Below are 71,405 nucleotides of genomic sequence, written 5' to 3'. Positions count from 1 at the left end.
TTTTTTTTTTTTTTAACGTACATATACAAACAACAGTATCCCACCCACCCCACCCACTTGAACATGTAGTACACACACCTAGGATAACAAAAAGAAGAAAATATATAAATAAATACAATAAAAGTAAATAAATAAAATAGTTAGCAAGGTTACCATACTTAGTAGTGACAAATGTCACCATGTACTTGTTCGCATACATACTCACAAACACTTTACATTATAGGCTGAAATGCCAGCATCAATCCACATCGCAATTACACATCCAAAAATAATAAAATAAAATAAAATAAAATAGTTTTATAAGTTGATTGGCCCAGAAGTGACCAAATCTGTTTATAGGGTCCTAATGCAAGAACTATTGCTATGGGGTATCAGGTATAGTTTTGAGTTTCCCTATGTATTTCAACACCGGATCCCAAGTGGAGTGGAATTTGTCCCTTGACCCCCTAAGCGAGTATTTAATTTTTTCTAGTTGTATAAAGTGCATCAGGTCACACATCCACAAAGACGCTTTGGGAGGGTTTTTTGATTTCCAATGTAATAATATTCTTCTGCGTGCAAGCAGAGTCACAAAGGCTAATATATTTTTATAACTTTTCCTTACTATAGAATGTCTTTGATCTGTGATACCAAATATAGCTGCTGCTGCATTTGGTTGGAAGTCAGTATTGAGCGCATCAGACAATGTTTTAAATATCATAGACCAGTAAGTGACCAGGGCAGGGCACGACCAAAACATATGGGTTAAATTGGCAGGGGTGTGGTGACATCTGTTGCAACTAGCATCTGAATCAGGATATATTTTAGCTAATCTTGCTTTGGAAAAGTGAGTCCGGTGTAAAACTTTAAATTGTATTATACTTAATTTTGCACACGAAGTGCTGTCATTCACTCTTTGTAAAGCACAGTTCCACATGCCATCTTCCATATCTTCCCCCAGTTCATCTGCCCAGTCTGCCCTTATCTTCGCGATGGTTATGGTTTTAAGAGAGGCTATACAATCATGTATTCTAGAAATTAGCCTTTTCGAATTGAACGGGGATTCTAGCAGATCATCTAAGCTTGATACTGAAGATAAATTTGGAAAGTTGGGGTCATGGCTCGTAAGGAAGTGGCGTACTTGGAAATATCGAAACAGACTAGATCGAGGAAGGCCAAATTTTTGTGATAGATCATTAAAGCTGGCAAATACATAATTTATGTACATATCTTTAAATTTAGAAATGTCTTGTCTTTGCCAAAAAGAGAATGTAGCATCTAATTTAGCTGGGTGGAAGAGATGGTTATTGCATATAGGGCTTAAGCTAAGAATTTGTTTGAAACCAAAGTGCCGTCTCATTTGAAACCAGATCTTCAAAGTATTGATGACAATAGGGTTGTTTGTGAACTGGGTAATCGAAACTGGAAGACTGGAAGTGACCAGAGCTGTGAGAGATGTTGAGATGCACGATGTAGCTTCAAAGTGGCACCAGTCTGTATCTGGAGCGTGAAGCCAAAACATTATTTTTTGAACATTTGCAGCCCAGTAGTAGTAGAAAAGATTAGGAAGAGCTAGGCCTCCCTGTAATTTAGGCCTCTGTAGAAGCTCCAAACGTACCCTAGGGTTCTTGCCATTCCAAATAAAAGAAATAAAAGCGCTATCAATACCTTTAAAGAAAGACCTAGGAAGGTAAAGTGGGATACATTGAAACAGGTAGAGGAATTTTGGGAGCACACTCATCTTGATGCAATTCACTTTACCTGCTAAGGACAAGTGGAGTGTTCTCCATTTCTTTAGATCTAATTTGACTTTATCAAGTAGAGGAGCAAAATTTTCCTGGTAGAGGTTTTTCATATCTCTTGTGATGTTAATGCCCAAATATTTAAAACTGTTTCTAGACATTTTAAACGGTAAAACATTATCCTGGATTTGAAGAGCCAAGTTGTTAACAGGGTAGCATTCACTTTTACTAAAGTTCAGTTTATATCCGGAAAATTTACCAAATCTTAACAGAACATGGATTATATGAGGTACACTAAGAATAGGGTCCGATACAAATAGTAGTAAATCATCGGCATATAAGCTTAGTCTATGCTCTTCTCCTCCTCTAAAAATTCCACTAATAGATGGCAATGATTTGAGTGCGATGGATAAGGGCTCTATGGCCAAGGCAAATAACAGTGGACTAATTGGACATCCCTGACGGGTCGCTCTCGACAGGGTGAAGTACTGAGATTGCCTGCCGTTTGTAACCACAGAGGCCTTGGGTGAGCTGTAAAGAAGTTTAATCCATGAAATAAAATTAGGACCATACCCAAATTTCTCCAAACACGTGAATAAATATTCCCACTCAACCCTATCAAAGGCTTTCTCTGCGTCCAGCGAGATGACCACCTCTGGTACCCCACTGGGCGCAGGGGAGTGAACAACATTCAAAAGCCGTCGGATATTTGCAAATGAGTGTCGACCCAAAATGAAACCGGTTTGGTCAGCAGAGATCACATCAGTCATTGTGGTTGCTAAGCGCAGGGCAAGAGCTTTAGCTAGGATCTTCACATCGCTGTTTAGGAGGGAGATGGGTCGATATGAACCACATTCTGTATTCTCTTTACCTGGCTTAAGCAGGAGAATAATCGATGCCTCAGTGAGAGTTTGTGGTAATGAACCACGGGACATAGAATCTATAAACATTTCAAGTAGAATTGGGGATAGTTTCTTAGAAAAAGTTTTAAAGAATTCTATTGGGTAGCCGTCGGGGCCAGGAGTCTTACCACTTTGCATTGCCATTATTGCGTTAATAATTTCAGACTGTTGTAATGGGAGTTCGATCTTTGTCTTATCCGTTACCTTTATGGAAGGAGCCTCAAGATTGCAAAAGAAATGTTCCATATCAGTTCTATCATTGGTCGCCTCTGATGTATACAGGTTAGAATAAAATGAGGTGAATGTTTCATTAATTTCTCCCGGGTCAGTAGTTAAATCCCCATTTGGTTTCCTTATTTGTGAGATTTGTTGAGAAACAGATTGGGCCTTAAGTTGGTGTGCTAGAAGGCGGCCAGCTTTTTCTCCATGCTCATAGGTATATCCACGTGATCTTAACAACATTTTTTCTGTTTTACCGGTTGACAACAGGTTGTATTGAGTTTGAAGGTCAAGCTTTTTTTTATAGAGTTCAGGGGATGGAGACGAAGAGTACTGAGAGTCTATTGTGCTTATCGATTTAATAAGCTGGTCTTGTTCAAGTCTTCGCATTTTATTGATTCTTGCTGAATATGATATAATCTCACCTCTGATCACAGCCTTCAGTGTCTCCCAAAGCAATGAGGAGGAGATGTTATCTTTTTTGTTGGATACTATAAAGTTGTCAATTACTTTGTTTATCAAATCACAGAATGAGCTATCAGCCAGTAAGGTTTTGTCTAATTTCCAAGGAGGACGTTCCGAATTGTTAGGAGGAAACACGAGATCTAGTAAAACTGGGGCGTGATCAGATTCGACTATGGTTGAATAATCAGCTTTTGTGACAAAGGGAAGAAGGTTTCTATCAATAAAAAAGTAGTCTATTCTGCTGTATGAGTGGTGAACCGGGGAAAAGAAGGAGAAGGATTGACCAAGTGGAAAAAGAGAGCGCCAGGGGTCGACTCCACCTATTTGATCCATAAGAAAAGATAAAGATTTGGCCATTTTAGAAGGGTCTGTAGATTTAGGATTAGAGCGGTCCAATATTGGGTTAATGGTGCAATTCAGATCACCCCCTAAAATTAATTGTTGTGAACTTATGTCTGGTATTAATGAAAAAACTTTACCCATGAATTTATCATCATCCCAGTTTGGGGCATATATATTGACCAAAACGACTGGTTTGTGGAAAAGTAGCCCAGAAACGATGACAAAACGCCCCTGTGGGTCAGAAATAACAGTGGTAGCACTGAACTGGATTTTTTTATGAATTAATATAGCTGTCCCACGTGTTTTGGAATCTAAACTTGAGTGGAACACATTTCCCACCCAAGCTTTCCTAAGTCTAATTTGATCTTTCAACAACAAATGAGTTTCTTGAAGAAATGCAATTTCGCATTTTAAATATTTAAGGTGATTGAATATTCTAGCTCTTTTTACAGGCCCATTTAAGCCTTTTACGTTCCAGCTAATAAATCTTACATCAGCCTTACTTACATTAGTTCTTTGTTCCATGTTTCATCAGGGAAAGGATATAATTGTATTAATAACTGTAAAGCAAACAAATGGTCGCAACAGAGATGTGTGCAGCTCCATGGATAACCTCACTAGGAAAGAGTTAGTTAAAGAAATAAAAAATATAAGAAAAAATATAATGGTGTACCATCCCATAACCCTGTCCCAAACCCCAGACATAAACACATACATAACTAACACTAAGCCTATACTTGTTCCTTTTCCTAAGGCAAGCTGCAGGCGTAACACTTTTTCCAATAACTTCTGGTGCAACATCATCTTCTTGCTTCTAGCTAAGAAGGCTCCCAGTAATATATGTATAAACAAGCTTAACACATAGGCCATGAAGGCAAAAGCAGGGCTGAGGGGACAAAAATATTATAAAATAATAATTAGGCACATCCATGTAATGGAAAAGCTATGTGTCCCCCTCCCTTTATTTTTTTTGTTCCCCCTAATTAGCCCAAACATAACATGAATGAAAGCAGTAGCACACAGTAACACAAAATCCGGGCCACTTTTTTCCCCATTCTTCTTTTCCCCTTCTAAACATGTTATCCCCAAACGTAGCGTGGATGAAAGCAGTACCTTAAAATCCGGGGCGCATGTCAGAGTAGTTGCAAAGGCCGTTACGAACGTACATAGAGTATGCGTTATTTACCGTCCGTCTCCAGCCCATATAGTGAATGCGAACGCTACCGAATTATTACTCTTTAGCAATTCTCTGATCGTAGAACCTCTGAGCTTCATCAGATGAGTCGAAGGTGAGCACGTCGTCCCCGTATGTCACGCGCAGCCTGGCGGGGTAGATCAGGTGGAACCGGACGTTCTTTTGGTAAAGGGCTTGTTTTATTCCGTTAAATGCAGCTCGCTTTTTAGCGAGAGCTGCGCTGTGATCTTGAAACATCCTTATGACAGTTCCTCCGTACCGCAGCTCGTGATTTCTCGCCCATCGCAGCGCAGCCTCCTTCTGTTGGAATCGGGAGAAACAAACCAAGAATGTGCGCGGAGGTTTTCCTTGTCCAGATCTGAAGGTCGGGGATCGGTGGGCTCTCTCCAGTTCGGGCGGTACAGTGAAGACATCGGGGCCCATCACCTGCATCAGCAGCTCCGACATGAATTTAACCGGGTCCTTGCCGTCCTCGCTGCCTTCTGGTATGTGCAATATACGGAGATTCGCTCTCCGCGATCGGTTTTCTAGGTCATCAAGCCGAGTGAGGAGAGATTGGTTTTGGGCTTGGAGCGTCTTAATGCTAGACTCCGCAGCGCATACACGTTCAAAGTTATCACCGGACACTGACTCCACTGATGTGAGGCGCTGTTGAAATGTGTTCACTGTTGTTTGGAGTGAGTCCAGCGAGGCTTGTAATGGCTTTGTAGATTCTTGAATCAGAAGAGAGACATCATCCCTTAGTGTGATTCTCTGCTTCGCAAATTCTGCAGCCAGTTGATCCTTAGACATGACAGCGGCATCCATGGTAGCTGAAGTTTTTGTCGCTGTCGGAGGGCTGTTAGCTGAGAACGGTGCTAGCTTACTTGCGGCGCTACTAGCAGCACGTGTAGCTTGGGTTTGTGCACTGCTGCAAACTGATTTAGAAAGCTTCGATTTGCTCATTTTAAGTGGAAACACTTGATTAAACACACTACTGATGGTTTGTCAAAAACACTGGGAAGAAAGCTTGGTAAAAGTCGAATATAGCAAAAAATAGACTGGGAGCCTTCACTCGTGCGTCCGCTCACCACATTTACAACCGGAAGTCAACTTTTAAACTTTTAAACATTTTTTGTTGGCCACAACAAAAAATGGTTGAGGCCATGTCCTTCCCCTAGTGGACTTTGATAATCTGGCTTACATGCACGCTTCTGCCCAATGCTTGTATTGTCTGGACACTGTTTACCACAGCACTCAGAGGTTTATTTGTAATAGCCTGCAAAGCTCTCACTCCACATTTCACCCTATATGCCAAGATTCATTGGACTTCATTGGCCTTTCGCAGACTCACTCATTGGCCCATATTCATTCATAAGTATATCCTTGTTTGCTCTCTCTTACCTGTGTGGGTTTATCTCACAAAAGGCTAGCAATTATTGTTTCCATTCAAACAACACTATCCTACTATCCGTCCCTAGGGCACGCAATGAGTTTGGCGAACAGGCCTTGGTGTTTGCATTAAGGCCTGTTGCTTCCCCTGCAATCTGGAACATCTTGCAGACACATCCGAAGCTTGAGGACCTGATCCCTATGAAGTCATTCACACATGTTGTAAAGGATTCGGAGGCATATCGAAATGGAATTTGTACTTGTTTCACAAGCAAGACCTTTCTCCAGCATGTTAAACATATGATTCTACCCTTCTATAAAATGTTTTGTTTTATGTACTTTAAATGTTTGTTGTATGTTATATATTCTCATTCATCAAGTGCTTTTCCAACACTTTGGAAAAGTGTTTTTTAATGTTGTAGTCCAACCTCTTCATAGTGTATTTTCTAAAGACCTTGTGATGTATTCACGCCTCTTTCCACACTCATTCCTGTCTGGAAGAAATAATGAGGTTTTCACAGATCTCTATCACAATTAGCATTTATTGCAGTCCTTCCGAAAATATTCCTATGTGCCTACATCTATTTGTCATTGTAATTGACTTGTTTTTCTGTGTTTGTTTAAGTTCTGTAAAAGTCATTCTGAATATGGCTAACATCAAGCTAATGACCATTCAATATAAATTAGTCCCACTAGCATGTAGCGTAGCAGAACTGCACCTCTGTATATGGGCAGTCACTCATTAGGTCCATAACGGTCCGATGTTCTCTTCAGTAGAGCTTTCTAGAGCAGGATAGCGGAGTGCAAGAGACCAGTTTATTCTGGGAGAATTTACAGAGCTTTCTAGAGCAGGAGGGTGAAGAGAGTAGGAGCCCAATTTATTCTGGGGGAATTTACAGAGCTTTCTAGAGCAGGAGGGTGAAGAGAGTAGGAGCCCAATTTATACTGGGGGAATTTACAGAGCTTTTTCTAGCAGGAGGTTTAGAACCCATCATTCTATGTAGAACCAGGTTTAGTTTTTTGAACCCCAGAAGGGTGAGATATCAAAGGTCTGTATCGAACCTACATAAGTGGCACAAAGAAACCGGAATGATGCAATGAGAGATTGATTATTTAGGATGATGATTCAAATAAATACTTTAGTAACTGTGCTTTGGTAACCTCTGTTGCTTTAGGACCTGGAGGCCTCTGTGACTGGCTGGCTCGGTTTGTGGACATATCTCTGGATTTCCCACATTAACCAGTATGGTGAATCATATCATTAGCCCTCAATACTATCACTTCTTCATCATTCATCAGATCTTTTATTTTGCAGGTATTGTCGGAGACTGGAAGAATCATCTAACCGCAGCAGAAGCGGAATACTTTGATGGATTTTACCGAAAGAAAATTTGTTTGGGATTAGAACATATATTTATTGTGTTTTCTATTGTTCTTTGGGCAAAGTAGCCAATCCGCAAAGCCGATTAGTTCTGTTTTTGCTCTCTCTGTGTGTTAATTACCTGGGACTAGCTCAGAGAGGATTTGACTGATTTGCTGGATGAATACAGATTGTGATTTCATTGAAATGCATTTAAATTCTTGAAATTAATTATATCTCTATAAATGTGAATAAAAGTTTATAATCTGATAATAAATACATCTCGGTCGATTCTAGTATCAACACGAAGTGGTTAACAAAGATCAAAGGCGATCTTGCACACAATATAGCACATGAGTGAGTGAGAGAGAGAGGGAGAGTCTGAGTCTGTGTGTTTATGTGTGACAAAGGTGCTTTAGGAGACCTGACTTCATTTATGTTCTGTTATGTTTTGATTCTAGGTTTAGGAGCACAATATGACCTCAGACCGAAGAATGATTAATTTACAAAATGCCACACAAGGACACACGCTTGCCAAAGTTAAGCGAAAACGTTTTGTTTTGAATGCTGGAACATCTAGTACAATCTGTACTAGTACTGTATGGCATCTCATAAGGTTGTAAAACGGGCCTTCTTGTCTCTCTCTCTCTCCCCCAACATTTGAGGAACGATTCGTGGCTAACGCCCTTCCTGCTTTCTCTTTACCAGTCTCATGCCAACCTCCAGAAGACAGAGACGCCCCTGGTCACTAGCACAACGTCTAAGACACATTCACAGTGGGCTACCGACCGACTATAGATGACTATGACATGACACATTCTAAAAACGTTGTGTTACGAGACAGAGATATCTGATATTTATTTTTGTTGTTCATCTCTGGTTATGTACAGCCGAACCCTGGCCCAGTTTACTCTTGGATTAAAGGAGACATATTATGGCGTTTTCACAACAAGTAAACATAGTATTTAAGTTCCAGAAAACATGTTTTTGAAGCTGTTTGCTGGCTAAAAGCTATAGCTTTTAGGGAAAAATAAATCGTGCCTACCGCTATTCCCCTCTGTTTCAGTCCCTTCAGAATGCACTGTTTCTGGGGTCTGTAGCTTTAATGCAAATGAGCTGCTGTCCATTGACCAATGAGCTGTCAGATTGAACCATAGCATGTAGGAGAAGGGATTGTGGCAGTTTGCGGGCTCCTGGATCTCTATATCTATATAATATAATATAATTAGGGCTGTCAAGCGATTAAAAAAAAAATAATAATAATTACAGGCTCTGTGATTAGTTAATCTAAATTAATCGCATACTTACATTTTTCCAAGAAAGTATTTCAAAGTAATTTATTTCAAGTCTATGGCAGATTGTTGATTCAATTAATAATAAACATAATAGACTTTAAAGTTCAATGTCTCTTTTATTTAAAACATGTCTTTCATTAACATACGGTGCATTTTAAGATCAAATTAATAACATTTTCATCTCACTCAAGGTTCAATGCATCTCAGGCCCCCAAACGGAGACGATTTTTTGGTGAAACCACATAAGTCTTGTGCGTTTCGGCCGACCGTCCAGACGGAGCCGGCGAATCCAGTGCCCGAAACCGCACATTTCTGAAACCACCCTCGGAGGTGGTTTCAAATCTATCCGGACCTATGCGGTTTCGTGTTAGGATTCGTGTGGATGCCTGAAACGCAAACGATGACGTCATTAGCCCCCTACCAGCTGGGGGACGTCAGAGTTGCGTTGAATTTTTTATTTATTATTTTATTTGTATTCTCTTTGTAGCTTTAAATTAAAACCCTTGATAAATTTAATTACTAACAACATCTAGTTGTTAGTAATTACATCTAGAACATCTAGTACAATCTGTACTAGTACTGTATGGCATCTCATAAGGTTGTAAAACGGGCCTTCTTGTCTCTCTCTCTCTCCCCCAACATTTGAGGAACGATGCGTGGCTACGGCCCGTCCTGCTTCCTCTTTACCAGTCTCATACCAACCTCCAGGAGACAGAGACGCCCCTGGTCACTAGCACAACGTCTAAGACACATTCACAGTGGGCTACCGAACAACTATAGATTACTACAGTAGGACACATTCTAAAAATGTTGTGTTACGAGACAGAGATATCCGATATTGATTTTGTTGTTCATCTATGGTAATGCACAGCCGAACCCTGGCCCAGTTACTCTTGGATTAAGATTTGTCATTATCATCAGCAATTCATTTATTCAGTTATTTTATTAACCCTGAGTAATTCAGGGCTGTAGATCAGAGTCTGAATGCTCCTATAAAGTCTTTCACTGTATGCTTGTCAACTACCATTCCTATCTGTGCAGTTTGCAGAAATGACAGAAGAAGACCTGTATACATGTGCAATGCTGTGTATTTACTCAAAGACATTCACTCCACAGAGAGCCTGAAATACTACGAGGAGTTCTCTTTTCGTCAAGATGACGTTCTGATTGTTACTCATCCCAAGTCAGGTAAGACTTTTGCTGGATGCAGCAAATATTAATAATAATTATAACAATAAGTAGTTTTGCTAAATGAGTTTTAAATTAGTATGTAGGTGGGAAGTTTAATAATAAGTTATTGTAAATTGTTATACATTCATATGTATGATTATACTGTTGTTTTCATCTTGTTGAGGGGTTAAAATTTATTGAAATTCTAAGCAGTGGTTTAAGTCTGCGAAATGCGAGAAGAATGTGTGTTAGTAATTGAACATGTAGCCACAGAGCAGACCTACAGAAGATGTGTTAAACACCGGTAACAAAAACTATGGACATGGACATACACTGTGTAATAACCCACGACGAGGGGGTCCCATTATTGAAATAATGACCCTGACACCAGTCTATTCTGCTTATTGCATGTTCACAACAGATGATGCTTGTACATTTAACTGGTATAAAAATATTCTTTGTTTGACTGATTTGACTGATTTGCCTTATGAATACACACTCTGTTCCCCACACTCTGTTCCAAGTTGTGGGTCCAGGACACATTCCATACCTGTGAATAAAAGTTTTTAATCTGATAATAACAACTTGGGTATCAATTTATACATCTCATACACACAAATGCTTAATCTGATGAAACAGCCCCACTTTGCACTTTTGCTCGGCTTTTATTTGAAATTATTCTTTCAAACTTTCTTTTTACCCACAGGTCAGATCAAAAATTAATGTGAATTGGTTAACAAGGTGCAAAGACAATCACACACACAAGATAAAACAATGTGAAAAATCTCCAAGCTGCAGGTTAGCTCCGTAAATACTATGTAATCATTGCACATGGTGAGATTCTCATTTATATGCCTTCATATGCATGGCCATAGGGAGCGTGTTGTAATCTGCTGTGTGCTTGATTGGATGTCGAAACACCATGGAAGATATTTAGTTAATGGATGAAATGGACAACCCAATGAACATGAGAGTTTTTATCAAAACTTCCTATCAAGATAAGAGAGAAGTGGTGGGGACTTTGATGTTCAAGAAAGACGGGGAAGAAGAATATCGTCAATAACAAACCTTTCCAAATTACCCCCCCCCACACACACACACACACACAAACACACACACACACTTGATTCAACCATTTCAACTTAATCACTTTAGGTATTTGTTCTATTTGGTTTTTTTAAACTCTTGCACTATGTTTATTGTGTTTTCTATCGTGGCCTGGGCAAAGTAGCTAACCATTTATAAGTGCTTTTACTAATGGCCATGATTCATCATGATTTAAATGATTTGCTTACTCCATTAAGACTTTCAACTCTGTATACAGAACAGCACTTTTGTATATGGGCACACTCATGGGGTCCATAACCGTTCAATACTCTCTTCAGTAGAGCTTTCTATAGCAGAATAGCAGAGAGCAGGATCCCAGTTTATTCTGGTGGAATGGAAAGAGCTTTCTAGAGTAGGATCCCAGTTTATTCTGATGGAATTAAAAGAGCTCCCTCTATTGTTCTAAAATGTTAACAATAATCCAAATAGATTATTATTCAGCAATGCACCTGAAGGTGGGGTGATACCTATTCTGAACTGATTCTTCTATTTATTCAGGACCAAAGACTAAAGTCTGAATGTTTCAATAAAATCTTGCTTGTCAAATACCATTCCTATCCATGCAGGTTGCAGATATGGCAGAAGAAGAGCTGTATATTGTGTACAAGGGTGTGTATTTGGTCAAACTGACTCATACCCCAGAGAGCCTGAAATACTGTGAAGAGTTCTCTTTCCGTCCAGATGACATTCTGATTGTTACTTATCCCAAGTCAGGTAAGAGTATTCCTGGATACCCAATGGAAGTAAATGGCGAATGATTGATGCATCAAATAGTAAGAATTAGTTTTGCTAAATTAGTTTTAAAGTAGTATGCAGGTGGGAAGTTTAATAATTAGTATTTATAAATTGTTATACATTCATGTATATAACGTGATGGTCGTTTTCATCGTGTTTAACATTCAAAAGCAAATGTTAACATTCATGGAAATTGAAATTGAAATTCTGCTAATTACACGTTAAATACACACCATCCTAGTACTTTTATCTGAAATTTAAATATTTTTAATATATTTTTGATATGATTTTAGCATATTGTTGGGTTTGAAGAGTTGTACCAGTATTGAAAAGCAATCAAAGTAATATTCAGGATTGAGTATTCAACAGCACTATGGTATAAGCCAATACATAAAAGCGCATGAATCAAATAAGACAACTGCAACAGGAAATACACAACAGCACCACAAACCCCACAATAACACCCTGCGTGATGCTTTCAGGGACAACATGGATGCAGGAGATAGTGCCTCTGATCCTGAGCCAGGGAGACCCGGTAGTGGTGGACACTGTGCCCAACTGGGACCGGGTACCCTGGTTGCACAATAACAAGGCACGTGACCTTAACCTGGAACAGAGACCTTCCCCACGCGTCTTCATTACTCACTTCCAGTACAACATGATGTCAACGGGCTTCCTTGAGGTCAAACCGAGGGTAAGCGATGCGGCTTGGAGCCATTCAGGTTCATTATGGAAAAAGGAAAACAAATGGAAATGTTCCTGAACACGGCTATTTTTATATTCTGAGCTATTTATATACTCATGCTTCGCTATTTAGTCATTTAGCAGACACACTTATCTGTTAAGTGACTTGGGATGAGTAACAATCACAATATTATTGGTGAGGTAAAGCCAATTTATAACTAATTATAACTTGTCTGTGTGTGTGTGTGTGTGTGTGTGTGTTTTCTTTGTTATTTCAGGTAATTTATGTGATGAGGAACCCGAGGGATGTATTCACTTCCTACTCTCACTTTAGTAGGATGGCCTCCTTCTTGGTTAATCCAAAGACACAGACTGAATTACTCCACAAATTCCTTGATGGAAAAGGTGCATATTAATTGCTGGTGTATACTTGTGTCACTTTTACCCTTTGAATGATGGGTATTTGATGTCTTCGGCCATCGCAGATTGACAAAAACTTTTTTCTTCACTAATCTTAGTGGTTTTCGGCTCTTGGTTCGATCACGTGAAGGGCTGGCTGTCTGCTGCAGAACAGCAGCACATCATGTACATCTCCTATGAAGAGATGATCCTGGTAAGAAGACTACAAATACAGCTCAAAATACCACGATAGTCACGATACTTTTAACCCATCATTCCATGTAGAACCTGTAAGGTTCAACATTTTGAACCCCAGAAAGGTGAGATATCAAAGGTCTATATCAAACCTACATAGGCTGGGAGTGGCACAAAGAAACCGGAATGATACAAAGAGAGACGACGCTGATTAGGATGATGATTAAAATAAATACTTCAGTAACTGTGCTTTGGTAACCTCTGTTGCTTTAGGACCTGGAGGCCTCTGTGACCCGGCTGGCTCAGTTTGTGGACATATCTCTGGATTCTGAGATGATAAGGAAGATTACCGATCGATGTGTGTTTAAGAATATGAAAAAGAACAAAATGTCGAACTACTCCCTGGTCCCCAATACATTTATGGACCAGAATGTGTCAGAGTTCCTCAGGAAAGGTAAGGGACCGCCAAGAACAGAAACCCACATTTAACAGTATGGTGAATCATATCATTAGTCCTATGTTTATGACTTCTTCATCATTCATCTGACCTTTTATTTTTCAGGTATTGCCGGAGACTGGAAGAATCATCTAACTGTAGCAGAGGCGGAACACTTTGATGAATTTTACCAAAAGAAAATGCAGGATGTAAAATACACATTTGTCTGGGATTAGAAAATATAATTATTGTGTTTTCTATCATGGCCTGGGGCAAAGTAGCCAACCAATTGTTAAAGTGCTGTTACTAATGGCCATGATTCATCATGATTTAAAACCACAATCAGAGTCTGAAATTTGTATTTCTAATGTTATTTCGTCTCATTAACTTAGTTAGAGCAGGTGTAACTTAACTCAGCTTAAGGGATAAATTCTGTTTTTTTCTCTCTATGAAATGGGTTAATTTGCTGGGACTAGCTCAGAGAAGATTTGACTGATTTGCCTTCATGAATACAGACAAATTCTGCATTCATTTGTGAAATAAATTATATCTCACCTATATTAATGTGTCTGTTCCTGGTTGTGGGTGAGGGACACATTCTTTACCTGTGAATAAAAGTTTTTAATTTGATCTGATGAAGCAGCACCACTTTGCACGTTTGCTAATTTTATTGTGAATCATATCTCTTAGATGTAGGTTAGCGCAGTAAATACTATATAATGATTACAAATGATGAGATACTCCTTTATATGCCTTCACATGCATGGACTTCAAGAGCATGTGGAATCTGCAGTGGGCTTATAACACATGCATGGGTTCTATTGTTATTGTTCTGCCTGAATTTAACTTACTAACTTGTGTTTAGCGTTTGTTCACTTTTACCCTTTGTGTTTGTTTTCACTGCTTGGCTTAATATTTAATCCAGAGACCGGTATTCGGTCAACTTTGGCCATTGCAGATTCACATGAACTTTTTTCCTCTCTAACCTTAGCAATTTTTGGCTCGTGGTTCGATCACGCGAAGGGATGGCTGTCTGCTGCAGAGCAGCAGCACATCATGTACATCTCCTATGAAGAGATGATCCTGGTAGGAAGGCTGCAAATACAGCTCTGTTAATCATGGACACTATAACAATCTAGATCAATCTTAAAACTTAAATTGGTTATATTTAATACTAATAATAATAATCATGACACTTATAACTAGGGCCCGACCGATATTGATTTTTGAGTGCCGATGCCAATTATTTTCTGAGAAAAATTACGATAACGATTTAATCGGCCGATTATTAAAAAAAAAAAAAAAAAAAAGCATATAAAACGTATTTTTTGATACCTTAAATATACTTTAACACTTTTGACGAATATGTGAATTGAATGCAGAACCTTTTAGTGTTTCAGAATACATTTACAGTCAAAAATGAGTGCAAATACAGCCTTATCTTATTGTCAATAAAATAAAATAAAAAGATCTTAAAAAAATGAGTGCAGGAACTTATTTTTATTGGTAACATAGTTCTAACAAAGTAGTACAGGTCAGTACAGGAAGAAGAACTATTTTGTAACTATACGCAACATCTTTGAAAACAAATCAATAATAATATAAAATAACTGTATAGGAACGAGGTAACATGTTGTGTGGGGCAAGCAGCATATTAACATTTTGCACAACAATCTTTTGACATAAAGTGCAGGAAGAACTTTTTTGTAACTATACACAACATCTTTGAAAACAAATCAATAATAATATAAAATAACTGTATAGGAACGAGGTAACGTGTTGGGCAAGCAGCATATTAACATTTTGCACAACAATCTTTTGACATGAAGTGCAGCAAGAAGAACTTTTTTGTAACTATACACAACATCTTTGAAAACAAATCAATAATAGTATAAAATAACTGTATATTAACGAGGTAACATGTGTTGTGTGGGGCAAGCAGCATATGGATATTTTCCAAATAGAATTCTATTCACAAGCCCCTGCCAGTCATAGAATCCTTAATATTGCCACTTCAGCAGAGGTACGATGTAGTGCAGGAAGCACAGCTTTTCAGCATTCTCTCCCTTGAGGGAGCTGCGCTTCTCCTCATAAATGTTGCCAATGGTACTGAACACCCTCTCACTTGGCACAGAGGAAGGTGGACAGCAAAGGTATCTCCTGGCCAGGCCCGACAGTCCCTTGAAGCGGAAACCGTTGCTCTTCCACCACTCCAGTGGGTTCCCCTTTTTCCGGTCTATGACAGGCTCCCTCATATACCGTTCCAGCTCTTCAATGATCTCCTCTGGTTCCTCGTCCTGAGTGGTTGAAGAGAGCATGCTGTCATACAGACTGTCTAGAACACTGTGGGCCCGTCCCTCCTCCACTCTCCACTCCACGCAGTGTCTCCTTGTGTTTCTGGTGGATTCCTCTGTGCTTCTTCCATTACCCAGGCTTTGGCTTGACCTAGTGTCTCTGGTGACAAGGGCCGCTCCTTGTAGCGTGGATCAAGCAGACATGCGAGCACCACCTCTTTTGCCTCTTTCACCTTAGAGAACCTTTTCTCCAGGCTCTCCAGCATGGTCTTTCTTAGAGTCTTGATTCCTCTGCTGTTTGGTCCCTCTGAGCAGACACTTCAGCACTGCTACACATGGTATAATGCAGGAAGCAGAGGAATCGGCCATGCTCATTTCAAGTGTTATATCTTCCAGTGGTGTCAGGGTCTCCGCCAGGTTTGCTGCCACATCCCACTCCTCTGCACTTGGACAAACAAAATGGCCGTGGTCACTAGAATAGGCTGTGATTGCTCTCTTTTGCTCAATCTTCCTGGCAATCATATGCAGTGTGGAGTTCCACCTGGTTTGCACTGCCTGGATAATGGAATGGTTAGGAACACCAACCTCTTGCTGAATAACAGAGAGTCGTTGTTGTGCTACCACTGAATGGTTGAAGTGTGTGGCTATTCTTTTTAGTTTCGCCAAAATGTCCCCAACCATCCTCTGGGAGTGGAGGCCATCATTGATTACCAGCTGAAGAGTATGGGCAGTGCAGCTCAGGCCAGGCATCTCTGTAAGTCTCATGCCTTTGATCATGTTTGCGCCGCTGTCCCTCAGCACCAGGTGGACACGCTGTGTGTCAATGTCCCATTCTTTCAGTAAGTTCAGGGAAGTCTCAGCAATATACTCGCCTGTGTGGGACCCAAACATGGCCTTTACATTTAACACAACTTGGACTCTCTCCCAGTTCTTGTCAATAAAAGGAGCTGTCACCTCATTAGAGCCTCAGTGGATCCCGACCAACAGTCAGTAGTAAAAGCAATGCTGCTTCATGCATTTTCCACAGAGAGAAGTTGCTTTACTCTATTTGCAACTTAAGAATACACTTCTCCCATCAGCTGAGTGCGGAAATACTTTTCACTTTTTTGAGGATACCTGTGCTCTGCCACGGCCAGGACTCTTTTAAAACCTTGACCCTTCACAACGGCATAGGGCAATATATCAGTGGCAATCATTTCCATTATTAGTTTGTCCAGCTCCTTTGTTCTCGGGTCATTTAGGTTCCACTTTGTGTTCCTATCAATCACTTGTGCAAGTGTGGGCTGATTAGTTTTCTTAGTTAGTGCTTCTGCCTTTCTTTGTGCTTCATGAAGAGCCCGTCTTTGTGATTCCACATAAGCTTCATTATGTCTAAGTCTCAAGTGTTGCCATAAGTTGGTTGTGTTTCTTGTTTTTTGACGGCTTGATCCCTGGCTCACAGAAGCTGCACATGCATTACAAACTGCTTCACCAGTAGGCCCCTTGGTGAAGTAGTCCCAAACCTTGCTATGAGTCTTATCTGACATCTGTAAAAGAAAAAAAAGTCATAAATATGCATTGGCTTAAGAAATAAAGTTTTAAAAAATATTTCTTAAGTTACTTGGGGCATTTTGAAACTCGGATATAAAGCATTTTCCATCTGCAAGGCTTATACATAAATATATCTTATTTACAAATTATGCATTTATAATAAGCTACCGCAATCAAATGAAAAATAAATAAAATAACTCCCAATGTGCTGCGCTCGTGAGCAGTGACTAACACGTGCGCACTGAGCAGTATGGTCTCACCGTTAGAGTCTACAGTATAACAAATTAACATGGCCTCGGACCTAAAGAAAAACAGGCACAACATGCTCAAACAACGCGTCTTGTGTACATTGGTGAGGTGAGCGCGCCGCGCAGCTGCCTGAGCGAGCGTGCTTTCATGTTGTACGGTAAAATTCAATGTCCTCTTTTTTACTCCGGCTAAAGTTGCTAGTTAGCAAGGCTAGGTTAGCTTTACTGTATTTGAAGGGTAGTGGGGGGTTAGGTGTACTTTTCCTTTTTTTAAGCATGACCTACACGTTTAAAAGGACCAATTGTTCATTACACAAACTAGTTATAAACTTACCGTGGGGGGAAACTCTGCTCGGTTTATCCAATGAGCTCAGCACATTCAAGGTACATGCGCTCGGGTGTTGTGTCCAAAAATGAGTGCGGTGGGTGAGACTGAGAGCCTTTCTTAAGTAGAATGGATTATATATTCATATAGATGAAGATGGGGATGATGATGATAATAAATACTCTAGTAACAGTTCAATGAGAGCAAAGATTCAGGACTTTATCTTCACGGAATGAACCAGCCTAACATAAGAAAAAGGACAACTGAAACATTTTGGCTATAGGGCCTACCACACGAAGTTAGAATGGCGAGCGCAAAACAAAACATGACTAAATTTAAGTGCACTCATCCTGAAATACATATACAAGTTACCATGTGCACTAAAACTAAAGTTAGAACAGGTATATTTCAAGTTCACATTGCACTGCTGTGGACACGTAACTCTTCAATCAAGTGGAATGCAAACTGAGAAAGGAACGCGAAAATCCAGTGTAACGGTTGTCGAACTGCGTTGTGTTCTGGCGAATACGTTGGAAGGGTGGAAGGACGGCTGGACAACAATGGAGGGTTTCTCATTTATTGGAATCTGGATGAGCCAAAGAAAATCATGTCACCGTATGTAAACCGCATGTAAACCGTCATAACCAGGACCACATTCCCGCCTCCACTCAGATAGCCAACCGCATTCTGACAATATATAATAACATAAAAATAAACAAGATAGCATAATGAATGCGATTTGACTGCACTCCAACAAACATAAACATAACCAGCATAGATAATATACACAACACAGATAAAACATTCATACCTGGATGAGCCAAAGAAAATCGTGTCACCGCATGTAAACCGTCATAGCCAGGACCACATTCTCGCCTAGCAAACAAACGGATACTCTGACGCACATATATACAATAAACTCTCAAAAGTTACATTTGCAAAGCGTTAGCTGTTATAACGGTGCTGTAGCATGTTCATATATAACATTCACATTATCTACAAAACGATTTATATGCTTAAAATGTGACGACAAATACATCAACATACCTCCACTCAGATAGCCAACCGCATTCTGAGCTTGGCGCTGCATATACGTCACTAAAACACGAACTTTTCTTAAAGCGACAGTACAGGTATTGAAAACACATTGACATAGGGGTTGGAACAGGTTACAAAAGGGACCTTGAACATAGCTTAAACACATATTTACTTCTTACTAATCAGAATTTGGTGACATTTCAACATAACTAAAACACGTTGTTTCACCCTGGTTACACCAGCATATAGCCACCGCTATCCAATAGAGGGCGCAGTTATACAACAAATAAATCTCCCAATACCTAAAAACTACCATGAACAATACAAGGTTTTGGTGAAATAAAACTCACATAACCACAAAATATAAAATGAAAGGATACAAAAATATTTGTCATTCTTTAATCTGTTACACCCAGTAAAATGATGGACCAGAATGTATCAGAGTTTCCCAGGAGAGGTAAGGGATTACTAAGAGCAGAAACACACATTTATGGTTAATCTTATCATTAGTCCTCAATACTTCTGCATCATTTATCATATATCTTCTTTTTCAGGTATTGCTAGAGACTGGAAGAATCATCTAACTGTAGCAGAAGCGGAATACTTTGATGCATTTTACCGAAAGCAAATGCAGAATGTAAAATACACATTTGTTTGGGATTAGTTTTGTGTGTTCTATCATGTCCTGGGGCAAAGCCAACCCATTGTAAAAGTACTATTCTTAATGGCCATGATTCATCATGATTTAAAATCACAATCAGCATATCTTAGACGGAGACGATCTTGACAGAAAATGCAAAAGTGGCGTTGCGTTCTCACTTTTTATTCTGCGTTTAGACGAGCGTCTTTGGGTGGAACTCTGCGTGCATACGGTGACGCAAATGTGTGTGAAACTGGATGTAGAATGCATGCCAGGTGTCTAGTTAGCCTGCGCTGCACATGGATGAGACATAAACGCGTACGCCAGAGAGCCAGCGTGAGCAGATCAGAGCACACTTTTGCGTTGTGTGACGCATACTAAGAGGCCAGATATGTCCTTGGCGACTAGGGAGGCGTCCGGCTCATGTGAGGAGCCATTCATTCACGTATCAATTCTAGAGATACGTTTCATACATCTCGTCATGCATCTCATAACACAGAAATGCTTGATCTGATGAAACAGCAACATGTTTCGTGTTTGCTGAGCTTTTATTCCAAAATAATAATTGTAGGTTAGTGCAGTAAATACTATATAATCATTACAAATGATGAGATACTCCTTTATATGCCTTCACATGCATGGGCTTGGAGAGCATGTTGGAATCTGCAGTGGGCTTACAACACATGCATGGGTTATATTGTAATTGTTCTGTCTGTTTTTCTAGTGAACAAATGGAGGTGAAGCTATGCTTTGAATTATTTAGTCTTAGATATAACCCTTACTTATTTTTAGGTAACTATACATTTTAAATTGATGATGGTGAGTGACTGAATTAATGACTCATAAATAGTGAGAGGGATAGAGAGTGAGTGAGTGAGTGAGTGAGTGAGTGAGTGAGTGAGTGAGTGAGTGAGTGAGTGAGTGAGTGAGTGAGTGAGTGAGTGTGTGTGTGTGTGTGTGTGTGTGTGTGTGTGTGTGTGGAGCATGATAACATCTTCCATATGCATTTAAATGAGGCCAAATATTTATTTTGAATGTTGACGTTTATAGATTCATAGATAACGTTCATAGCAACACAGTTCATAGTTCACAGCTTATAAATATATTAATGTATTATTTTGACCGTTACGGTGTTTAAGATGCTTTCACTCAACCATCCACTATGGTGGAAAATATTGGAGGCTTCTCAGCCAAACTGTTGGAATACTGGTAGAGAATATTGGAGAGAAAGTAGAAGGTCCCGGGTTGACCGGCAAACACTCAGACAGACATCCCTCTGTAGTCAATGACATCTGTCTATTTCTCAGTAAACTTAGATTATAGGTATAAGTAAGGTTAACTTTAAGTATAAAGCATACAAGATAAGTATTGTTCCAAATGTTAAACATTATTGATATTACCTGGCTTTCCTTGGTCAACAAGGGCCTGCACTCGGAGGGACATTGACCCTCATTCACGCGTTACAAAAGATGAACCCACGGTGGTGAGAGGAAACGCCCTCCAGTGGTTTATCCTCTGTGGCTTTAGGGTGTATATTCTGTAGACTTCAAGTTAGAGTTAAGTTAACTAATCCATACCCTGGTCAAAATCAGACACTACTATCTTTAGGATTATGACTGTATATGCCACAGACAAATAAAGTGGCATTGTTAACTATCACAAATGCATATTTTACTGTTTAAATTGATATTGCTTTCACAGGGCTCATTTCTTAGGGCGCACTCACACTAGGCCATCTGTACCGTGCCCAAGTCCGTTTCACACCTGTACCGTGCCCAAGTCTGTTTCACACCTGTACCGTGCTCAAGTCTAGGTCGTTTGGCTAGTGTGAGTGCGCCAACCGTACTCAAGTCCACTTCCATTCCGTGGCCTGAGCACACTTGGGAGAGGTGTGCTCACCTAAGATGCCTCCCTCGTTTTCAGCAAATCACATGACTGCAGTCCCGACCTAGGAAGAATAAGTCCAGTCTCCGAGCCTCCCGGGTCCCTTGGTCAAATGTCTATGGGAAATAATATGGAGTTTTTAAATGATCGTACATAACAATCTCTAGGTGGCGAAGAAGTAAAAGCTGCGTCACGTTTTGAACTACACACTTTTCCCATCTGGTTTCGACTGGGTTTGGGATTGTCTGTGCCGTTAAAGTAGTAAACGGCACCGACAATCTAAAAACCCAGTCACTGCAGTCATGTGATTGGCTGAAAATGAGGGAGGCATCTGATTGGCTACAGAGAGTTTCTTGTTGAAAAAAATGCATTTGTGAATCCAGCCACGTCAGGAGTCCACATATAAATACAGACCAGTTCACACACAAATGCAAACAAGTTCACAAATGAAAAGCGTCTTGTAAATTTAAGTTTAACAGTTTGTATATGAATGTAACAACATCCAAATACATTTTTGATGAAAATTGCAAATATTTTTTTAATTCATTTATTTATGGATTTATTATATTACATTTATTTAAAACAAGACACATTTGTGTGTGCATCAGAAATGTGTTTGTGAAACTTATTTTTGTTTATGGATTTATTTTACATTTATACATACCGATATCCATTTTTGTGTGCATTGGAATGTATTTGTGAGAAGAGAGTAATTTATATAGAAATCACAAAATACATTTGTGAATCCTTCTCTGTGCATTCATTATTAATGAGACTGCTCTGACCCCATACTCACTCAACTAACCGTTATTTAAATTAATAAAACAAAACATAATAATACAAAAAAGGATGAAATGTCAGCTTGGGTCCCCCTGTGTCATTAGGGTCACTATGCAACAGCATAGTCTGCATATGGCAAGAAATGGCCCTGCTTGTACCTTAGCCTTTCCTTCTGTTTAACAAATATTTTGCTCTGAATCAAATGTTTTTGTCGGATAATTGGCTTGGTTCCAGGTTAACAACTCTTTATTTAACGATTCTCAGAAAGGTCAATAGAGAAAATGTATGGGAAATTGACTTCCCAGAAAAAAGGGGGTGGTCACTGTTGTGGTCTATTAACCCTTACCCTAACCCTATTCTAGTAGTACCCACCAATTAAATTATTTACCCCCCAAAAAAACACAATATGGGTGCTTTAAAAGTACCTCCCTCTCAGAAAACCAATGGGAAATTTACTTCCAGGAAAAAGGGGGCGGTCACTGTTGTGTCATGGCTCTCAACAATAACCCTAATTTGGAGCATTCCGTTCCACGAGTACTGTCATGAGAGGAGAACTCCTGAGGACAAGAATACCTTTTCGATAGTTCGGGGCCGGTAGTCAACGAATGGAATCAATGCCATCGTCATAAACCTGTTGGTAGGACGGCTATAAATTAGGCCTGCATAAAATATGATTGAACTTTACCGCCCATGCACACCTAGAAGTAATAAAACGGCATGCAATTCCTTTATTATTTATTTTTGTTAACCTTCGTTGATTCAGGACTGTAGACCAAAGCCTGAATGCTTCTATATGTCTTTCACTTGTCAACTACCATTCCTATCATACAGGTTGCAGATATGACAGAAGAAGAGCTGTATACCGTGTACAAGGGCGTATATTTACTCAAAGACATTCATACCCAAGAGAGCCTGAAATACTACGAGGAGTTCTCTTTTCGTCCAGATGACATTCTGATTGTAACTTATCCCAAGTCAGGTAAGAGTTTTTCTGGTCACGCAGTGGATGTAAATGACGTATGATGGATTCAACAAATAATAAAAGGCGTTTTGCTAAACTAGTTTTAAAGTACTATGTAGGTGAAAAGTTTAATAATAACTTATAACATCAAGTATGGACATGGACATAGACTATGTGTAATAAACACTTGCTACTATTACACATACTTTATTACACACTACTTTTTCTTGAAGTATCTGCGCATATTGTTGGACTTGTGGAGGTGTCCGCGTGCTGAAGAGTAATCAAAATAATAGTCATACCCTTGGAACAATATTTACCAATATCGATCAGGATAAAGTATTGAACAACACTTATTTATACTGTGGTATACATTTTATAATTATGATTAAAAAAAATTGATATCACAACCAGTTGGCAAAAAATAAGCGCATGAATCAAATAAGACGACTGCAACAGGAAATACACAACAGCACCACAAACCCCACAATAACACCCTGCGGGATGCCTTCAGGGACAGTATGGATGCAGCAGATAGTACCTCTGATCCTGAGCCAGGGAGACCCGGTAGTGGTGGACACTGTGCCCAACTGGGACCGGGTCCCCTGGTTGGAGTCCAGAGCATTTATCCATAACCTGGACCAGAGACCGTCCCCACGTGTCTTCACTACTCACTTCCAGTACAACATGATGTCAACGGGCTTCCTCAAGGTCAAACCGAGGGTATGCTATGCAGCTTGGAGCCATACAGGTTCATTATGGAAAGATATAAACCAATGGAAATGTCCCTGAAAACTGCTATTTTTAAATTATGAACTATTTGTATGCTCAGACTTTATAATTTAGTCATTGAGCACATGTTCTTGCCTGCTAGATGAATTGGGATGAGAAACTATCAAAATGTTATTGCTGAGGTAAAGCCACGTGTGTGTGTGTGTGTGTGTGTGTGTGTGTGTGTGTGTGTGTGTGTGTGTGTGTGTGTGTGTGTGTGTGTGTGTGTGTGTGTGTGTGTGTGCGCGTGCGTGTGTGTGTGTATTTGTGTTTTTCTTTGTTATCTAGGTAATTTATGTGATGAGGAACCCGAGAGATGTATTCACTTCCTACTCTCACTTTAGTAGGATGGCCTCCTTCTTGGTTAGTCCAGGGACACAGAGTGAATTTCTCAACAAATTTCTTGATGGAAAAGGTATACAGTATATGGATTGCTTGTGTATAGAGTTTGTTCACTTTTACCCTTTGTGTTTGTTTTCACTGCTTGGCTTAATATTTAATCCAGAGACAGGTATTCAGTCAACTTTGGCCATTGAACATTCACATCAACTTTTTTCTTCTCTAACCTTAGTGATTTTTGGCTCGTGGTTCGATCACGTGAAGGGCTGGCTGTCTGCTGCAGAACAGCAGCACATCATGTACATCTCCTATGAAGAGATGATCCTGGTAGGAAGACTGCATTACAGCTCTATTAATCATGTACACCAGGGGTCAGCAACCTTTTCAACATGCAGTGCCAGTTTGACATTTTCTTGTTAATTTCTCGGTAAAGCTGAATTATGACACAGCAACCAAAAACATTTCCAGAAGACCTGGAATTGTACTATTTCCATATAGCCCACAATCATGCATCAACATTTTAAATGTTTTTTTGGTTGTTATATTTGCAACATGGTTTTTCTTTTTTTTCAGTGTGCCAATGATGATGCTGCCTAGGGTTGCCGACCCCTGATGTACACTATAAAAATCTAGATCAATCTTAAAACTTAAACTGGTTATATTTAATACTAATAATAATAATCATGACATTTATAACACATATTTTTACATTATATATTCATACATTCATATAGATGAAAATGGGGATGATGATGATAATAAATACTCTAGTAACTGTTCTTTGTTAACCTCTGTTGCTTTAGGACCTGGAGGCCTCTGTGACCCGGCTGGCTCATTTTGTGGACACACCTCTGGATTCTGAGATGATAAGGAAGATTACCGATCGTTGTGTGTTTAAGAATATGAAAAAGAACAAAATGTCGAACTACTCCCTGGTGCCCTGTAAAATGATGGACCAGAATGTGTCAGAGTTCCTCAGGAAAGGTAAGGGAATACCAAGAACAGAAACACACATTTATGGTTAATCTTATCATTAGTCCTCAATACTTCTGCATCATTTATCATATATTTTCCTTTTCAGGTATTACTGGAGACTGGAAGAATCATCTAACTGTAGCAGAAGCGGAATACTTTGATGAATTTTACCGAAAGAAAATGCTGGATGTAAAATACACGTTTGTTTGGGATTAGTTTTTTGTGTTCTAGCATGTCTTGGGGCAAAGCCAACCCATTGTAAAAGTACTATTCCTAATGGCCATGATTCATCATGATTTAAAATCACAATTAGCATTTCTCAATTTAGACGGACACAATCTTGACAGAAACCGCAAAAGTGGCAGTGCATTCTCACTTTTTATTACTCGTTTAGACAAGCGTCTTTGGGTTGAACTCTGCGGGCATACAGTGACGCAAAAGTGTGTGAAACTGGATGTAGTATGCATGCCAGGTGGCTTGTTTGCTTGTACTGCACATGGATGTGACATAAACGCGTACAGACGAAAGCCAGCGTGAGCAGATCAGAGCACACTTTTGCGTTGTGTGACGCATACTAAGAGGCCAGATATGTCCTTGGCGACTAGGGAGGCGCCCAGCTCATGTGAGGAGCAATTCATTCACGTATCAATTCTAGAGATAACAGCAGGCCAGGTGTTGAAATCCAGACGCTCAAGGCCACAAAAACAAGCGGCATGCCCGCACAAAGCCACAAGAGGTCAGGACCAAGCCACAAACCAAGTTGTAATGCCCACACATAGCCACAAGGGACCAGCACCGAGTACAGATATGGGTATCCAGGAGGCGGGAGCTCAGCACCATGTTTAGCCAATCAGAGCACAATACGGAAGCCACGACTGCCCATTATTAAAGTCACAACACATAGCCTAACAGATCAGAACGCTCAAGGCAGGGCATCCACGGATGCCCAGCTAAGCCTATCTCCACGCGTGGCTATACAATTCCCATCCTTTTGCTTCATAGATATCATACCGAACCTTTACCAAATAAAGTAATTTACAAGCGATCCTGACTCAGCGACCATTTCTAAAAGAACCCGGCAGTTGTTAACCCTTTAGACAGAAATGCAACGGTGGAGCGTTTTTAAGATTTCCACTCTGGTGGGTGGTTTCACTTTTTTGCGTTTTGAAGCCCCAAAAACGCCATCGCCGTCTAAATGAAAGGCACTTCTGATAAAATATTGTGTCGTTTTCACCCGCAAGCGTCGTCATGAAAACAGGGCCTCAAATTTGAATTTGTAACTTAATTTTGTCTTGTTAACTGAGGAAGGTTTCTTCAGAACAGTTGTAACATAACAGTGGTTTAAAAATGATAAAGGGTTCTGTTTTTGTTCTCCATGAAGTGTGTTAATTTGTTTGGAGTAGCTCAGAGAAGATTTGACTGATTTGCCTTCATGAAGACTGTGATTTCATTAAAAGGCCTGGAAATTCTTGAAATGAATCATGTCTCACAAAAAATATGTACGCTATATGCCTGGTTGTGGGTCCAGGACACAATCCATACCTGTTAATAAAAGTTTATCCTTTGATAATAACAACTTCGGTATCTCATTACACATATGCTGATGAAACAGCGCCACTTGGCGACTCAGAAAGACAATGTCGTCCAGACAATAACGCCCCCCCCCCTCCCACCCCGAGGCTGAAGAAAACCTTACCCAGACCAGGGGCGTAGGAATGAGTTTAACATTGGGGGGGACACATATCGGAAACCTGACAGATCCGTTAATTGTTTGAACAGATATGTCATAAATTAACTACACTGAAAAAATTCACAAATATATTTTATTCTACTAAAGATACATTTGTAAATGTAAAGGAAAACACATTTTGAATGGCAGTAATGAACTGATATCAAATAAATCCTTTAATTGCACGCTCAATGATCCAGTTTTTAAGAATAAGAAGCGGTGACAAGACGCTGTGTTGCGCTTTCAAAATAAAATATTTTTATCCCCCCGGTATAATTTTTAGGTGGGACAAATGCGCCTGTCTCCAATATTGGAGGGGACACGTCCCCTCCGTCCCCCCCGGTTCCTACGCCCTTGACCCAGACCATCTTGATTGTTAAGACAAACAGATCGAAAGCTTTTATCAAAAAAAATTCTTTCTTACTTCGCTAATCGCATTATGAACCACACCTACAGGTCGGAGCGAGTATGAATAGGAACTGGTTAACGAAAACGCAAAGACGATCACACACACAAGATAAGTCTGTTCGTGTGCGTGTGCGTGTGTGGGTAAGAGGCCTGACTTTGTTTACGTACCGTTATGTTTTGATTCTATGCATAGGAGCCCCATGTTGTGTAAGATATTTTTCAGAGTCTGACCTCAAACCGAAGCTGGTTTGAGGCCAAAAGTCAAAGCTCTGAGGAAAAGTAAAAACGAGTAGCCTAAGTGGCCGTCAATAAATAACTAAAAGAATAAATAAGCTAATTCATGAATAAATGAAATAACACATTTTGGCCAATGATGACCTGGTTTATTATTTGCTTCATGTGCTGCTCGTCAGCAGGCTTCGAAACGACATTTAGGAGGTGCTGAAGAAGGAGAGAAGGAAACAAGATGAGAAGCAAAGAGAGAGCCGAGGGAGGAGGAGAGAGAGACCCCAGACCATCCAGTCTCACTCCATCTTTGAACAAGGACCCGCCGACACCATGCGCAAAATAGGTGCCCCCACCCATCCCAACCTCTCACTTCTGAACATTAATCATTCACCATTGCATAACAACAAATACTTGTGTTACTTTGCGAGTAATAACTAGCCTTTAAAAAGGCAGGTGTTGCTCTTCTAAATTGCAGCAGTTGCTGACAATACAAATGGATGGGGGGGAATTATGAAAGGCCATAGCCCGTTTAGAGGATATCTGTTTCTGAACCATATATTTAGGTTCAGACGAGATAATGATATTGTAATGGCCTTGCAGGTGACATAGGAAGGTAGGAACATGACAATACATGCACATGGAACAACATGCATAACGGACAACAAAATCCATTGCACACACATAACACACAAATTCGTAAAGAGTCCCAGGGTCACTACAATATTAAGAACGCACCAAACCACTAGCGCACCAAACCACGTCCAGCAGAGTTGTGCCCCACCAGGGCCGTGTTTTATAGATGGACCCCCAGGGGACATGCCACGGGGCCCACGAGGGGACCCACATTTTCGCCCACGTGCAGCTTTCAGATCCAATGCACTGCTAAAAAATGACTCATCTAGGCATTAAAGTGTAAATGAACACCATGTTTCAGCTCTATTTTGAAACCAAGGAGATTTTAAAAGATGCGTTTTGAGAGTAATATCATATTTAGAAAGTAACATATTTACTAATTCTTTATTTAAACTTGCCCAACAGCGCCCCTCTCGTGGCCAGGAATTGTCAAGAAACTAACAATTGCGAGAAAGTGAGAATAATGGGGAAAAGACTCATAAATGTTTACATGTGTAAGGTCTTTAAATTGAAGACTTGAAGACTTGAAGAATTTGTCCTACCAGTCTCTTATATATAATCTAGAACTTTGCACTAAAGCTTGTTGAGCCAAAGCCGCTACTAATCTGAATTTAGGGGCAAAAAGGTTTATCAATGTTCAAGTGATAATTGATGAATGATTGTTTCCAAATCACATATTAAGTATCAATGGTCTTTAAAGAACACCTCCATTGGACTTCCATATATGTCATACCTATATAAACAAGATATAGGCTACTACCTTTCATTTGTTTGTTTTTATAATATTGGTAGGTTCCCCTTTCGCACTTCTCCTTGCTTTTTGGCCACTCTAAGGCGGGCCCTACTGCAACATGAAGCTGGTCTCTCTAAGGCTGGTCTCTCTGAAGCTGGTCTCTCTAAGGCGGGCCCTACTGCAACATGAAGCTGGTCTCTCTAAGGCTGGTCTCTCTGAAGCTGGTCTCTCTAAGGCGGGCCCTACTGCAACATGAAGCTGGTCCCTCTAAGGCTAGTCTCTCTGAAGCTGGTCTCTCTAAGGCGGGCCCTACTGCAACATGAAGCTGGTCTCTCTGAAGCTGGTCTCTCTAAGGCGGGCCCTACTGCAACGTGAGGCTGGTCTCTCTAAGGCTGGTCTCTCTTACGTGGGCCCTTCTGCAAAATTAAGCTGGTCTCTGAAGCTTGTCTCTCTAAGGCGGGCCCTGCTGCAAAATGAGGCTGGTCTCTCTAAGGCAGGCACTACTGCAACATGAAGTTGGTCTCTCTGAAGCTGGTCTCTCTAAGGCTGGTCTCTCTGAAGCTGGTCTCTCTAAGGAGGGCCCTACTGCAACATGAAGCTGACTCTGTGAAGCTGGTCGCTCTAAGGCTGGTCTCTCTGAAGCTGGTCTCTCTAAGGTGGGCCCTACTGCAAGATGATGCTGGTCTCTCTGAAGCTGTTCTCTCTGAAGCTGGTCTCTCTTAGGCGGGCCCTACTGAAACAAGAAGCTGCAGAACATTCAATCACCGCCTTCAGAAAAAAAGATTCTATCCATTGAAGGGTGAGAAACTATCAATCAAATGACTTCCACCTCCCCCTTTTGGGACTCCTACAAAATATGTACTATACCACACTTACTGGTTAACTCCTCGCCTGTAAGCTGTTGAAAGAGATGGCTTACCAAAGTTCATTGTAGGGATGGTTGTAAAACGAATTTAGGAAACAATTGTATCTTAAGCAAACAAACTGGAGTAAAAATGCTTTCTGCTTGAAACTAAACTTCACACAGTGTGTGTCTGTGTGTGTGTGTGTGTGTGTGTGTGTGTGTGTGTGTGTGTGTGTGTGTGTGTGTGTGTGTGTGTGTGTGTGTGTGTGTGTGTGGCGGTGTTTGTTTGTAATCTGGATGAAGCCACTATCGTATAACATTTTCATGATTGCTAACATATTCTATCATATCAGTATCAGGCAAATCATCATTGTATTAAGGCAGCAGACGAGGGAGACGTTGAATAAAAACAGTTACAAACTATGATTAGATATTAGTTACTTCTATCTATATCGTTGTCTTATCAACTTAATCGGCTTGAATAGATATATATTTTTTAAATAATATAATAACATAAACAACCTTGGAACGTGAGGGTTATTGAACAATCATGATCATGTGGTCCATTTAACATGTTGTGGTATGCATTGATTTACTTTGAAAAAATACTTTATTGAAGGAACGGTTAGGGTTAGGACCTGCAACTTAAGGCCCTGCCAGTAGATGGTGTCCTGTCCATTAATATTCCACCACGAACGAAATTCAGCAACTCCATCATCTGACATTAAATGTCCATACCCTATGGGCTGTCTGATTACAATGTATCTTTAGACAGCTGTTAGTATACAATACAAATGTTATGGTATACAAAGGAATAAAATTAATATTACAACTTAAATTAAATTAATTCAAAGGCAGGGGGTTCTCACTCTTCACTTCTCTCTGCAAGCCGTGAAATACTTGGGCCTGTGGGAAAATAAATAAAAACATGTATCAAGATCTGCTCGGACCTTGTTGTTTAGAAATTATTAAAGCACTGCAATGTGATAGGGAACGCCAAAAGCTAAAGCTATATTGTTTGACATTTTGCTTTCTACGGTTCTACACTCATGGTGCCTTAACAATGACATATACATGTAAAACGAATAGGCTACTGTAGATATCATCATAAAGGTAATGAGGCACCATCAATGTAGGCCTACAGGCCAGGCTACTCACTCATGGGCTATTAAAACAACATCGAACAAAGGCCTCAAGATTCTCTGCAACTGAATAATTACAAAAAATAAAATAATGATTTACCACAATGACGGGCAGAAGAAGTTTGAGGAGACATATGGCCAGGAAACAGCCAACTGTTTTTGTGATCGGCACATCAGGTGGCTCAGGAGCGGGCGGCTCAGTCGCACAAACTGCAGATAGTCAGAGACACTCAGAGGCGCGATGGAGGTTCAGCAGCAAAGCACAGTAACTACTTTTGCAATTCAGATACAATTCTTATTTTCTAGAGAACAGAATTTTTTTTTTATTTCTTACATTTAAATTAATCGATTTAGATGTCAATATGTTTTAAAATGTTGATTATGAGATAAAAAAAGACAATAGAAAACAAACCAGAAGTTGTATTTAGTTGGAATATACACTTCAATGAAGGAGTGTACATTCCAAGGGAGGTAGGCCTTCTACAAATTATTGGCGAAAGAAAAGAGAAAGAAGAAAATCCTGTCCTTTCGAATATTCAAATGACCATATAAACAGATTATTTTTCGTATTGTGACAGAATGATAATTGTTTTACTCCCCCCCAAACAATTTTAGTAACTGTATCTATAGGTTTCAACTCATCGGAAATAACAGTAAATAACCGCAGATTATATCAATACGGAAAATGAAGCAGCAGCTGGAAATGGTTGATAAGTTTAGAAAGACTAAAGTGAAAGTAATTAAACACAGAGAAAAGTATATTGGTATAAAAGTAACAATTAAATTCTAGGCCTACATATGCTTGTTAAAAGTGAATGGCCTATATTAATCACATATACTTTTTTGATGTGAAAACACATTTAGTCCTTGTTGCATGACGGTTTATACAAAGTTAAATAGGCCTTCTTGTTTTGCAATTATAGTATAAATATATTCTTTATATCAAATTATAATATAAAGTATACAAGTATACTTGTAATTTAAATATAAATTACAAGTATCTCACAATTGTAATTAAGTACAGCATTCGAGTAAAGGTACAAAACTTTTCATCCCCTGATGTTAGAGCAAATATGGTTGTAGGCAAGGGCTTCTGTCTATAATAATATTATATTATTTATCTGTAACAAAAACAACGTTTTAACTGCATCATTAGAAATCATAAAAAAAAAAGAAAAATTCTTCAAGGTGCCTTTTGGCCCTAATCAACTAATGACTAAACTAGGGCCAATGTTTACCTAGCACGGGGTATGTAAAACGTACTGCCTACCTGGAACCTCCAGGAACACCTTGGACATGGAGTTCTGACCCCCGGGGTTTGCCCCGATGAGACACTCATAGGTTCCTGAGTCTTCAGGCGTAAGGTCAGGGAGAAGAAGGCTGTTTTCATCGGTCAAGTCAGCAGTCCGATTGAAATCATAATGCCATTTCTGACCAAGGCTTCTTCTGATTATACGCCAAGACGGTTGCTGTCCCCAATCGAAAGAAAATGATCATTTCTTTGTAGGGGGCTGCTTTTATTTTGATCCAATTTGACTTCACTTTGTCTCAACATTGCTATTATGGGGATGTGTAATAGATGAACGCAGATCAAATGTTGAATGTTTGATAGGATTTCATCTGATTTTCATTTAAATTAAAATACAGTAAAGTATTTAACTGCAGACTTACTAACCTTAGTCCATGTGATAGAGTTAAAGGAGCCCTTTTTGATTCCATCACACTTTAAAGTAACATTTTCTTTGCAATTCCCGATTACTTTATGACTTGAGGTTGCCAAATGTAGAAACACCAGCTAAGATGAAAACATAAAAGCATGTATTCATTGTTTTATTCTCTCATTTCATTGACATAGTTCCACATTTAGGGCAAACAATACTACTAAAGTAATAATGAAACCTATAAAAATGAATATATATGTACTCACCTCAACATATATTGACAACAACATATTCTGCAATTGATCAGTGTTGGAAACAGAGTGCCCCTGAAACCGCTTCCGCTTCTTTTTTCCTGTCAAGGAAAGGGGGGGGGGGTTCATAATCTGAGAACATGCCCAAAATGTGTGCATTCGTAAACCTAAATTTTGAACTAATGCATCAGAAGTTGCAAAACCGTGCAGTAACATTAGGCTATTAGTTTATTCTTAATTCTTACTCACAATTAGTTTAGTTAACATGTTTTAATGTAGCTCAAAATATACATGTTACAAAATATACAAATACAATATATAAATTGTGGCTGTGGTCATACGCCAGTAGTTTCTGCCCCACCGAAATGAAGGGGCACCGCACGCTACTGGCATCAGAAGTTGCACATCTGTGAAAATTTCCTTAGAAATAAAATGATGTAGAACACTATGTTGATTCAGCATTTTAATGAGCGAGCACAAGTCCATCGTTACAACTGCTCGAATCTGTTCCTACAAGTCTCAGCTGTGGTGAGACTTGTGTGGTGTGTTTTTTTGCAGGTAGTTTTGCAGGTGGTACATGTGTAGCCAAAGTGATTTGTACCCGTATGAGGCAGAGCGTCCGTGGGCGGGACAAAATTGCAGCACTAACCAATGAAAGTCGCCGGCAGGGGGTGCATTTCTCAAACTACACTGGGACCATCCAAGCAGACCATTAAAATACATTAAAATACACGCTAATTAGAATAGCCTATGTGCAATGGAAACACCAACTAGGTCTGCAAAGTCAAAAATGTCAAAGGACAAATTCGACATTAAAGGGAAGTTATTTCTCCAAATTTTATTTTAACAATCAGCTGAAGAACATACAAATACCTGCTGAAAAAAAAAAATAGGCTACAATGCCTTAACAATTCCTTCCGAATATCCGAATGTCTTTTTTCTGTCAATAGACAAAATAGGCTTAGCAAGTGCATTGCTTATACATTAATGAAAAGTAGAAATAAAACGTAGATAGGCCACTATAGCCAGGCCTATACAGAACGCATTTGGCAACATCAAACAATCGAACATAGCAAATGAGAAGTCATCAATCAAGCTATCAGACCTTCGATCATTTGTACAGGAACTTGGCCCGACAATCTCATGTGTGCATATTTCTCAATAACAACTCTGTTGAAATCAGGTATTTCTCAATAACAGCTGTTTAAATCAGGTATGAAATCAGGTATACAATTAAATTTTTTTTGCAACAAAAAACTGTGTTTCTTTTTGAGCAACCACATAGCCATTTTTTCTTCTCATGCCATGCTCCGGAGAAAGTTCTGTTGTACGTTTTCCCTCTATCCATCGTTTGTTGGTTAATGCGAATATCCGGTTTGTCTGGTCAAAGTTGTTTGATGGCTAATTTATCTTAAAATTTTACCTATTACCGCGTTCTTGAAGAAAGTAGTCCAATCCGGATCGCTTTTAACTCACCTTATTTGTTAAAGTATTTCGGTATGGTAACTGTGAAGCAAAGGGAGGGGAATTGTATGGACACGCGTGTGAGCGACAAACAGCAGGCCTCTGTACCTAACTCCCTAGTATGGACTGCCGAATGTTTCTGATCTCGTTAGCTCCAGGCCCTGCTTTGATACCGAGTAGGCGTGGCCTATGTGACGTTTTGGCTCCGCCCTCCTCATCTGTCTAAAGGTGCTGCCATCTGTGGCTGGTGTAGTTATTGCAGCTTATATGTCGGGTCCTGCCCCCCTTGTGGCTATGTATGGTAATTACAGCTTATGTGTTCGATCCTACTTCCTAGTGGCTATGTATGGTAATTACGGTTTATGTGTTCGATCCTACTTCCTAGTGGCTATGTGTGGGCAGCTTATGTGTTTGACCTACTTCCTAGTGGCTATGTATGGTAGCCCATGTGCTGAAAGTACGTAACACTATCAAATGTTTTTTTTTAACAGAGACTCAACAGTGTTAATCGCAGGTGCAACACAACTCGCCATGTCTGCCAAAAGACGAAAGATACTGGCGGAATAATTCGAGTTAAAAAAACAACGGTCCTAGAATATGACCATGGGGCAAACTACTTTACGACCATATGGGCGTCTTATAGCGCGGATTGCAATTCTTATTGCAGCCTGCAGGGTTATGCGAGAAACATACGGAGGGACGCGGTCGCTGAGCTGCCCTGCCCCAACATTGCATGACACGTTAAACTCAACTAGAATCGCCACCATCATCCAAAATTTGATGTCAATAGACTAAAAATAGTTGGACAGCCTACAGAAACTATAGATAGTTAATGTGACAATCACATTATTAAAAATAAACTTGGAGCAATGATTTACTGAGGACAAATATTTTTGGAAGCATGCTTTAGCAGGAAGTTCGCTGCCCCACCTGCCCATATGGACGGCACCCGCCTGTCTGATGCATTAGTTCAAAATTTGGGTTTACGAATGCACCAGAGACGTGGTGAGGCACTGACTTTTCGCCCCCCCCCCTCCGAGTCTGCCGCTGCATTGAAAGTTCACTGGGACAATGAGTGGGTGAGGGTGGGGGAGGGTTGCTAAGCTGACGAAATGTGCAGATGCAGAGCAACGGCCACTTCCTGTCTTCTACTTGTAACGTACTTTACAGGCCTGGTTCGTATAGACGCAAGTATGTCTTTGTGGAGGCGTTCCAGTGGGGCTCATGAATATCACCTAGAACATTTTGGGAATAGGGCCCATGTGTCAAACTAACTTCCACTTCATGGATCATCTATCCTACCTTTCGGTTTGTTCCACTCTGTGTGTGTGTGTGTGTGTGTTTGTGTGTTAGAGAAGCAGTTATGCCAATAAGTGTTAACTAATTTGTAAGGAGGCCTTTGAATTGCATCTTTTTATGTTTCATGTTTTTATGAAGATTTTCTTTTTGAAAGATCAGTTCCTAAGACAAAAAGAATCATCTAACTGTAGCAGAAGCGGAATACTTTGATGAATTTTACCCAAAGAAAATGCAGGATGTAAAATATACATTTGTTTGGGATTAGTTTTGTGTGTTCTGTCATGTCCTGGGGCAAAGCCAACCCATTGTAAAAGTACTATCCCTAATGGGCATGATTCATCATGATTTAAAATCACAATCAGCATCTCAGGCTCAATTTAGACGGAGACGATCTTGACAGAAAACGCAAAAGTGGCGTTGCCCAGCTAAGCGTATCTCCATGCGTGCCTATACATTTCCCCTCCTTTTGCTTCATAGATATCTTACCGAACCTTTACCAATGAGTTACAAGCGATCCTGACTCAACAACCTTTTCTAAAAGAACAAGGCAGTTGTTAACCCTTAGACGGTGGAGCGTTTTTAAGATTTCCACTCTGGAGGGTGGTTTCACTACGGCCACACCAAACGCGTTACGCGGGTAGGCTTACGCACGTAACGCGCCTAACTTGCCGCTTGATCATTGTGTGTCACAAAAGTGGTTCAACGTGCCTACGCAGCTCGATGAGCCCGCCCAAAACTTATATTCCCCCTGCTATTTTTCTTTTGCTCCACAAACATGGTTAAGATCACCACCATCGCTGCGCTGTATTTGTTGTGGGAGTCCGAGGAACGCAGGAAACACACTGAAACGATAACTCGTCGTCCATGTTCTTTCTGCTTCTGTGCGTCCCATGGGCATATTATAGAATGGACAGCGGATTCCAAAATGGCGCCCATTCATTCCTATGAAAACTGCTCAATGTCGCAGGGCAACATCAAGGAGAGATTTGCTTCCGCATCAAGGGAGCCTAGCCACGCCCTAGTTCGTGACGTACCAGATGCAGAAATATTCATTGTTTTCTAGCATTGTTAGCATTGTAGCATCATAAGCGAAAGGTTTGAGTGATTGCAGTCGCATTGTTTACCGACCATGGAAGTATAACTTTAAGTCATAAATATTAAAGATTGCTCCATATAACACCAACAACATAGTAAATGTATGTAGGCGTAGAAAAAAATACAGCTCAATGTTATTGCTTAAGAAACAGATTCCTTCCAACTATTTATAAAAAATGCAATAAATAATTTATATACAAATAAATGGTTACATATCGATCAGCAACGATATACACCAACATTGTTAACTGTCACACAGCTAAACAAGCAAATGAAAAATTAAATACTAATCCAACTGAAATGTTTATTAGGCTATTAACAATATTATGAAAATGATACCGTAATGCACTATGGGGTCAGAACAGTCTCATTAATAATGAATGCAGAGAAGGATTCACAAATGTATTTTGTGATTTATATATAAATAACTCTCTTCTCACAAATACATTTCAATGCACACACAAATGGATATCGGTATGCATAAATGTACAATTTATCCAATTTTATTATATTGGCTGAAAACGAGGGAGGCATCTGATTGGCTACAGAGAGTTCCTTGTTGAAAAAAATGCACTTGTGAATCTAGCCACGTCAGGAGAGTCTCAGAAATCCACAAATGCAAACAAGTTCACAAATGAAAAAGGTCTTGTTAATTCAAGTTGAACCGTTTTTATATGAATGTAACAACATCCAAATACATTTTTGATGAAAATCGCAAATATATTTTTTATTAATATATTTATGGATTTATATTACATTTATTTAAAACAAGGCACAATTTTGTGTTGATCAGAAATGTGTTTGTGAAACTTATTTTTGTTTATGGATTTATTTTACATTTATACATACCGATATCCATTTGTGTGTGCATTGAAATGTATTAGTGAGAAGAGAGTTATTTATATATAAATCACAAAATACATTTGTGAATCCTTCTCTGTGCATTCATTATTAATGAGACTGTTCTGACCCCATAATGCACCCGTTCTTTGTCTTTGGATCTTTTGAATAAATGGATCAATACATGGTGAATCGCAATGATCGCAAGCAGAGGAACGTGAGAGTCATTGAGCAGCAGCTGAACCAGTCTAAAAATCCCTTTATCACTAAAACACTTTTAGTGATAAAACGTCACCACAGTGACAAAAAACCATCAACGTCATTCATGTTAATTAAAAGGAAAAATGTCGGACACGAGAAGTTGACGGAGCCGTGCACTAGGCCCTCTGGAATGCCGGGCCGAAACAACATTTGTTTCACTACGACTCCTTTCAGCTGCCCACCGCCCCTTATCCACCAAAGAATAATAACATAAAACGGCTAATAAAACGCTTGAGGTGGTGTTTTGAAAAGAGTAAACTTAATTTTTTTTGTAGATGGCATAAAGATATTAAGAGCCTTTGATTGATATCCAGACATTTTTTGTGGAGACAAATTCCTGTTCCCCACTTATATTGGAGTGAACGGAGATATAATAATAATAGTAATATATTTAATTTGTAGAGCACTTTACATTCAGAAATCTCAAAGTGCTACAGAGTTTAAGAGAGAGAAAAAATAAAATAAAAGGGGTTGTTAAAACATATAACACATAAACAGTAAAAGGGAAATTAGCAAAAGGCTTTTTTAAAAAGATAAGTCTTAAGTTTTTTTTTTGTTTTTTTTAAAAAACAGCTGCTGGCTTGGTGCGTCCTCCGTCTCTCTGCCAGTGACGTCGGGTCAAGTTCAACGCTGATTGGCTATCGCGGCTAAGCGTCACGCGTAGGAGCTAAAGGTGCGTTCACGCCAGACGCGGAGGGGCGACACGATCCCATACAAACTGAACGTATAGACGCGAATCGGGCGAATTATTCGATAGAGAAAACCGGTGGCAAGTTTTTTTTGTCGAGCCACACTTTCGCCCTGCAGAGGCGAGCGCGTTCACGAGGATTTGTAGCGCAACAAATTCGCTTGAGTTGAAATATTTCAACTTTGCCGCGACATTAGCTTGATGACAGCCAATCAGCGTTGAACAGCGTGGCCACTGAGTGACATGTGTAACGTAACAGACAATCAGCGTTCAGTCGGCCAACCGTTCCCTGCAGTGCAGTCCGGGGTGAACCGCAGCAAATTCGCCTGACAAAATTTGCACAGCGGAAGTGCGTGAAGGGTTTGCTTTTTGATCTCCATGAAGTGTGTTAATTAGTTTGGAGTAGCTCAGAGAAGATTTGACTGATTTGCCTTCATGAAGACTGATTTCATTAAAATGCCTTGAAATTCTCACACAAAATTTGTATATGCCCAATTGTGGGTCCAGGACGCAATCCATAACTGATTAAACGTTGATCATTTGATAATAACAACTTGGGTATCTCATAACACATATGCTGATGAAACAGCGCCACTTGGCGGCTCAGGAAGAGAATGTCGTCCGGACAATAACCCCCCGCCCCCTCCCACCCCAAGACGGAGGAAAACATTACCCACACTATCTCGATTGTTAAGACAAACCGATCGAAAGCTTTTATTGAAAATTATTCTTTCTTACTTTGCTAATCGCATTATGAACCACACCTATAGGTCGTATCTAGTATGAACTACGAACTGTTTAACGAAAGCCCAAAGACGATCACACACACAAGATAAAAGACCGCGACGAAATCTCCAAGCTGCAGGTTAGCGCGCTAAATAACCATCACGCATGGATATGTTCTCGTTTATAACCCTTAATATGCATGGGAACGGATCGTGTGTTGGATTCTGCAGTGTGGTTATAACAGATGCATGGGTTCAGGTCCTACTGTTATTGTTCTGTCTGTGTATGGCTAGTCAACAAAATGGAGGACAAGCTACTCTGTCGTTATATTCCTAGTTTTAGTTGGACATACATTTTAAATTGATGTTCAGATAGAGAGATAGTGAGTGACTGAATGGGTGAGTGAGAGATAGTGAGAGAGGGATAGTCTGTGTGTGTGTGTGTGTGTGTGTGTGTGTGTGTGTGTGTGTGTGTGTGTGTGTGTGTGTGTGTGTGTGCGCCCGCGCGCGTGTGTGTAGATGGCGCTTGACGAGACCTGACTTTGTTTACGTTCCGTTATGTTTTGATTCTAGGCGTAGGAGCACCATATTGTGCAAGATAGCTTTCAGAGTCTGACCTTAAACCGAAGCTGGTTTAATTTACAACATGAGTAACATCGGGGACGCGGAAAGTGCCCCGGGGACGTCTGGATGTGGCAGCCGGACCGGACTGGGGTTCGCCCTGGGGAGGGGGCATCCGGGACGCCTCACGGGGCTCTCCTCCCCCGTACCACCAGGAAGACTGACATCTCTGAAATCCAGAGACCTAACCTTGGGCGGACTAAAAAAGCCAAAGGTACAGAGTGGAAGATACTTGCCTCTTTTAAACAGCACTAAACTCAAAACGAAAAGTAAACCGTACAACCTGTTTCATTCCCGACAGAAAATCTTCGAGCCAAACGTCAAAGCTGTGAGGAAAAGTAAAGACGAGTAAGTGGCTGGCAATAAATTACGTATTTATAACTAACACATTTGGACTAATAATGACCTGGTGTTTAATTTGCTTCATGTGCTGCTCGTCAGCAGGCTACAAGACGAAATTGAGGAGGTGCCAAAGAAGGAGAGAAGGAAACGAGATGAGAAGCAAAGAGAGAGCCGAGGGAGGAGGAGAGAGAGACCCCAGACCATCCAGTCTCACTCCATCTTTGAACAAGGACCCGCCGACACCATGCGCAAAATAGGTGCCCCCACCCATCCCAACCTCTCACTTCTGAACATTCATTCAGTATCAGTTTATTTTAGGTATATACCATGCCCATCATAAATTACCAAGTCCAAAGCAACGTCTAAGGGTCATTATTTAAAAAAAGGGACACCCGGTCGTGGTTTATTATACATAGTCTATGTCCATGTCCATACTTGTTGTGACAAGTTATTATTAAACTTCCCACCTACATACTTCTTTGAAATTAGTTTGGCAGAACTCCTTAATATCATTATTATTTGTTGCATCCATCATTCACCATTTACTTCCACTGTGACCAGGAAAAAAAGCCAGTATACAATGATCTATGAATCAAATATTTTAATTTCTGAAGCTGAATGCAGAACATTTGATTGGTATTCATGGTATTTATACTTGATAAATGACGTTAAGTCACGTTAAATCAGTTATCACAGGATCGATTTAGCAACTGATCGTTGCAGTCCTAACGTACATCATTTTCTGTGGTTGACCCCCTCCCTCCCTGCTCAGCGTGGCGGGGGACCCCAGATTTTGGCGAGGCCGCAGCGTCTCCTTTGGGGAAGGCGGTGAAGAAGGAGGGAAGGGAGTCGGAGGAGGATGAGGATGAGATGCTGTTTAAACTGCAGCGTGACGACGTGAGTAGACATTCTCTCTATCCTGCTGTTCCTCTCTCTCTCTCTCTCACGTTATACTAAACACACGGTTCAACATTTCTGCTCTATTGAGACAGAAGAGTGGCAAAATATAGGTAGTACTTCAAGATAGTGCTACAATAGTACACCAGTAAAGTCAAATAAAGCTAATTGTATTGTGCAAATGTGTGACGCAAAACTAATAAAATAGTAACACCATAACACTATATTGTATAATACAAATCTCTTCAGAATTCACCCTACTTTGTAAAGCGTGGTCCATTAAGATTGAGTGAATTTAGCCCCCAGATTTCCTGTCTGGGATTGATAAAGTACATGTATTACCAGAAACCACACAAGTTAAAACATTTCCTATTCCTGAAGTTTAGTGGAGATATATTTGAAAGCCGGAACAGGGGGTACAACCTGAACTAGTATTGTATGGCATCTCATAAAGGTTGTAAGGCGGCCCCTTCTTGTCTCTCTCTCCCCCGACTACAGTTCATAGACGACCCTGATCTGAGGAACGATGCGCGGTTGAGGCCCGTCCAGCTGCCTCTTTACCAGACTCACACCAACTTCCAGAAGACAGAGACACCGATGGTCACTAGCACAACGTGTAAGACACATTCACAGTTGGTTACTGAACGACTACACACTAATTGGAAGTGTTTTTCCACGACTTGCTTTTTATTATTTTGTGTGAGCTAGTCTCCCTCTTCCATAGCGTCTTGTCTAAAGACCTTGTGATGTATCCATGTCTGTTTATACACTAACTACTCTGGGGAAGAAATAACGAGGTTCTCCAGCTCTCTGTCGCAGTCAGCTCCGACAATAATACAGTCTGTCTGTGTCTATTTCTCATCGTAATTCACTTGTTTTTCTGTGTTTGTGTTACGGTTCTGTAAAAGCCGTTAGACACTCTCTTCAGTTGTGTTATGCATATTTGAATCACTTTTATTCTCCCTCTCACTGGCACAGTTAAAGAGGACACATCCATGGGTGAGTCTCCAGTCTTGGGGACGGGGGCTAGCTGTGACGCCTCCAGGAGAGGGTCCCAGATGCGGGCAGCAGAGCTACATGGGCATGCGGCCCCGACCCTGGGGAAACTTTTCCACGAGCTCAGCCTGAGCGGGAAAGAGGAGCTCTTCTTCATCCAACTGCCGGACTGCATGCCCGGCCCGCCCTCAGCGTCTCAGGGGGAGGCGGATCCCGCCGGCCACGCCACGGCGCCCGAGAAGACCCCCAGCAGAAGGGCAGCCCAGCCCCCACCACCGGTGAGTCACCTGGGGGCTGAGGTGTCCGTGTGGGCACAGTCGTGTGTATTTTCATAGCATATATTAATGTTGAATTGTTGAAAACGAATTGTGTCATTCTTTTTTGGCTTTTACTTAATTTAATGAAAACTTGGTGTTCCAGACAGACGGGGAAAAGTCTTCAACATGTTCAAAAACAAGAAGACTATTTCCGTCTTTAAATTGGTCCACTTGTGTACAGTGAAATAATCGGAGCGTGAACAACTGATGCATACTTGTTCCAACACTTTATACAATGTTCAGAGCATTTTCCGTTTCATTTGTATCCCATGCTACCGTTGGGCAGAAGGTGCCGCTGAGGGAAAGACAAGCGGTTCTGTCAGACTTCTCAGAGGGCATGCTGGGTAAACTGCTGGTCAGACGCTCTGGTCGCGTCCAGCTGAAACTGGGAGACAACATCATGGACGTGTCTGAGGGTGCAGCCTTCTCATTCCTCCAGGTGTGCATTTATATATACAAATATCATCTTGTCTTTTTTTTTTTAACAACCACCAATACTCACTTATTAAGTTTGTCAATATGTTATGGTGTCTTAACCGTAAATTAATAACTGTGACGCTTCCATCTGCTAATATAAGATTACTTTACTCAACTGCTTCTTATTACATCTCTCTCTCTCTCTCTCTCGACAGCAACTGGTGTCTGTGCGTTTGTCTGGCGGTAGAACGGGGGACATGGCAGTGCTTGGGAACGTAGAGAGGAAACTGGTGTTCTCACCGGACTTCCAGACTCTCCTGCAGGAGGCACCGGCAAACCAGACATCTGGGCCGAGATGATGAGCTCCTCTCTGTTAACAATGGACTTCACCGTCTGACGGAGACACGCGACTGTTCAAACTATCAGAGATGACCAGCCTCGTCCTTACATCTCTGAAACAAAACAAAAGATCTTAAAAGCATTGCTGAAGATCATGTTTGGCGTTCTGAAGGAATACAGACATGTATTCTCCATTATACCTGTAATGGAGTAGGATGTGTTTGCGGTTATATGGAGAAATCTGCCGTTTGTCACTAATCTCCAGTGGAGAGCAGAAACACAGTTTATACTGGTGGAATTGACAGCTTCCTAGAGCAGGAGGGCGGCGAGTAGGAGCCCAGTTTATTCAGGTGGAATTGACAGAGCTTACTAGGATCATGGCCTTGAGGTTGACACGCACCAGCAATGTAGTTAGTACTGATGCATTTTAGATCTTCTGACAACATGGAGTCAAGCTTTAATGGGATGAATGCAATTGAATACAAGAGTGAAAGCCCATACTCACTTGATGCACTGATGAAGATAATGCAGTCGAGTATGTTTTTAATGTTACATTTAGATTCTAGTTCTTTGTAGCCCTCTGGCCTTTTTATACTTCAATTGATGACCATTTTCAAAACGTAGCTAGGAGGTTCTGAAAATCAGTTCAGTTAAAATGGTCGAACTCATTGTTTATTTTGTCCAGGTGCACTAGTGTCCTCCATAACACAATAACTGTTACTGACCAAGAAGTGGTCGTGTTCTCCTTCTGACTCGCTCATCACCGTTTTTAAGATGGGTGACTGAATAATAGCATATATTTTGTGTTAACATTCAAGTCAAAACAGGGTATGTTTTGGAACCGTTTACTTAAAAGTTACGCCGCTAGATACATTTACACAGTGGCCCTTAAACCGCAATACTGAGCAGACACCTTAAATAAGCAAGTTCACAGTTTGGGATATTACCTTTGATATAAAAAATGTAATTGAAAGGGAAAACTTTTGTATTACAAGACCAATGCGTTAATAAAAACTGCACTTTCAAGCAAGTCAACAGAATATTTCCACAATGTCAAAACGTATATGTTCGTCCTTATCACTCTTAAATATTTGATGTATATATTGCTCTTTATACTCAGTTTTCTACATCCCAAACATGGTCATTTTGTGAAAAAACAACATTTGTCAGTTTATTTGGTAACATTTAACAATGTAGTAAAACATGGATTTCTGCAAGAAGCACATGATCCAAAACCGTTTTCGTCCAACACTGGTAGTAATAATAATGGTAACTTCATAACTGGCAGGTCTAGAACTTGAGAAAACTTTAAAAAAACAAAAACAAACATTGTCTATACATTCAGTCAGACATTGAGGTGGAACACCTTAAGAAGCAGATGAGATCTTTTTTCATTTAGCTACAAAAAAGTATTGAAACTAAAAGAAAACAAAATACATTTCTTTTACCAAAACAAAATCAAACTGCTTTATTGCATTTGGAGAAAAAAAAAAAAGTCATCCTGTTTTTAAATTAAACCCATTTGGAAAAGACGCAGAAACAAATGTGGAGTGGCATTGCCTGGAGAAAGAGAGGCTGCCTTTATCCAGACACTTATCAGCCAACAAGAACTGTATACAATTTCCTCCGCCATTGTGGCTTGGAGCAAGCCAACAACAATCTGTGGATCATCTTGGTACACAAACCAGTCTCCTAGCAACAGACACAAAGACCATCTGAATGCCCTTCAGGAATAATGTGCTCATGTTCACAGTAACAAACCTGTTCAATATGGGAGTGAAATGTTTTCTTTCAGACCTTTTATGACACTTTCAGCACTGGTCTCAAGGAACATCAAAGTGTTGTTATTGTTTCTCTGCCAGGCAATTTGAAAAATAGAATTGAGTGGTCACTGAAATCGTTTTTCAAGAAATTACCAATTCTGGACAAAGGTTTGACCCTTTGTACTAAGGTAGCATTCATGACAATGACCACTCCTCGTGGTTGCAACGGGATGGGTTTAGAGTCCTAGAACCTCCTGGTTATACTCATGATCATTTCAGTAGTCTGGGTTCCAGTGGTCAAGCTCGCCTTACACCTTTACTTCTTACTCCTGGTGGAGGTCACTTTCCCAGCCGTCTTCCCCTTCCCAGCGGCCTTCACCACTCCGGCCGTCGCAGTCTTCTTCGCTTTGGGCTTTGCCTTCACCTCCTTCTTGGTGGCCCTCTTCTTGGCGGGGGCCTTTTTGGGCCTGGTTTGTTCCCGGAGGAGGTCCTCACGGCCTATCTCCAGCATGTGTTCCTCCCACGACTTTATCTCGTTCTTGTACCGAATCTTGTCGTCTTCCGCCAGCTGCATGTAAACCTGGAGCCAGGAGAGAGACGTGAGTGATACGGAACGCTGTGTAACGCACGATCTCGGACTATTCGTTTTAGGTGGAGGAATCTTCAATTAATAGTCAGACTGTAAAATGGAAAGTCGTTATGTAAAAAGATTAAGTACCTGTTTTTTGTAACCGAGAAGACTTCTCCAGTCATCCATCAGTGAAATCAATTTTGCCTGCATTAAAAAAACAAAACAATGAATTATTATTGTCAAGACAACACGTTGTATCCCGGTCCAGGTCACTTGTAAACAAAGGCCCTTTACAAAGCTGCAAAGCATAATCTTCAGAAATCATAATATATATTACATTTAGGGCATTTAGCAGACGCTTTTATCCAAAGCGACTTACAAGAAGTACATTTGTTATAAGAAGTGAAACAATATATCACTGTTGGTACAGTAAAGATGTTCATAGAACCAAGTGCAAGTACTAACTATCGCTAGGCTAACCCATTCCCCGTGTACAGCAATGATAGCAGCTACTGCAGATGCTACACAATTAAGTACTATGATTAAGTGCGTACATTAAGTGCCAGGACGTACAACATACAATGGTGACGTACAACAGCCATCCAGTCCCCGGAAGGAACTGGATGGCTATGCAGAGTCGAGGTGAACTCTGAACAGGTGAGTTTTGAGTCTTTTGCGGAAGCTGGTGAGCGACTCTGCGATCCTGACATCGGCAGGGAGCTCGTTCCACCACTGAGGTCCCCAATATATTAGTTATTATGGCGCTTCAGACACATAATACTGTGTCTGAACTCAATGATTTGTGTCGAGTGGCCCACAGTCATAGAGATTCCTTATGATGGAGCGAGTCATAAAATGCATTGTATGAACTCAATGATTTGTGTCGAGTGGCCCCTAGTCATAGAGATTCCTTATGATGGAGCAAGTCATAAAATGCTTTGTATGAACTCAATGATTTGTGTCGAGTGGCTCACCGGCATTGTGAGTCCCCTGGCCTCTACGAAGTGCTCCGACATGTAGATGTTGAATGCAGAGCGAGGCCGCTTGGGCTTCCCCAAGCTGTTCATCTCCTAAAGCCACCGGGGGGAGATGGAGGGAGAGGAGCTTTAACAGATTGAAGTAGACATGTTGTGCAGAGACAAACTTGGCCTCCAGGGATACATGAGCGATTCTAGCCATGCCACTAGAGGTGCTGTCTGCATTTCTAAGCATCAACTCCCCTTGAAAAATTAAACCATTTCACCAGAATTCAATGTCAGCTTCGATGCACAATTATTCAAGTAAGTGAATGGCCATTATAATTGGCAGCATTTGCATTAATACAACTAACTGATTAGGCTGCTCTACGCCAAGCTTATTATGCAAGCAGTGACAACGAGTTCTCACTTACCCTCTTCCTGCGGATTTCTTTCCTTTTAGCCATCACTTGTTTCCTTTCAATGGCTTGTTGCTTGAACTCTGCAGGGGTGAGCTTGGCCTCGTACCTCTTGAGGTCCAGCTTGAACTGATCCCTGGCCCGCTGAAAGTCCTCCACGAAAGGCTACCAGGCAGAAGTTTGCTCCATTGATGACGGAAACTTTGGCTTCTTTAATAACTTTATCTGCTGCTCTTGTGCAGTGTGAATAACGTTGAACACAGTATGAACACAACAATAACACATCCCGATAAGAGCTGCAATTGCGCTTTTTGACGTCTATCATCTACACGACCAGATTTAGGGTTGCAATAACCTGTGCAGGACAGGAGGAACCGAGACCTAACCATTTGCTTCTCTATGGACCGCTAAATTAATGCTGCTACAGCTACACAACTAGTTAACAATAGTTTAAACACATTATCACCACATACTGTACCTGGTGGCTTATGGTTACTTACTCTACTTTGAAGGTAATTAGCTAATTATGTCTAAATAACTTTCCTTTAAAATATAAAGATATATAACAAGTGCCTGGTTCTTGCATTTGGTGCTCAATCAACTTTTCAAAAAGATGATAACGTGAGGTAAGCCACGATTACATGAAACTAATTCATTGCATAGTATAAGGGTAACTCACACGTTTCTGTTCTGCAGACATCAATCTCCACTGTTGGGCTATCTTCCTGATTACTTCAGTTATCTTGATAGCTGAAAGCGTATAAATAAAAAGACGTCAACCCATTTTATATTGCGTCTAAAACAGATTTTCATATAAATACAGATTTCTGATTGAAAAGAAAGGATGAGCACACATAAGAGTAAATATGTAATGCACAGTTCAGAGTAGCCAATCATTAGATCCAAAACCAATAATGCAATCGAGTGACCTATAGCTCTATAGATTGCTAGATCCATTTTATTCATAAGTAGTGCAAGAAGTGGGTATAATAGTACATCTTAAGACACAATACATATGATGATCATATTGTTGTAGGATCAGGCCTTCTAAATACCTGGGTTTTGTTGAACTATGGTGGGCTGTTGCTGCACCACGTATCGCATGTATCCATTGAGGGGTCTCTTTGGAGGTCCATCCGCCTGGGCAGTCAGACCTCTTGATGTTATGAAGAAGGACACTGGGTGGACACTGGTGCACCTGGACAGAACAAACCACGAGTTGGACCATTTTAACTGAACTCATTTTCTGAACGTCCTCCACAACGATACCATCTCATACTTAGCCCATAATTGAATCATTGATCTTCTAAACTCATGGGAAAATAAAAAAGTACACGGTGTTTCGCACAAAACCTCATCCCACTGCCATTACAGTCAATAACTGCAGTTCGTACTTGTATGCATGGTGACACGAGTGACTCGTTTTAGATTGACACACGTTGGCTAACAATAGCCAGCTAGCTCCCATAACAAGTTGAAGTTACCTTGCAAGAGAGTTGGTGCAGGATAAGGCACTGAAAGATTTAGCCAAGAGGCTAACACCTGCTGTCATTAGATTAAAATGCGCCATGCCTGCACGTTTGATCTCTAAAACCGCTACGTGATGAAACAGACCGATCTATTGTCCTGGATAAGCCAAGGGCGTATCACTTTTCCATTAGAAACACAGAATGACTTTGGTCCAGTGGCTTCTCTGCTCCCTCTAATCGGCCATGCAGGAGCTGCAAAAGGCGCCTTCCTCCCGAACTCGCGAGATCGGGATTGTCTCACGAGGATAGCTTCTGCCCGCGTCGCCAATCACAGAAGGTCAAATAAAAATGTGTTGTAGTATTTTATGTCCACAACAGCACTTTCGATATAAACTTGAGACCGTCCGCCTGATCAGATTTAAATTTGTGTAAACAATCATTTATTCTTCGACTGTCTACTCTAAACGATGTAGGTCTGTGCGTTTTGCTGTAGAAATGCGCTTGTTCAGCTTTATTTTTTATTTATCTTGATTGTTTCCCTTGTTCGCGTCAAATCTAACATTTCGCAAGGTATCTTCGTAATCGTTTGGTATATTCGACATTTAACCGTAGTTGGTATCACACCGGAAACGATTTCCTTCAATGGTAATGTTTAGCATAACATAAACGCATAAAAGAAAGTCAGTCACCCTATCAAATCAGCATTGAACATTTGGATAACAGTTCCTATTAAGCAATAGTAACTACACTCAAGTCAAATCACAGTGACAGACAGCCCAAATCTTTCAATAAAGCTGTTGATGATGGTCTAAAAATGCAATTAGTGGAGTTGATTTAATTAAGCCCACTAGTAAAGAACACGCGTAATGTTTTGTTTTCTACTCAACAGTAGGCCAAGGGCCAACTAGTTATAGTAGCCTACTGCAGTTAGACAGTTGACAGTCTGTGTTTGCTGTATGGTAATATAATAAGCATTTGTTTGCTTGAAGCTTGTATAAGGCTTGAACAGACACTTAAATGGTAAACAAACGTTACTAATTGGATGTGTTTAACTAATGTCATGTGTCATGTAGGCCTATCTTTTAATTTGTGCGGCAGTGCAGGGTCTACTTAAAAAATACGTAATGTTTGTTTTATTATGAACCTGGGCCCATCTCTGTCTATGGTTTTCTTCCACATAGGTCTCATACTTCCGACAAACAATTGTTGATTTCACATGAGCCAGTAAAGGTTATCCTTTCTAATTTAATGGAGAAGAAGATAAGAGAATAAATAAAGTATTTTTGCTCTTATAATATAAGAAATTGTGAAGGCAACTTCAATGGTTATGGAGATTTTTCTCAGCATGAGTAATTTCATTATTTGAATAATGTTAAAAGCAATACTAAGACATTTATTATTTAGGAACACATTTGAATACATATTCAAATCAAGGTGCATTTGTGAATACAAAACAAGTGAGGACTGTAGGTCCTATTTCTACATTTAGTTGTTGTTAGTGTCCTCAAAGTCAAAAACAGAGAGAGAGAGAGAGAGAGAGAGAGAGAGAGAGAGAAAGAGAGAGAGAGAGAGAGAGAGAGAGAGGTGGGGGGGGGGGTGTTAGAAATAGAAAAAAGTTATGCACAGAATAAAGTCTGTTTTCCCTTGCATATAAGTTACCTTGAGCGAGACAGACACTCAGCAGCAGACACTTAGTCTGAATAATATTAATGAACCCATGGGCAATTTAGTTCTAGCTCAATCAACACCCAGTTTCTGTTCACCCAAGGACCACAAACCAAGAGGAGTTTTCTAGTCCATGTTTTCACATTGGGGTTACCTGTACATCCTGAAGTCATGTTTCATCAACTTCAAAGTAGGCAATGCAAAGATAAATAAAGAAAGGACATGTTCCAATAAAAGGTTTACTACTTGAGGGTGAAAAAAACACTACCTATAGGTATAATAATGAGCTTTTTGGATGATAATGAATGATGCAATGCAAACAAAAAGGGATGGGATCATTAAGCACAGAATACAGCCCATTCTGTTAGAAATAACCCTGCAGAAACTAAGGACCAAATGGTTAGTTGCTGTGGAGTGTGTGTAGCCTCACCTACCCTGAGTCAGACTGATTGGACTCTGGGTGAGGCGGCAGAACTGGGGTGCATTGAGCAATTAATGCCCTCAGGATAAACCAGCCTTCACCACACACACTCAAGAAGAGCTATGACCTGTCAGCATTCAACACATGCTCTGCATGCAACACAACTTTGAAGTGCTATAAACCGGATTTCTACAACATCGACATGTGCCCTGATGTCAGAGTCCCAGTAAAGCCGCCTAGGGTGCGTGTAGCATATACATTTTTTTTTTAAAGATTTATTTTGGCATTTTTATGCTTGATGATAGAGTGAGAGAGAAAGAAAGGTATGGGAGAGAGGTTAGGAATCGAACCCCAGCCGCTGCGGTGTAAGGAACAAGCTTTAACGGTACGCGCTCTACCAGGTGAACCACAGGGGCGCCCCAGCACGTGGATTAACCGCTACAGTTCAATATAATGGATTCCGTGTTCATGTTTGTTTTGAAGATATCCTGCTTGATGACATCGCTTCACGTATTCTTCAGCAGGTCGTCTGTTGACAACAATGGAACAATGGAGCTGCCCGGCAGCTTTTTGTTCTTTTTTCCTCTTTCTTCTCCAAATAAGCTTTTATCTAGGCCTATAATTCACAGAAGATCGTTAACCAATTTTCATCAAAAATAATTGTATACTGCAAATGTTCAGTCTTATAATCTTTGTATTTTTGCGAAATGACTGGCTTTCTTTTTATAGATTTATTATATTTAATTTTTCAGTAAAACGTGCATCCGTCTTTATGCTGTCAAACAATGGAGTTAATTAAAGCTTTGTTGTCTATGATTTGTCAATGGTTGGGGCTGGTTAAAAGCTCTTGGATAGTGTGTTTTATTCTTGAGAAACTTTGTAGCTTGGATTTATTTTTTGAGTTTTTTATGGAGTAAATAGCTGCAGGAGAAACGTTAGATAGTGGGGGTTTAAATTTGAGCTTCTTTGAAGACCTACATTATTTTGTATTCCAAGCATCTCAACCGCCGAGGTTATCAACGTGGCCAAGGTAAATAAGCTGTATGAATGTTGAGGTTGCCCAAAGGTCGAACCGTAGTCCTTCCCCTCTCGGTTTATGACTGATGTTCAACGTGAGATATGAGGTTTAAACAGCAGGGGGCGATCTAGAAGCACATGCTCTATTAGATTGACTATGCAGGCCGATCATGGGGAGGAAGGATAGATGTGCTCTGATGTTCAAAGACATCTATTTAGAATCAGGGTGGGTTGTAAAGTCGAAATCCTGGCCTGATCTCTATTCTGTGCTGTGTCCTTACATACAAAAAACCCATCAAATTCCCTGCTCATCATGTTCTAAGACAGACACTTAGACCTCGGATAGGAAACATAGAGTCAAAACATGGATACCAGATCGATATCCGCACATGAAGGGAAGTTCAATACCGGAGATAATGCTCTGTTTCCCATCCCTTTGCTTTGACCAAATGAGCCAAAAGTAACATAAGGTTGAGTAGCGGGAAGTACATTGGCATTCGTGCTCATCCCAGATATTTGAGGTAGGCCTAATCTGAGATGCTATCAATTTGCCTGTCTATTGGTACTGGCCGGGTTTAACTAATCCTGCTCGCTGGGCCATTATGGGAAATATCAGACCTGATAGCAACACGTATATCTGTTCTCTGTCTCTCTGTCTCCCTCTCTCCCTCTCTCTGCATTTTTCCTGCTCTATATACCTGCCTAGATATTAAGACTTACATTTCACTCCTTTCCTCTCTTAAGGTCTTAAAGCCAGTGCTTATATTGGTTTGTTTTACTTGCTTGTTTTGCTTGCTGTCAGAAACAAGAATACAACTATTTTCCAGATGTGATTGGCACTGTTTGGTGCATTGTGGTGACTGTTTTGACTGAGAAAAGATGGAGAATGAGATTGTCTTTCGAAGTTTACACCAAGTAAGCTGCCAGAAAGAATGACAATAAAAATCAACACAAAGTGAACACACTAGTTTATCTAGGTATATAGAATAACGCAAAATACTACACAGCCTTCTTTTTGTAATTCATCCAAAAAAGACCATCTTGTGACAGGTAATGTTGAGGCAGTAGTGTGTTGGGTTGCTTTCAGCACACTGGTCCAGATGAGGCATTGTGAGGTCGCATCTGTAGAGTGCTCTCACTCAATCTGCCACAGAGGAGGCTGTGGAAGATGATTGGCTGAATACGAGGACGTCTCGTTTACGGGCTGTGGCAGATGATTAGTTCTTTCAGATGATGAAATCTCTGTGTGTGTTGTGTTTTTCTGTGTGTGCTTGGTCGGATTGTATGCGTGAAATTGCCTCTGATTATATGTGTGTTTGTGTGTGTGTGTGTGTGTGTGTGTGTGTGGGGGGGGTGCATGTGTGTCCATGTCTGATTTTCTGATTGTGTGTCCAGACATGCGTGTGTGATCATTCATACACATGCACATATTTACCCTGTTTTGTTAGACAGTCTAGGTGGCCTGAAATTCAAGCATCTCCCGTGAATAATTTCAAACCATTTTTCTCTAATGTGCCTAAATAAACATCCAACTTTGACTTTGAATTTGTTCCAGTTCCTGAAATTCACACACTGAAAGTGTTCAGAGGGCTCAGTGTATTCAGACTGTTTGGAGTGTTCATAGTATTCAGAGTGTTCGGTGTATTCAGAGTGATCAGAGTTTTCAGTGTGTTCAGAATATTCAGAATATTCACAGTGTTCAGCGTGTTCAGAGTATTCATAGTATTCAGAGTGTTCGGTGTATTCAGAGTGATCAGAGTTTTCAGGATGTTCAGAATATTCAGAATATTCACAGTGTTCAGCGTGTTCAGAGTTTAACATTGGGGGGGACACATATCGGAAACCTGACAGATCCGTTAATGGTTTGAACAGAAATATGTCATAAATTAACTACACTGAAGAAATTCACAAATAAATTTTATTCTACTAAAAAGATACATTTGTAAATGTAAAGGAAAACACATTTTGAATGGCAGTAATGAACTGATTAATATCAAATCAATTCTTTAATTGCACGCTCAATCATCCAGTTTTTTAGAATAAGAAGCGGTGACAAGACGCTGTGTTGCGCTTTCAAAATAAAATAAAATATTTTTCTCCCCTTGGTATAATTTTTAGGTGGGACAAATGTGCCTGTCTCCAATATTGGAGGGGACACTTCCCCTCCGTCCCCCCCGGTTCCTACGCCCTTGGTTCAGAGTATTCAGAGTGTTCAGAAGGTTCAGTGGTTTCAGCTTTTCCAGAGTGTTCTGTGTGTAGGTTGAACCTGAATCTGGATATGTGGGTAGGCCTTTGAGCAACAATTGGAACCAGCAGACATCTCCATGACCGGCAGCAAGCAGCACATTACCGGTGCAGGGAGTGAGTGAGAGGTATAGGATTGGGTGCATACCCAATTGAGCTAGATACGTGTCAAAGGATCCCTGACACCTGCCCCCAAAGGGGTGGTTCAAAATGTGTTTTTTTTTATTCCAGTACGAAAAAAACCATCATCTTAAAGTTACATAAATAATATCAATACAGAACTTGAAAGAAGAACACAAATAATAGATGGGTTGACGGTTTTCTTGCAATGTAGATCATTCAATCATAATTTCAAGGTAAAAGCACAATTGGTTCAATCCATTCACATCATTCATTCATTTGTTCTAAGTGTACTTCTGTCAAATTTTAGTGTTAAAATCAGCATTGAACATTTGGATAACAGTTCCTACTAAACAATAGTAACTACACTCAAGTCAAATCACAGTGACAGACAGCACAAATCTGTCAATAAAGCTGTTGATGATGGTCTAAAAATGCAATTAGTGGAGTTGATTTAATTAAGCCCACTAGTAAAGAACACTCAAATCTCTCTCTCACTCACTCAATCACTCACTCCATCTCAAACACAGAGTGATGACCTCGTCAATATAAAGTCATGCTACCATCTTTAAGTAAGATGCATGCAGTCAAGCTGGTATATTCAAGCACACACCTCATTTATTGAATACAGGGCGGGTAGAAATTGAATAGTGGCTGTAGGTAAAATAGCATAAAGAGCGCTGGCCACCGTAGTGAGTTATAAAGGATCAAAAGATTTCAGTGGGTTTTCTGAAATGTATTCATGGAATATATGAAGCCGCCAGATATGATCCTACCTTCAAAGCTTTTATGGCGGTGAATGGCATATGCCTTCTAAAAAACCCTCAATGCTTTGAATTATCAAGGCAATGGCAACAAACTTAGACAAAAATGTTAGTGTTACGTAACTAAAGAAGTGTTCCCCTGTAACTTATTCGCTGTGCTAATAAATTCACTTCCTTTTATAGAATATAAGATAATTCTTTATTGTAATTGCACAGGATACAAAAATATTGGATGGCAGTTCTCTTGGTGCTTTATAAATAAATAGAGTTCTAAAAAGAATATAAAACAATACAAAACAATACAATGTCTAGCTATTCTTAGACACCCCCCCCCCACCCTCCCACTTCCCCACATCCTCAAACACACATACATTCACATACATTCACATACATTCACCAGTGCAAGTGACAGTGAGGAAGCAAGGAAAAAAGTGCATACAATATATACAGTCAGACACTCAGAGGGGCTAAGATCTGGTAAGATTCGTGTGTCAAGGTGACTGGAAGTGTTCAGTGACCATATTGCGGTGGGATAAAAACAGTTTAATCTGTTTTTACTGGATTTGATGGACATGAAACGTTTGCCAGAGGGCAGCAGTGCAAACATATGATGACTCGGGTGTGAGGGGTCATCAAGATGTTTCCAGATCTGGTGAGGCCGAGGAAAATGAGATGCCCTTTGATTGATTGATTGATTGTTTGTTTGCACTTTAATAATCCCCAAGGGGGAAATTCTTTCGCTACCAAGCCACTACACACACGATATACATCAAGACAGGGCACAGTACAACATTCACTGGTGGACAGTTACGAAGTGGTGGACAGTAACGAAGTACAAGTCATTTGTTACCGTACTTAAGTAACTTTTTAGCGTAACTGTACTTTACTTGAGAATCTTTATACTTTTTTTCAACCACATTTCGTAGGGCAAAATCTTACTTTATAATCCACTTAATTCCAAAACCTGTCGTTCCTTTCAATGTTCCTTTCCACGACATGCATGCGTGACCATAGACAGTAAAGTGACAGGTCCAAATGAGTGCGCGTGCACCGCAAGTACACCAATCAGAACACATCATGATTTGTGCAGTTTGGACGGGTTTCTCCCAACTTTGCTTCCGACCTCGTATCTCTGTTTAGCCTTCGAATTTATGGATGAGTATGAGTACTTCATCCACCACTGACTACAGTCCCTGCCTGCAGAGGAAGCAGGCCACAGCCGGTGATTTTTTGGGAGGTGTTGATAATCCTTTGTAAGGCCGATGCGATGCTGGGCCTTCCTGACCACATGGTGGGTATTGGTAGTCCAAAAGAGGTCGTCTGTGATGTGTGTGCCAAGGAACTTGAAGAGAGGAACCCTCTCCACACATTCTCCATTAATGCAGAGCGGTTCCGTGTCTTCCCTTTTCCTACGAAAGTCTATGATTATTTCCATTGTCTTGGAAGTGTTCAGGAAGAGATTGTTGTCCTTGCACCGTCCCGCCAGTCTGCTGACCACCTCCCAGTAGACGGCCTCGTCTCCCCCGGAGATGAGACCAACGATGGTTGTGTCCGCATACTTGACGATGGTGTCGGTAGGGTGGGTGGGGCGGCAGCCATAAGTGTAATGAACATATAGCAGGGGACTCAGTACCCAGCCCTGAGGGGAGCCAGTGCTGAGTGAGAGTTGGGAGGAGATGTGTGGGCCTATTCTCACTGTTTGAGGTCGGTTGGCTCAGGAAGTCCATAATCCATTGGCAGATGGATGGGGAGTGTTCTAAGTTGGTGATGGTGGTAATTGTTATTTTCTTAATGTCTACGTGGATCTCTGTATCACTACTGAAGCCGTAGTGCCGTCTGTCTGACTCTACCAAAATCTTTAATGGTGGACACTCTGTTAGTGAGCAGGATTTTCAATAGCTAGGCTCCATCATTGGCTGGAAAAACACATTTCATTCTTATGTCTGCGGAGAGAGATCTGTCATCCAGTTAAATGTCCATGTTATCGAGACAATAGTCAGTAGTTTCCTGAGCAGTTTCCTTTATGAAAAGCATACCTGCTTGTTACATACACCAACATGCACAGAAAAAAGCCTTCCATATAGGGCATGCCTTGGTGGAATGGGAATGTGGCTTCTGGAGGGAACCCTCACACACAAAAGCAGTGTGTATGGCGATGTATGCTAGTCTGCCATTAGTGCGCCAAGGGGAACAGCCAGCTTGGGGATTGGCTCCCGTAAAAACCTATCGGAAGCAGAAAGAAATGTATTGCTCTTCTCCGGACCCTTGTGCAGGGCCAACTCAAACCGCCGCAGAATGGGCGGGGCTACCTAGTCTAGGTGTATGCAACAATTAGGTAGAAGCATTCATATTGGGAATAGTTTTGTGGCTTTTGTTGAATATTGCGTCTGAAATGCTGTGATTTGCGCTCTGAGAACCCTGTCCATATCATGCTAAAGGCAACTCCCAAAGGCTATTATTTTGTACAATTTTACTGCATTCTGAACCTTATATATGAAGTAAGCCTATGATCAACTCAAGCTAGAATCACTCCTGGATTTTAATTGCAGCTTTATGACTTACAGTATATTATTCAAAATTCAACCATACGAGCAGCTTAGAGGTGTGTCTCTGTTGATTGATTTTGTTGCTGAAATGTAAACAGGAAGTATCTCCCAGGTCCAGCCAGACTCATGGTGCCGCCCGTCTCTCTGTCTAGGCCTGTTCTTGTGTTCTCGAGCTGGGTACAAAATTACAAAGGACCCTGGAAATCACTTTGAATAATGGATATGCAAATGCAAGCCCACATGGACACAAACACAAACACACAGAACACACACACACACACACACACACACACACACACACACACACACACGTACACACACACATGTGCACACACACAAAGTGACGAAGGCAACCACAAACACACATACACACACTCTCGCTCTCACATACACACAGAAACTCCTGTGTGTATGCATGCAGAAAGAGAAAGAGGGAGAGCGAGACGGAAAGAGAACAACAGAAAAAGTGAGAGAGAGAGAGAGAGAGAGAGAGAGAGAGAGAGAGAGAGAGAGAGAGAGAGAGAGAGAGAGAGAGAGAGAGAGAGAGAGAGAGAGAGAAAACAACAGAATGAGTGAGCGAGAGACCAGTGTCTATCGACCAGGTTCTGACTGTGGACACCCGGCAAAACCAAGGTTGTTCGTGCCCAACCAAACGGCATTGGTCCTCTGTGGAATCCTTGACTTGTATAGGCTGTGAGCTCATGCCTGGGATGGAACATTACCACTTCCTCATTTATCTTTCTTAGCTCTTATCTCACCGTTCCTCAGCGTACTGCCGGCTTCGTGTTGGCCCCCCCTCTCGCCCATGATCACTGGTCTACCTGCAGCGTTCATGCCTCATCTGCCAATTTGTTCCTCGTTTTAGCCGTGTCCCGGGCACTCTGGAAGGTCGGAAACGGCCTGACTCTCTGTCTCCCAGGGCGTCCCCGGTGAATAGAAAAATGGCAGAGAGAAATTAGCTCTTCTTGCTCTCTCTCTCAAAAGCCTTCTCCGCTAATAGAAGGCGGCTGTAGGCGAGCTCTGGCCTCTCCTGCTGATTCAGCCCGCTTCCCCCCCCCCCCAAACCACACAATTACATCCGCACAGCGGCCCTCCTTCGCTCTCCCTGCTTGTTCCCCAGCCAGATGAGAACTCATTTTTACAGCGGACTGAAAAGCCCCTGAAAGTGTTCTGCGGAGAGGAGGCGGGAACTGACCGAGAAGTTCAGAAGAGTCATTACAGGTAGGTCTGAAGCAGACAGTCTGGCTGTTTCGTGTGTGTGTGTGTGTGTGTGTGTGTGTGTGTGTGTGTGTGTGTGTGTGTGTGTGTGTGTCATTTGTGTGTGTGTGTGTGTGTGTGTGCGGCTGTGTATGTGTGTGTGTGTGTGTGTGTGTGTGTCATTGGTGTGTGTGTGTGTGTGTGTGTGTGTGTGTGTGCGTGCGTGTGTGTGTGCATGTGCGTGTGTGTGTGTGTGCGGCCGTGTGCGGCCGTGTGTGTGTGTGTGTGTGTGTGTGCGGCCGTATGCGGCCGTGTGTGTGTGTGCATGCTGCTGGCTGTGAATCAGCAGGACGTGGAGATAGAGTGTCCGCTGGACGACGGTCTGAATCCCGGGTAATCCTTGCTCCTCGTTGGCCCGATAATAATCCGCGGTACATCTGACTCTGTTGACCATGCTGCCTCATGCTCCAGACACGCCAGAATGCCACTCAGACGTGAGGACCCATAGGGGACCCACGCCCGCGACTTGGGCCTTTAATCATCCTGTCCGCCGGACCCTGTGGCGGACGGAGCCCAGTGAACGTCTCCCCTGCGTGGGGGACTGCAAGCCCCACTGCTCACCTTTGATTTATCGCTCTCATTCGATTCTCTTTTAGTCGGCTGTCCACAGCCCTTTTTTAAAGGTGGCCGGTGTCTGAGTCTGTCTGTCTGTCTGAGTCAGTCTGTCTGTCTGTGTGAACCGGTCCTGGTCCTGAACGGACCCGCGTACGCCAAATAACGATAACACAGTGCCGCCCAAGCAGCACGGTGATCCACGGAGGTGAAACGTGTCGACCACAGCGGTGTTTATGGTTCCGGGAGGTTCAGGGAGGTGTGCAGTGTCAGCCAGCGAATTCTTGGGTGGAGGATAACAAGGCGGAGGACGACGAGCGACACATTTTTTATCATGCAACGGATTCTTCTTCTGCACAGAGAGTGTTTGTCGACGCCTTCACTCGTGTTCGCCATTGGCGAACATGTCTGTATGCTAGACACTGGATATTGTGGAAGGCTTTGTATTTTATTTTATTTTTTTCTCTGTGTTTGTCTGTTTGTTGATGTTGTTTGTACTGATATGGATCCCCCTGGGTCTGAAATAAAGAATTATAAAAAAAAAAAATCAAAAATGTCAGCATGCAAAAGTCCTCCTTTTAACTACACCTGTCAGGGCCTCTCTGCGTGACTCTTGGGGCACAACACTGCTTTGTGTTATCCTCCTGTGCCTGCCACACTACCTGTTTGTCTCTATGCTGTGCCTGCAACCCCTCAAATGTTCCCACCGGGCCTTCATCAGCTCATCAACTCCCCTTCAAATACTCCTGGTTTCCCTGCAGTCATCGCCAGATCATACTTCGAACTTCAGTGGTAGATACTCGTACCTGTATTTTCTAACACTTACTAGTCATTCTTCCCCTATGGAATCTCGTGTCTCACCTTGGTTTCCTTTTGGTTCAGTGTTTTGTGGATCAACACCTGCTTCGCTCCCTCCTGCCTGAAGCCCCCACCTCTCCGACCTGCCCCAGGCCTTACGCGTGACCTGCTCCAAATAAACCCGTTCATTACTCCAACCCCAGCGCTGTCTCTGTGTTCTGCTCTTGGGTCCAGCAGCTACCGAAACTAAACAGGCTACCCATCTGCCCAAGACAGCTTGTAGGATTTGGGTTGTGTTCACTGGCAACAGAGGCTGTTTACCACACACTGCTAAACGTACACAAAAAGCCACGTGAATTCCGGCATTACTGTTCAGACGAGTTGAGGTTGCTCCGGGGCAAATCTGCCCTGTATCGGATTTAGGACGAAATATGAAAGTGTCCCTAATCAGAAATTTAAATATCAGATTCCATGTGACTTTTGTTGTTCACCCTGATATGAAAAAACTGTCACATTAGTAAAAAAAAATATTTGGGGAAAGAGTTTGATCCACATTTCCGGCAAGTCTTTAAATTCAGATAGGAATACTCAAAGCTGACATATTCCTGATGCGCACCAAATTAACATTCCACCCCTCTCTCCACCCTTCCCCAGCCCTGGCTGTGTCCTGTCAGGGGTTCACCAATCAAGTCAGACAGGGTCACGCCCACATCAAGTCCCATTCATGTCCGAGCGTCCCTCGCATGAATTCCCAACTTTCAAAACGCCGCTAGCTCCTCATTTTCCAGCAGAATAAACATGACATCGAGTTGATCTCACGTTGCTCGTAGCCCTCTGAGGAAATACAAGTAAGCAATGGAGTTCGGCAAATGGGATTTTTTATTCCACGTAGACATCCACGTAGATTTTTTATCAGCCCGAGCTGGTTTGACCGTCCGTGCAGTTTGGTGGCACCGATGCATTGGACGCATTTATCAGCATTAAGGTGCCGTCGTACCGCTGCGCTCTGCGCTCAGAGCAGATGCTCCTCGCCTTCTAACGCCGCGTCAAGGTCTGTCGTTGTGTTATGTCAGGAAAGCAATCGTCCAAACGTGTGCAAATGAAACAAACAGGTGGTGGATGACGGATTGATTTAGTTGATTCGAAAACAAGTCAATAAGTCACTATGCTCACAGTTCATAGGTTCGTTACGGCAACCAATGCCCATTCATCGGTCCACTTTGTGAGTTTTGATTACCAACGTTATGTATGCAATACTTTTTCTGCTTTCGTTTCTCAATGTTATCTTTTGGAATAAAACTGGCTTTGTAGAAAGACATCTACCCTCCCTTCATGTCCTCCAGGAAACAGACTTAACGCAGCTGCTTTGATCCCTGTGTTAATATTAGTAAAGTGTCTGGTATCCATTCTGCAAATATTATGGTCTGTTTTAGTTCGAAGTAGGGGTTATCAATTCTTCTTATACAAGCTTGTTTAAGATGGGCAGATGGACAGTTTTTGCACTAGATCTAAACACATATTGTCTTCATCTCATGAAGTCTCCTGAGAACAATCTTTGTTTATATTTTTTGAATTATATAATGCATATATTTTTTCATCCTTCACTCTTTTAATTACTTATAATAAATTTGAACAAAGGTAAATGTATTGTGCTTCCCCTTATAATATGAATATTCTGATGTTAAAGCAAATTACCATCATTGGTAACACTTAACACTAAAAAAAATACATTCATTAACATTAGTTAATGCAGCAATAAGCATTATCATATACTTTAGCATAGGACTTAAGGTAAGGATACAGGTTAAATAATGTCTACCATTCGTCAACATGACCACCATAAGTAAACATGAACGTCATTAGTTATTGTTCACTAAATGACTACACACATTAGTTAACTGCTAATGAACTGTTGCTTAATGCCATTATCTAATGCTATTTAACGGCTTATGGATAAATGTGCTACCGCATACATTAAATGCCCTTTATAGATCAATTTGCTGACCTTGTCTCATGTCCCACCTCTAGCATCCGGTGTCCAACAGGTGAACAGAGCCGTGACCCTCTCAACACGGCCACGTCAAACCCAACTCAGTAGACCTTTTCAGCAAACAACACACTTTGCACTTCACATCACTTACCGACCTTTCAATTCAAAAGCTTGCTGTGCATCGGTGGCTCCATGGGAGGAGGAACGACAGGCACACTCATGTTAACGGTGGGAAGACAACAGAGGAACTGAATGGGAAAGAGGATCTTTAGCCATGATCAATTCAGCAACACAGGGAGACTGCCAGCAAGACAGACGTCAAGGACTTTCTTTTCAGGGCCGAGCGCATCCCTGTAGATTTCATCCAGCATGTTGTGACGTGAAGTGTGAGTTCGCTACAGTCTAGGAACACACTTTAAATCGCTTTTGATAAAAGCATCCATGGAATTTCTTGATTGTCCCTGGCCCCCAGAAGTGACCTCCAAGAGGTATACGTCTATTCTGTTTCTGTGTCTAGTCCATGTCTATTCTTTTCATTCTATCCTCTGCCACAGGCGCTCCACAGTTTATCTCAAGCTGTGTACCGTGCCAACAATGACGGATGCTGTTCCCTCCCTGGCATGCTTGTAAGCAGAGCAGCTTTGTCCAGAGTGGACCTGGTCTTTGTCCTGAGGTAGCTGTGGAACGTTTTTCCTCCTGGTTTGGCTTATGGTCGCTTCCCGTCTGCCTTTAGGAACTCCAGAATCTTAACATCCTGTTATCATGAGCTGCTCCACATAGCACCCTTTAACTCAAACACTGACAGCACGCATTGGACAGCACACGCACGCGGACGAGAACGTAGACCAGTCCTCTATAGCTCTCATATCTTGGTAAGTGTCAGGACTTTCTTTGTGCCTGAAATTGAGAGTGGTTGACTGCGGCCCTCGAAAAAAACAAATATATATTTTCATCTTTCATCATAAAACTTCTATTTGGGTCTGGTGGAGCTCGGATGGGTGTTTGTGTGTGAAAGAGAGGGAGAAAGTAATGTGTGTTTTAGTGTTTGTATCTGTGTGTGTGTGCGTGTGTGTGTGTGTGTGTGTGTGGTTTTGTGTCACACCCTGATGGCTGTCATGAATCAAAAAAACGCAAACAGCAATGCCCCCATGACCATTTTCCCCAAATCATTTCACACTGACCCCCCCCTCCTCCCATCTCATCTTTCTCCCCTCCTTACCTCTCTCTTCCTCTCTCCTCTCCACCCTACTCCTCTCCCCACACTCCTCTCTCTTGTCTACCACCTCGCCCACCCCTCTCCCCTCATCTCCCCTCCTCGTCCCTCACTCTCCTCTCCTCCCCTCTCATCTCCTCTCCTTTCCTCTCATCTTCTCTATTCCCCTCTCCTCTCCTCATCCCTCCTCTCCCCTCATCTTCTCTATTCCCCTCTCATTTCCGCTCCTTTCCTCATCTCTCCTCTCCTTGTCCCTTCCCCTCTTCTTTCCTCACCCCCCTCTCCTTGTCTCTCCTCTCCTCTTCGCTCATCCCCTCCCCTCTCCTCTCTCCCCTCTCCTCTCCTCTTCGCTCATCCCCTCTCCTCTCCTCCCCCCCTCTCCTCTCCTCTCCTCCCCTCTCCTTGTCTCTCCTCTTCTCTTCGCTCATCTCCTCTCCTCTCCTCCCCTCTCCTTGTCCTCCTCTCCTCTGGTTCCAGTGACTCAGCCTGCGTTGGCTGATCCTTTGATTGGGAGAGAGCAAACGACTCGAGGAGTATTTTCAGTCCTCCGTTCAGGATGAACCGGCTACCTTGGCCCAGCTCTATATAGTTCCGCACCTCTGGCGAGCGTCTCTCAATGCAACTATTCGGAATACTGCGTTCGTACCATTCAATGAATTTGCAAGAAAAACCCTGAATGAGGGGGATGGATAAAATAAAATGCAAAAGAATTAATCAAGCTCTTTCACACATTTATTCTGGAATGAACGGATACAATTTTCTCTGAAGAGATGAGTAGGAAAGGAGTCATTCTGTCTCTATCACTCTCCCATTCGCTCTTTCTCTCTATCTCCCTATTAATCCGGTTGAATTAAATTAGAAAAAAACGACATTAGCACGGAAAATAAACATTAACATTGCCAAAGAAGTGTCTCAGTCTCTCTCCCTCTCTCACTCTTACTCCCTCCCTCTCTCCCTCTAAACCTCTCTCCTTCTTCACCTTTCTTTCTCTCTCACACTCTCTCTCACACTCTGTGTGTGTGTCTCTCTGTCTCTCTCTCTCTGTACATGTTATTTTTTATCGCTGCTTTATGTCTCTCTCACTCACTCAAACATACACACAACCACACACACTCACAAACACACCCACACACACACAAATGACACACCATACATATACACAGCATATAGGTCAAAGAGGAGAACAGTGGGTAGGAGAGTCACAAAATGTTCCCTGATGTGCATCATCGCCTCTGTGTGAATGTGTCTGTGTGTGTGCGTGTGTGTGTGTCTGTCTGTGACTGGGTCTCTCTGTATGTGTGTGTGCGCGCGCGTGTGTGTGTGTGTGTGTGTGTGTGTGTGTGTGTGTGTGTGTGTTTGTGTGTGTGTGTGTGTCTGTCTGTCTGTGACTGGGTCTCTCTGTATGTGTGTGTGCGTGTGTGTGTGTGTTTGTGTGTGTGTGTGTGTGTGTGTGCGTGCGTGCGTGCGTGTGTGTGCGTGCGTGTGAACATGCGTGCAAGTCTGTTCAGATCTGTCTGTTTTTCGGTGTCGAGGAGCATATGGTGTTCTTTGCGTCACGCCTAGAGCCATGAGGACACGTGGCCGCCCGTGCGTTCAGCTCCACTGCATTGAGAAGGTGTTGATTTTTCCTCTCACTCTGAAAATCCGTTTTTGCAGACCACTGAACGTAGGGAATGGTGGTAAGTGTTCCCTGTGTACACAGCAGGCCTCCATGCTGCTGTAAGTTGCAGCAGAATAGAAACTACAGGTGGTTATGTGGCCGTTGCTTCTTTATAAATGGGTCTGGGTTTTGAGTGCAGGGGAACCATCGATTTCGGGGCCTCCAGAAATGTGGACCATTGAGAAATAAAATACATTATTTGAAATTTCAAATACACTTGTTTTCAGTATATGATGTGTCAGGGGATTTGGACTATCTTACAGTAGCCATTAAAGGTCTAATACACAGCAAGAGGGAGTTTGAATTTAACATCATTGGTTTTAAAAAACACATTGATATATATAATAATAAAATATATATATACTGTATACATATAATTCAATGGAATCTAATAGAAAAATAAAACATGGTTGACGAAACACAAATCGATCTGCAAATACAGTATGTATAGAAAAATATGTATAATATATGTAAACAAATATTTAATATTTTAACGTTTAATCTTCTTCAAGGAAGATACCGGTTCTGAACCGTTAACACGGTCTTGATCTAAGCCTCTCTTTCTATTTTTGTCTCTCTCTCTCCTTGTTGTTGACCATTCTCTCAATGCCCTCAGCCGAAACCTGTTAGTCTCACACACACACACACACACACACACACACACACACACACACGCACACACACACACACACACACCAGAGATGGAAATTAACTTTTTTGCCCACCAGCCACTGTGGCAGGTAGATTTAAAATCTACCAGCCACTAATCTTTTTTACCAGCCACTTTTTATACGCTATATATTTTTTTAATATATGCGTACATTTTAAGCAATATAATAGTAACACTAGATAAGAAAAGTGTTTTTTATACACATCATTTTTTCCATCAGAAATGATTTTTACTGTAAGTAGGTGCTACCAAGGAACTGAGTTGAAAATGTTACACTCTTACCGCATATGATAAACAATACACAGGTATCTGCCATGTTAAGTCATGTTTATTTCAAAGGTGTTACGATGACAAGTTTGGGGATAATTCATCTATACAAAGTATTTTCAATAAAAAACAAATTGACATATTAACAATAAAACAACATGCATGGCTACACCATCATAAGTCAATAGGAACATTTGTTTTTTCAGTGCACTGGCCTTTGAATTTCTTCAATTCAACCAGATGCATAATGAAATCTGCCCCTATAATGCAACAGATGTATCCTCTCGGTATAGGAAGACTCATACTCTGCCCATGCATTCGAAATTAAACATTTGAAAACAGACCATGAAGAAACAAGAACAAGAAACAATGACTTAATAAGTGCAAGACACATTGAAAAACGTCAGAATACATTAAACTATATATATAGGAACTCGTTAGCGTATCTGTTTGTGTACGGTCGCTATGCAGCCCTGCTATTGCGCATTCACAGACTGGCTTTTGTCAAAGGAATACCCGGTCAATGATGGATTTAATATGGACACAAACGGCTAAACATTTGGATCTTCCTGTAAGGGCTACGATGGCACAGATGACAGCTGATTTGGAACGGAACAACAGCAAAGTAAGGAACCCCGACTTTTTTACTGTTCAATTATTAATGTTGTTTTTGAACGAGTATTGGAATACTCGCTCGGAATATCCAACGAGTATTCTGAGCCTGTAAAATGGTATCGGGACAGCCCTACGTCTTAGCACACACACTTGACATCTGTTTTGACCAGACTGACCGAAAGCAGCTGTTTGCCAAACAAGTGAGCAGAGCTCTTAGGTTACCCAACAGGATAGTTTTTCGACAGCAACAAACTATTGCATCAGGCCTAATAGAAAATAAAAAATAACTAACGTGCAGTGCCATTCGAAGTCTTGAAATGGCCTTCCCTTTTTAGAACTTGCGTGTGCATTTCGAAATAGTAGAGCCATCCATCTTCTATCAAGCTGGGCTGTTTTGAGGCTAACGAGCGGCCTCATCGCTGTCGTGGTGTCGGGCGCTGATTTTCCCTTGGCAATTTTCAAAACGTGAAGGTGACTTTTTGAGGACTCGTGGTCCTCCACGGCTTCCAATTTCAGGTTTTGTGTCCCACTCACAAAACTATTGGACCTGTGGCCTTCCGAAGCATGTTTACGACAGAGAGCACATAACATTGTCTGGCTCGTCCCGTCAAACACCAGCCGGTCACGGTGTTGCCCACTGTCCGATGTTCGCCATCTCTTATTAAAACAACGATTCTTTTTGGGGATGACAGCCGTACTATCATCCGCCACTTGTACCTGGCCTACACTCTCCCCAGCTGTTATCTTTCCTTCGGTGAGGAAACGCAACATTGCTTTCTCTAGTCGTTTTTTCTTTATATGTCAATAATTAGCCTAGCATACTATACCGAATGTGGATACCGGCATATTATCTCTATGGTTACCGGTATATTATCCCGGATGTTGACAGTAGCAGTTCAGCAAAAGAGGCGTAGAAGAAGAAGGGGGCCGGATGTTGACAGTAATGGTTGCGGAACTGTGCAGCGCCGTATGACGAATGTATTAAATATGCAAATATGATCGGACCTGATAGGAAAGTATTACCCGACACAGTGGCGGGTGATGTGACACAATTCACCCGCCACCATACAAATCCACCCGAAAATGGCGTGTGGCGGGTGTTAATTTCCATCCCTGACACACACACACACACACACACACACACACACACACACACACACACACACACACACACACACGCACACACACAAAAACACACACATACAATCTGTATATTTATCCATCAGACAAGAGGAGCACAAATATTGACCTGATGGTCAATGATACATCAGATTTGTGAAACTCCTTCTGGTGTGTTTGATGACCGATTTGATGGAGTTCTGTCTGTTGACTGTGACAGCTCCGCCTTGCAGTGGTAATGAACCACCTTGATAATGAGGAGGTATTGGACATTGTTCGACACATCTCTTTGTGAATGGATGACTCAGAGCCATCTTAATTATCTACTTTAATTACCTTACCACCACATCTGTCTCTGGGAGAAAGGCAAAGCAGGGCATTTTTATTTCTATAGCACTTTTCATACACGAGGCAGTCTCAAAGTGCTTCACAAAGAAACATTGTCATAAAATAAAATTAAAATAGATAAGTAGAAGAAAACAAAGTCAAAGGTAAAAGTGCACAATAAAGTCAAGTAATAAAATAAAATACATACCTAAGAGAAAATAAAGGCAAAGTTTAACGGGTGGATCCAGAAGGGTCGGGGGAACTGATCCAAGAGCCCGTCTAACTTGCACATCTGGGGGAAGGTCGAGACCCCAGCATGCCCTCTTTGCCAGAGGAGAAGGACCCTGGAGCATATCCCCAGCCCTGGGGGAGGTGCGCTACCGTGGGCATCATGAACAAGTCCTCAAGGCCACTGCCGACACCATCTGTAGCGGAGTCAACCACTGGAAGGGCATCAGCCCTTCCAAGAAAACCATTGCTTTAATCAGACAACAGCGTCTTACAGAGAGAGCACAAGACCGGGAGCTGAAGGTTGAGCTGGGGTTGCAACTCAAGTTCCCGTTAAATTTTGCTGTAACAACACTGAGGCCGGACATGTTTCTGGTCTCGGAAGTCTCAATAAGGTCAACCCCTTGGCAATCAGCATCCCTGGGGAAGACTGCAATGAGAGGAGGTCAGTGAGAGGAAGAGAGTGAAGTATGCCGGGCTGGTAGAGCAGTGCCGCTCCAACGGGTGACGAGCGAGGTGTGAGCCCATCAAAGTAGAGGGCAGAGTGTTCGCTGGCCGGTCCCTCTGTGGGACCTACAGCATACTGGGCATCACAGGGGAATGCAAGCGAAGGTTCACAGCAATGGTCACTGTGGCAGCTGAAGTTGCCTCATGGTGGTGGTGGATCAGGAGAGGAGAGTCGTGGGTGAGGTAGTGCAAACTGGACAAAGGCCGGGACTTTTTCAATCCCGGTTGGGTCACCTGGGCGATGCTGTCTGTTGGAAAGAGGTTTATCGCAAGATATATACTACAAATCGTGAGGATGAGTGCTAAAAGTGTTTGGTCCTCCAGCCATCGATGCGGCCGGCAAGAAATATGCTGAACTTTAATAGAAAAATAGTCAATATACAACCTCGCAGTGCAATAGGAGACAGGGGGAAAGAAGCAAACAACTTGGATTTGGCAAGTCTAGTCCATCTCATGCCTTTGTTTTTTTTTGTTTTGACTTAACCCCCTCCAACCTTTAACAGCAATAAAAAGGAGACTCATTCACTGGTAAAAAGTAGAGTCAGTCTCTCCGTCTACTTCAATTCATTCCACACCTGGCTGTCACACACTGGTCGTGAACGCGACCATCCAAATCTCATTCAATCTAGTGCTGTTGGAGCGCACTGTTTTCACTTAAATTTCAGCAATTTCAACATGTGGAATATCTTTTATGATCGCATTTAATACAGAGATTTGTTCTCGCAGCAGCAGGCAAATGATAATTGCCGACGAGACTGTTATGTTCAACTTCACAACAGAGCAGAAAATGTGGAACCAAAGAAATAATGACAGCCTAATTTATTGACAATGTTTTCAAATGTATTTTCTGATACATCATTTCCCATAAAATGCATCGTCGACCTCGGATAGACCACAGTTCTTTAGGTTTATTTGCGACGTAGTAATTTCAGTAAGTAAGTGCTGATGAGAGTGGCACTAAACCTGCCCTTTCATCCCACCAGTGATGGTAAGTGGATGTTGGTTTAAAATTAACTTGCTCTAAATAGAAGAATAGACACATCTACGGTTGAGATACGTTTTTTGGGAGTATGTTATTTGTATTGAAAATAATGGTCATCAAAAAGTATTTTTTTGTAGGCCAAACACAAATGTAGCCTAACTTACTTTTTTCGCCTGCTAGTCAAGATTGTGGTATGCCGATTGAACTACTATAAGCTAGCATTAATGTTACGTGTCATCAGTCAGTGGATGCCGACAGAACTCCCAGTTAACAGTGTAGCTAGCTACATTGTTTAAATATAACAAACTCAGTTGGTATTCCAGGCAATGTAGTGAGTTTGGGGTAAGGCTATATCAAACTGACAATATTTTCATTGCATACCATCAGTTCTAGAATCAGTTCCAGTTCTGCATCAATTTAGGGATTTGGAATCATCAAGCATTAGGAATCATCAAGCATTAAAAAACAAACACAAAAGATTTTCAACTCCAAATCAACCAGATCCCTACACTCAAAAAAGTTAGCAAAATACATCATATTAACTTAATGGTTTGCATGAGGTCCAAAGAAACCACAAAAATCCATATCAGTTCTCAACCTCTGTTGACCCTGGCCTGATGTCAAAACTGTCTTTGCTTGGCAGAAGAAAGCCATCTCCAGAAGGGCGAGACATTATGCCTCAGCACTTTTTGATATCTCTTAGCTTGAGAGGTTTTTATCTGCATCCACAGTGGAGGCCGCGGTGGTACTGAAGATGCAGCGATTAAACGTGTCCTGAGTAACAAGCGAATTACTGAGCGTTTTTTTGTCGCTCTACAATCGCAAAACATCAAGTCATGGCTTATTTTGGGAGAAGTCTTCTCTTTCTTCCCCTATTCCCTGCATTTTCAAGGCTGCGAACTGAGATAAAAGAAACAGTCTCTCTGTATGTGTAAGACAGTTTTATCACTTGTCAGATCTTGGGTGCATTTAAATATTGACAGCAGCTCACCTCATCCGGCCATGCCTCCACAGATATACAGAAAACCTCTCTGGGTACCAAGGGAAAATAATGATTATTATAAAAAAAAACATTATATAAAAAAAAAAAGAAAAATGTGTGCATTTCTTTCACCGGCGACGCATAGCAAACACATTCTTCTTCCTGTACTTTCTCTTCTCTTTCATGACTGCAAGCATTGACAGTAAATTCTAAGCAGAAAACCCAGGTAAGCAACCGCAAACCATAATCAAATGCATCTACCTTTACAATCACCGCAGCTATTTTCCATTTAGATGATGACGTTGGTGGTGGTAAAGAGGAGAGAATAATTGCTTTCTCTCCATATGATTACAGAGCACATACTGCCAGACAAAAGGGTCTATGTTCCAGCAATAAAAAATGTGGAAATAACTCCAATAAATAGGTTTTTATATAAGATAGGATATCACATAACATGAGGATAGACAGGATAGTACACGGGATAAGTCTGTCTTCTAGGTAGGTATGGAACACAGGGATGGGTCTATATCCTGGGGAGTAGGTCCAGAATACAGGGATTGGTCTATATCCTGGGGAGTAGGTCGAGAATACAGGGATGGGTCTATATCCTGGGGAGTAGGTCCAGAACACGGGGATGGTTCTATATCCTTGGGACTAGGTCCAGGACACAGGGATGTATCTATATCCTGGATGGTAGGTCAGGTCTTCCTGTGTGACCGTCATGCCCGTCATGTGACTATAACCTGAGTTTCTCATTCCACTGTTGTCCCTCAGCAGAATCCCTTCGCCCTGCTGGTGGTGGTCCATTAACCATCAAAGCATCATAAAGTTAATCCATCAATCAAACTTCTTTGCAAAATTCAAATATATTGTATGAAGTAACAGAATGAAACAAGAGCAGGAAAACCTATTGTGGTTGTCAGAGCTGGGCGGCTCCCATTCGATTTGAGCTGTGAACACACATAACTAAAC

The 71,405-nt window shown here is 41.4% G+C and overlaps 4 protein-coding genes and 1 long non-coding RNA gene across 9 annotated transcripts; 3 read left to right on the top strand and 2 right to left on the bottom strand.

Moving 5' to 3' along the window:
* Positions 1-11,707: 11,707 nt before the first annotated feature.
* LOC307090312 (sulfotransferase 2B1-like) lies at positions 11,708-13,832 on the top strand (the record flags this gene model as incomplete). Its single annotated transcript, XM_079756896.1, has 6 exons — positions 11,708-11,861; positions 12,365-12,576; positions 12,845-12,971; positions 13,085-13,179; positions 13,434-13,614; positions 13,723-13,832. The coding sequence occupies 6 exons, from the start codon at positions 11,708-11,710 to the stop codon at positions 13,830-13,832; spliced, it is 879 nt and encodes a 292-aa protein (XP_079613022.1).
* A 9,027-nt stretch (positions 13,833-22,859) lies between these two features.
* Positions 22,860-26,723, top strand: LOC307090310 (sulfotransferase 2B1-like). Of its 3 annotated transcripts, XM_079756893.1 has the most exons (7): positions 22,860-22,972; positions 23,167-23,314; positions 23,811-24,019; positions 24,356-24,482; positions 24,639-24,733; positions 25,210-25,390; positions 25,488-26,723. In XM_079756893.1, the coding sequence occupies exons 2-7, from the start codon at positions 23,176-23,178 to the stop codon at positions 25,595-25,597; spliced, it is 861 nt and encodes a 286-aa protein (XP_079613019.1). In that variant the 5' UTR covers positions 22,860-22,972; positions 23,167-23,175; the 3' UTR covers positions 25,598-26,723. The 3 variants fall into 3 exon arrangements, with proteins under 3 accessions (XP_079613019.1, XP_079613018.1, XP_079613020.1); XM_079756892.1 differs by having other exon boundaries at positions 24,356-24,733; XM_079756894.1 differs by lacking the exons at positions 25,210-25,390; positions 25,488-26,723 and adding an exon at positions 24,980-25,175 and having other exon boundaries at positions 24,356-24,733.
* A 1,329-nt stretch (positions 26,724-28,052) lies between these two features.
* On the bottom strand, positions 28,053-33,134 carry LOC307090332. The gene is made up of 5 exons (XR_013812647.1): positions 33,026-33,134; positions 32,774-32,893; positions 32,369-32,567; positions 31,199-31,308; positions 28,053-30,862 (listed from the first exon to the last, which is right to left on the bottom strand). It is a non-coding gene; the product is annotated as an uncharacterized lncRNA (long non-coding RNA).
* Positions 33,135-39,326: 6,192 nt separating this feature from the next.
* Positions 39,327-44,355, top strand: LOC307090376 (DNA-directed RNA polymerase III subunit RPC4). Of its 3 annotated transcripts, none has more exons than XM_079756996.1 (9): positions 39,327-39,522; positions 39,956-40,217; positions 40,305-40,351; positions 40,448-40,602; positions 41,118-41,242; positions 41,741-41,858; positions 42,221-42,516; positions 42,842-42,994; positions 43,188-44,355. In XM_079756996.1, the coding sequence occupies exons 2-9, from the start codon at positions 40,029-40,031 to the stop codon at positions 43,329-43,331; spliced, it is 1,227 nt and encodes a 408-aa protein (XP_079613122.1). In that variant the 5' UTR covers positions 39,327-39,522; positions 39,956-40,028; the 3' UTR covers positions 43,332-44,355. The 3 variants fall into 3 exon arrangements, with proteins under 3 accessions (XP_079613122.1, XP_079613123.1, XP_079613121.1); XM_079756997.1 differs by having other exon boundaries at positions 40,445-40,602; positions 42,845-42,994; XM_079756995.1 differs by having other exon boundaries at positions 40,445-40,602.
* A 102-nt stretch (positions 44,356-44,457) lies between these two features.
* Positions 44,458-48,746, bottom strand: tfam (transcription factor A, mitochondrial). Its single transcript, XM_079757002.1, has 7 exons — positions 48,505-48,746; positions 48,076-48,218; positions 47,700-47,770; positions 47,036-47,185; positions 46,620-46,715; positions 45,793-45,849; positions 44,458-45,654 (listed from the first exon to the last, which is right to left on the bottom strand). The coding sequence occupies exons 1-7, from the start codon at positions 48,588-48,590 to the stop codon at positions 45,391-45,393; spliced, it is 867 nt and encodes a 288-aa protein (XP_079613128.1). The 5' UTR covers positions 48,591-48,746; the 3' UTR covers positions 44,458-45,390.
* Between the last annotated feature and the right edge of the window lie 22,659 nt (positions 48,747-71,405).

The sequence above is a fragment of the Pollachius pollachius genome (assembly GCF_949987615.1).
Source record: "Pollachius pollachius genome assembly, chromosome: 19".
Taxonomy (NCBI): domain Eukaryota; kingdom Metazoa; phylum Chordata; class Actinopteri; order Gadiformes; family Gadidae; genus Pollachius; species Pollachius pollachius.
Note: the sequence above shows the minus strand (reverse complement) of the source record. Positions and strands in the feature narration are given on the sequence as shown.

What these genes read in the sequence shown, in the direction of transcription:
- LOC307090310 (XM_079756892.1), top strand. Translation starts at nt 23,176, where the DNA reads ATGACAGAAGAAGAGCTGTATACCGTGTACAAGGGCGTATATTTACTC. An exon ending in TGTAACTTATCCCAAGTCAG is followed by an intron (nt 23,315 to 23,810) that starts GTAAGAGTTTTT and finishes GGATGCCTTCAG; the next exon opens with GGACAGTATGGATGCAGCAG. An exon ending in TCCTCAAGGTCAAACCGAGG is followed by an intron (nt 24,020 to 24,355) that starts GTATGCTATGCA and finishes TTTGTTATCTAG; the next exon opens with GTAATTTATGTGATGAGGAA.
- LOC307090376 (XM_079756995.1), top strand. Translation starts at nt 40,029, where the DNA reads ATGAGTAACATCGGGGACGCGGAAAGTGCCCCGGGGACGTCTGGATGT. An exon ending in GTGAGGAAAAGTAAAGACGA is followed by an intron (nt 40,352 to 40,444) that starts GTAAGTGGCTGG and finishes GCTGCTCGTCAG; the next exon opens with CAGGCTACAAGACGAAATTG. An exon ending in CAGCCCAGCCCCCACCACCG is followed by an intron (nt 42,517 to 42,841) that starts GTGAGTCACCTG and finishes ACCGTTGGGCAG; the next exon opens with AAGGTGCCGCTGAGGGAAAG.
- tfam (XM_079757002.1), bottom strand. Translation starts at nt 48,590, where the DNA reads ATGGCGCATTTTAATCTAATGACAGCAGGTGTTAGCCTCTTGGCTAAA. An exon ending in TGCACCAACTCTCTTGCAAG is followed by an intron (nt 48,219 to 48,504) that starts GTAACTTCAACT and finishes TGTTCTGTCCAG; the next exon opens with GTGCACCAGTGTCCACCCAG. An exon ending in TTCTCGGTTACAAAAAACAG is followed by an intron (nt 45,655 to 45,792) that starts GTACTTAATCTT and finishes TCCTGGCTCCAG; the next exon opens with GTTTACATGCAGCTGGCGGA.